Genomic DNA, 58,478 nt, shown 5'->3' with positions numbered 1-58,478 from the left:
TTACTGGGTTCTTTTTAAGCCTTTTCAGCAGGCCACTCTTCTAATCAGTGTCACCTTCTTAAGGGCAGGAGCTGGGCTTTATTCAGGTACACAGTAGGCACTCAGTGATGTTTGTAAAATGGAATGGAATTTTGGAGAATCAGAAACTAATAATTACAGTTACTATTTATGAAATCTACTGGGTGCAAGACAGCTAATAACAGTAGCCCCATGACTTAGATGTTATCATCTCCACTTTACAGATGAAGAAACTGAGGCTTGTAGGAATGCTAACAGCACACAGGAGGCAGAGATGGGACTTAAGCTTAGCACCTGCACCAACTCCAAAATCATGACATAGCCAAGTCTTAATCAGCTGCCCACACTGATACTGAGATTGGCTTGGTTTTTGTTGTTGCTGATGTTTTGACTGTTTTTTAGCATGAGAAAGTTAACAGAGGAAGATGGAGTTACTTGCAGAAAGCAAGCCTACTTGAATTCTGAAATCCCTGTGTGCCCACTTCCTACTGGCTGTCTAGATTCCTCAGTGACACCTCGTCTCACAGTGAGATGACAGGTACAGTTCTTTGGGGAGAAAAAAGAAGCTTGTAGATTTCAAAGTATACTATTAGAAAAAAAATTCCACCTCTGCTACTGGTTTGAAACAAAATAAATCCTTTCATGGTGTCAGAGGTGCCCAGGGTGACATGGGCTAAAACTTCCAGAGTGGTTTTCCCTTCCATCATTCAGACTAACCTCAGCATTATTGCACTGGTGCTTTTAGCAATCAGTCAACATTGAGTAACATGCCAATATAATTTTTCTTTGCCAAATTGATTTTTCCATTGCAATTAGCCTTTTAAAGGACTTTACCAAACAACAAGTGTGTATATAATTCCCACTCTCCCCCTCCAATTATAACTCAGTTAAGAAGTTTTATCAGTGCTTCCAGTCAAAATGGCAGAATAGATGGTCCCCAGCGTCACCCTCTCCCACAAGTCAACCAATTTACAACTATTAGAAAGCAACAACAGCCAAGCTGGGGCTGCTAGAGTTCAGGGGAAGAGGAGGAGAGACCTATAGAGTTCATGAGCTGGGAGAAGCCACGATGAGGGAAAGTATCGCTCCTACCATTTTGAATCCCGGCTGCTTCAAGGCTGGAGCTGCTGAGCACATGGAACAGGAGCTGGCAAGAGCCACAGCTGTGCCTTTTGTATGAAGCTGCTTGGAGGCGGCAGGGGAGAAGAGGGCCTTGGGGGCTCCCAGGCCAGCAAGACCACTAAAAGGGTTCCCATGGACCCACATAGGAATAAGGAGCCATAGACAACTGAAAAAAGGAGCCACTCAGAGGCCAGTGAGTCATCGCAAAGGACCAATGCACAGCCTGTCCCATGGAAAGTGTTTGCAGCATGGGCAGTAGGGGAGATTGTGAGGAGCTGCCCGAAATCGCCATTACAAGATGGCGCTGATTTCCGGTGGAGGGCAGGGCTGCTCGGTAACACGCCTGGGCCGATTAGGCAGCCACCAATAAGGTAGGAGCACGTCCTAGGCGAGGAGCAGTCTCTATATAAAGGGCGCGGGTTCCCTCGCTCGGGGTCTCCATTTTTGGCAAGCTTATGCTCTCCCTCTCAAGATGCATTAAAGCTGATCTGCAGAAGGATCCTTTGTGTGCTGCGTCGTTCTTGCTGGCGAGACGGTAGCGCGGGACATTGTTTTCTCCCCCTTTTTTATCATTTAAAGCGGCTGGTACAAGCTCGGCGGTCGCGGACAAATTAGCCAGCGTTCCTGTCCTAGGTCGTCCCTCCACAGACTTTGACCTTACCCGTCATAGGTTGACCCTATCGCCACCGGGCACCATGTCTTAGGTTGGTTCAAGTCTGGGGGAAGTTGCCCGTCTCTGGACACACTGGAGCCTGTTGTTACACATAGACCTGTTTGAGCAAGGGCGAACTCCTCTGAACAAGCTTCAGGGAGGCCAGCCAACAGGAAGGGGGAAGGGGAGTCAGAGCAGGCTAATCCTTAAGCATGGACAGCCAAACGTCAGGGTTGGCCCCCTGTTCCAGGGCTAGAAATGCCTGGGCGATGACTACCCTGTCTCTCTGGGTCTGGGCTTTTAATCTGCAGACCAACCATAGTAGGAGCACAGTTCCCCCACATAAGAACATGCCAACCCCAATCACTCCTGCCCACTCCTTGAAGTGGGACACGGCCGTTTTAATCCATGAGGACAGTCCGGCTGCGAAGGAGACATCCACTCTTGTTGAATTCACGGACACAATGGCCATGCGCAGCTGGTTTATCAGGTTGTCAAATTCTCTCGTCCAACCTGTTGAAAGATGCTGGGATAATTGTTTAGACAAATTTGCAGCTTTGGTATACTTTTTATATTGGATACTGGTGACACATAACCCTGAATATTTCCATTGACACCCCAATTGAGCAATTTGCCATAAAACGTCTATTTGTTCCTGCACAAGATCCACCCGCTGGTTAACCACCATTAATCCTCCCTTCAGCTGAGCGTTTAGCGCAGTCTGTGTTTCTAGGGCCTGTGTTACCGCGGAGGACAAATTATTCAACGTGGTGGCAGTCTGTACCGTGGTAGTCAAGGAGACGGCAGCAGCTGTGGCTGCACCCGCCGCCAGGGATACGGCGGTGACTATTGCCGCAGTGAGACCAAAATCCCTCCTCTGCCTGAACAAGACCATAGTATTGGGCCTGAGGTCCCTGAATGATCTTAGTAAGTTGCCCAGAAGCTTCCCCTTTTTTGGGGAGTGCCTTCCAAGCCTTAATGGCAGTGCTAGAAACTTGAACATAAGCACCCCATGGGAAAGCCGTCTGATCAGCGGCAAACGGGCCCTGACCTGTTAACATATCAAAGGTCCAATCTCGCTGCTCAGGAGTTAGTGCAGCAGCATTTGCCCTAGCCTGAGCCTGTGCAGCCTCATGCCATAGTGCCTTCCATTCCATGTATTGACCCATGGTAGGGAGCGCTGCCTTAGCCAACATTTGCCAGTCAGCAGGTGTCATAGCCACATTAGCAAACCTTTCTAACAGTACTATGGTAAAATTGGCGTTTGCGCCATATTTTCTAACCGCCTCTGCGAGGTCCTTGATCTGGTTATACTCGACGGGGGCATGGACGCGCCCTCCGCCCTCGATCTCAAAAACTGGGAAGGCAGCCTGAACTCTTCTTCTCACTTTATCAGAGAGGAACGAGAAGGGATTAGAGGACTGCACATAAGGGGGAGGCGCCGAGGGCGCAGGTCGTGCGGGGGCCACCAGGGGCGGTCGTTTTTTCCACTCACCGAGTGGTCTCCGCCGCCTGTCGGGATGATATCTCTCTTCCTCATACCTGGCCGCTTCTTCCTCTAAATCGGACTCCTCGCTAGGGCTGAGGGAGTCAGAGTCGGGTTCATCTAGATTTAAGTCCTCCAACTCTTGTTCTATGGCCCTCAGCTCTCCCATAGGGTAGAAGCCTCCTTTTTTCCCCTCCGCCTTCTGTTTGGGGTTTAAAACCCCTTCCTCCCCGGCAGATTTGCCGGGAGCGTCATTTTGATGTTTTAGAATCTCTCCCTCGTCTGTAGACTTACCGGGAGGGCACTTTCTTTTATAGGAGACGTCTCTCCTCTTGCGGGTACCCATCCTCTCACTCCGTTCAGTTTCTGACATGCTGTCTTGGACTTCCTCTAATGTATTTTGCCCTACTATCACTACCGGTTTACAGCCCTCATCTTCTAAGCAATTTTTAATAAACTTCCAAATGGTCTTGGTGCCCTGACGGAGGTCTCCCTCCGCGTACTTGCGGTCAAGGTCTCTGCCTAGTTTGTTCCAAGAGCTCAAAGTCAAGGAGCCGGAACAAGCAAACCACGGCGCTACACGATCTACCTCTTTTACAAAATTTTTGAGCACACGGCCCCCTACCTTTATATCACGTTGTCTCAGCACGGCCTCTAACGCGGTAACCATGGACTGAGTGGAACCCATAACGCGCCCCACTCCGTGGGAGGCGCTGTGAGACGCGCCGTTCCCTTACGTACTAGAGGCTCACACAGGTCTCTGGTGCAGCTGCTTATCTACGTCAGTCTGACCACACCAACGGGCGATTTCAAAACCTTTTAAACCAACCGGATTAACCCCAGACCAAGAACAGGCATACCTCTCCGAACTTACCCTCCTGCAGTTCTGAATCCTCCCTGTCTCCAGGGGGTCTCCGAAGGTGCTGACAATGACACAAGTTCCCGGGTTTCGGCACCAAATGTCCCGCGCTACCGTCTCGCCAGCAAGAACGACGCGGCACACAAAGGATCCTTCTGCAGATCAGCTTTAATGCATCTTGAGAGGGAGAGCATAAGCTTGCCAAAAATGGAGACCCCGAGCGAGGGAACCCGCGCCCTTTATATAGAGACTGCTCCTCGCCTAGGACGTGCTCCTACCTTATTGGTGGCTGCCTAATCGGCCCAGGCGTGTTACCGAGCAGCCCTGCCCTCCACCGGAAATCAGCGCCATCTTGTAATGGCGATTTCGGGCAGCTCCTCACAGGAGATGAGCCCACTGGGAGAACCCTGGGGCACAGCAAGGACAGCTGATCTGCCCCCAAATCAGTGCAGAACCACTCAGTGGAGACTGGTCAGGAATACAGAACTGCAGAGGGTACAGTTTGCTGAGAAGACTCAGGCCCAGACCAGAGTTTCTACACAACCCAGGTGAGCCAGAACTCATAAGACCCAGAAGTACACACAAGGTCGTCAATTAAAACCCGAGCTGGACAAAAAGTCTTCCCCAGGGAAACAGCAGTAAAGCAGCAATTTATCTCAACCATAGAGCTCAAGCGCTGGTCCCCACAGGAAGTTATCCCACTTTAAAAGTAAGCAAAGGACAACAGATTAGTTCCAGTGCAGAATTTAAGTGGTGGGAACAGTGAACAATCCAACACAGAACTGAAAGAAAAACAAAATACCTACAGATCAGAGACAACGTCTGATATTAACTAGTAAAAGTCTAACACCACCAAGAACACCTATAAAACCTAGAAGAACCGGAAGCCCCCTGGGCTCCCAACCCAGGGAAGGGGATGGCCAAGGGCTTCAGCCATGCCCCCCTGACATCTGCAACTAGCCCAGCCATAACCACCAAGCTGCTGCAGGAAGCACCGCAGGTCCCAAGCTGGGGTGGTGGGGGGCCGAGGGCCTCAGCCATGCCCCCCCAACATCCACAACCAGCCCAGTGACAACCACTGAGCTGCCACAGGAAGTGCCCTGGTGGGGGTCGAGGGCTTCAGCCACACCCCCCTGACATCTGCACCCAGCCCAGTGATGACCCTGCTGCCGCTGGAAGCCCCCTGGTCTCCCCTTCCAGATGAGGAGGGGGCCACAGGCCTCGATCATGCTCTCCCTCCTTCCCCTTTCCCTTCGCCTTCTCTCCCCAACTAACTGCTCCACAACAAAATCTTAGAATGAGGCACGGAGGTGAGAAAGCTGAACCCAACTGCAACCAGGCAAGCTGTTGTCACCACCCCGGGGCCCCACTGGGACCCTGAGGTGTGGAGCCAGGGGAAGCTGGACCCAGCTGCAACCAGGTAAAGAGCACACCAAAAACACCATTTCCACATGGGTAGCCCACCATAGCCACTGCAATTGCCATGGCTGCCACAAAAGTGGCTAGTCTCTATAGCAGCCATCACAGCCACTGCACAGATGGCACGCCAGACTCCCAACTTCATTGAAACAAGGAGAAGCACCAGCGGAGACCAAATTAAAAAAAAAAAAAAGAGGTCGTCTCTCTCCACAAAGCACACTCCAGAGTAATAGAAGAAGCATCTGATGTACAATCACAGGGGAGGACTTGATCACACTTGTCTCAGTGCTGGACAGATCATCTAGGCAACAAACCAACAGAGGAACAGTTAGTCTATCAGAGGGAGAGAACAAATCTATGGTTATTGCAGGGGGTAAGGGGAGGGGAGAGATTGGATAAGAGGCATAAAGAATACATATGATTTGCAACAATGAATATGCGAATAAAAAATAATTAAAAAAAAAGAAGTTTTATCAGTAATAAAATGTTGTAGATGAAAACACTGCCCTCACCCACACTCTATCACCAGTTTCTCCATGTATTCTTAGATATCCCTAAAACCAGGTGTAAAAGTAAGAAGCCTCAATTTTTAAAAATAGAATGTATTATACAATCTGAATATATATTATTTATTTATTTATTTATTTAAAAAGATGACTGGTAAGGGGATCTTAACCCTTGGCTTGGTGTTGTCAACACCACGCTCAGCCAGTGAGCCAACCGGCCATCCCTATATAGGATCCGAACCCGTGGCCTTGGTGTTATCAGCACTGCACTCTCCCGAGTGAGCCACGGGGGGCCCTGAATATATATTATTTAAACTAAATCAGTTCAGCTGTCTGGCTTGCCCTACTTGGGATTCTGTAAAAAAGCTTGAGCTTGACTTACACCTATTTGTTTCCTGAAAACATTTTGTAGATGAGTCCGCTACTCCTCTTGAGATCCGGTTTCCCTTTTCCCTGGGCACAAATACTACATTTAGCAGCCTCCCTTGCTGTTAGGAGGGGCCATGTGACTGATTTCTGGCAAAAGGAAGGTACGTGAAAGTACCAGTCCCATAAAAATCTCCCATGAGGGAGTCTCCGGGTTCTTTCCTTATCTGCATGCTGGCGATGCCATGCCCAGCAACCTTGGCAGCCTGGGGTCGAAAAGGGCAGAGCCTCCACCAGCCTGGTTCTAGAAGGATCAGAGACTACCCTCCTCTGTCCCCACCCACGCCACCTCCAACCTGGAACTACCTTAGATTGTTTACTAAGTAAAAAATGAGCTACGATTGTATTTGAGCCATTATACTTTGGGGGGTTATTGTTTTAGCAGTTAGCTTACCCTAACTAATTTGATCTTTTTGACCCAGCTACCTTTGCTGCTCCATCACGTTCCCTGTCCCAGCCAAGCACTTCCCTGACACCCGATCATGGTTCTTCTCACCTTTATGCTTAACATCTATCTGCCAGCCTTCTCAGGAGGACTGCAAGCTCCACATACATGGAGGGCGTGGACCACCTCTTCTTTGCTCACCCTCATACCCTCAGTACCTAATACAGTGCCTGGCAAACAGTAGATCCCTAATAAACAGTTGTTGAATGAACAAGATGTTGTATGCATGGACTTTGCCTTTCTCTGTGCTGGACATAGCACAAGTGGATGGTGGACAATGTTTAAGAATAATGAGAATGGGATGAGAAAATCTCGTATAGCTCTGAATTGTGTAACTAAGAATATTTCTGTAAATCAGCCCTCTGGTGGGTGACTACTGGTCTTCATTACAAATTTCCTTTGCTGCTGCTGATATATGTTTCTACATAAACAGTGGGCAAAAAAAAACATAGAAGTTTTTACTAACTTTGTTTATTTCATTTGTTTAATGCTATTCTGTTTCATAAAAACAAGTGTGGTAGATTGAAGGTCCCTGGAAATTCTCTGCTGTTTCTCCCACTGAGGGCAGAATATGAGTATAACTCCCCTCTCTTTGAATCTGGGCTTGCTTCAACAGTACGATGCTGTGGAAATTATGTCCTGGGTCTTTGGAGGCTAAGTCATTAGACTTGTAGCTTCCTCCTTGTTTCTTGGAACACTTGCTTCTGGAGCCTGAATCTTTATATAAGAAGTCTGACTTCTTTAAAACCATCATGATGAAGAGGCCACATGTGGAGGCTCTGGTTGATAATCCCAGTTGAGTCCCACCATTGAGTCATCCCTGCCAAGGCACCAGACATGGATGCTATGGTCTGAATGTTTGTGTTCCCCAAAATTCATATGTTGAAATTTAATCCCCAATGTGATGGTATTAGGAGGTGAGGCCTTTGGGAGGTGATTCAGTCATGAGGGTGGAGCACTCATGAATGGAATTAGTGCCCTTACAAAAGAGACCCAAGGGAGCTTGCTTGTTTGTCCCTTCCTTCCACCATGTGAAGACACAAAGAGAAGGCACCATCTATAAGCCAGTAAACAGTCTCTCATCAAACACTGAATCTGCTGATGCCTTGATCTTGGACTTCCCAGTCTCCAGAACTGTGAGAAATAAATTTCTGTTGTTTATAAGCCACCTACTCCATGGTATTTTGTTATAGGAGGCTGAAAGGACTAAGACATGGGCGAAGTCATCTTAGATCCTCCAGACCAGGCTATTCACCTTCATCAGCTAAATTCCACTGAGTGAGACCCCAGTCAATGCCACATGGAACTGATGAATCACTCTTCTGAGTCCTGAGGTCCTAACCTGCAAAATTGTGATTATATAATAAAATGGCTGTTGTTTCAAGCCACTAAGCATTGGAGTAGTTTTTTATGGAGCAATTGATAATTGGGACAGAAAATTGCTTCATATTTCCTTACCTGTCCAAAAATATTGGCATTAAAACTTTTAATTTTGGCAATTTTGGTTGATCATTTGCTGGCCACCAAGTAAATTTCGATTATTCTCCTGTATGTATCTGTACCTTGCAATTGAATAAGAGATGGTTGGGACACTGAAAGAAACAGTTTATTAATTCTGGACCACATTTAACCCTCCATAAAGCTTTTTATTTTAAAGTGGCAATTGGTAATATGCATTGGCAATACAGTCTCCAGTTAAAAAGCACTTTTGGGACTTAGGGAAGTAAATTAAATCAGATTAAATATATATATCAACTTATGCCAAATTTTATTTTAACATATATTAGTATCTATGTTCCTTTGGGAAGCAGTCAATATGGTAAAAGACAAAATTATGTATAGGTGAAAAATTTTAGGCTTAATTTAAAGGCAACTTTAACTGAAAAGTAATTAATAAAGGAAAGGCAACTAACTTTTATTGAGTCCTATTATGTGCTGAGTACTTTACATTATCTCATGTGCACTGTAACTAATTTTAAAGGAGAAGTTGTACCATTTGCATAAGGTCACTCAGCTGGTAGGTGGCAGGCTGAATTTGATCCAAAGCCCATGTTTTTTTGTCCTCATAGAGTCTATTCACCAGGAAGAGTCCAGGTCTCTTAAAGTGGCTCCCAGAGAACTAGGAAGTAGTTACGGCAGTCATACAGAGCTGGTTTATTAATGTGTTCATTTATGAAATATACCCCATTAATGAGTTCTATCGATTTTTGATGCCCTGTACATATCGGTTCCTCAGTAAGAATCTGGGGATAGAGCAGGGAATACACAACACCCCATAGATGTGTTTCAGAAGTTCTGTAACTTGAAAGATAGTTTATATAATGAATCTTTTAACAAGCAAGTACTTATCATCATTATGACCACGCCTATCTGTCTCCTGTGAAATTCTGTTTCCATGTAGCTCCATTTTCTTAAAGAGAATATACCTATCATGGAGTGAGAAGGTTGGAGTTTGATGTTTTCTTTTTATTTACTTTTTTTTTCTGGCTGGGCTAAAATTTCCCATCTTGTATTGGTCTGTCTGAAATTTTCAAATACTCTAATAATAAGCACAAGTGGGGCCGGCCCGTGGCTCACTCGGTAGAGTGCGGTGCTGATAGCGCCAAGGCCCCGGGTTCGGATCCCATATACGGATGGCCGGTTCGCTCACTGGCTGAGCGTGGTGCTGACAACACCAAGTCAAGGGTTAAGATCCCCTTACCGGTCATCTCTTTAAAAAAAAAAAAAAAAAAAAAAAAATAATAAGCACAAGTGTAAAAAAAGTTATGGCTGTGCCAGACTCCTGTACCAGACTCCTCCGTATTCCCCCGTCACTGGACAAGGAGGGTAGCTGGGCCAGTTCTGGGAGATCCTTAGACACGACCCGCCCCTTCCCCAACACGCAGGGCGTGTTCAAACACTGCTTGGCGAGGTGACCCCACCATGCTTCCTGTATGCTGTTCTACAGAGTCTGTACCCTATGGTGGGTTAAAAACTTAGATGGTGACAAACTACGTGGGTTAAAATCGTGGCTCAGTCTCTTCCCAGATGGGTGAGCTTCCCAGATTGTGCCTCGATTCTCTCATTTGTAACTTGAACTGTGGATTGGGTGTGAGGATTCAATGAAGCAATTGTGGCATGTCATGTACTCAGAACCGTACTTGGTGACAGTAGACAGAAAGTGTTACATAAATATCAGCTGCTGCTATTATCACTGCCTCCTCAGGCATTTCATTAAAAGGCACAGGACAGGACAAAAAGAGTGAAAGAATTTGAAGCCATCTAGTAACTGTTGCACCAGCAAACTCATGCAGTCTCAGTTACAAACGGTAACCTATCTAGGTAAAAGATGGGGTTTTGGGGGGCAGGAACTTCTTGAACATGTTTATAAGGATGTTCTTAAAGTTAATGCCCTAGGTCAGGAGGTAATAATCTCTGATAACAAGCCAGAGTCATCACTACATAATTTTATGAAGACAGAGAACTGATAGCATCGATGAAAAGTCTCTTGACAAGGCTGGGACAGTGATTCTTTCTTTCAATACCTAACCATGTTGGCAAGTCAGGAAACCCAAAGGAGCCCCCCCACTCTTTACCATTTCTATTCACTCATTCATCCAACAGCCCCTAACTGTGCAGTCCCTCGTGCCAGGCACGGCAAAGATGCATAAAACCCCACAATCTGGTTGGAGAATCAAACAAGGATCCATTTCTTAATTCAACAGTTATTTACTGACTAGCTACCATGCATCAAGTACTAAGCTAGGTTCTGGGTGTAGTGAACAGAACAGACGAAAGCCCCGGCCTTCATGGAGCTGAATTTTAGGGAAGAAAAGGATAATACATGAAATAGGTATGATTCACGTAGTCTATCAGATGACGGTAAGTGCAAAGGAGAAAAGTAAAGCAGGGGAGGAACTAGGGAGTGTCCTCCTGGCTGGGTGGGCACCTTTAATTTGGATAGTCCGGGGAGGCTTTGCAGTGAGGTGGGTAACTGCCCTAGAGGGACATGCTCGCAGCCTATGGCGGCCCCGGGGAACGCCCCATCAGGCCTCTCCACCGACCCTGTCCCCCTTGAAGGCAGTCTCAAAGCTCCATATTCTTCGGGTGTAAGTTCTCGGAAGACAGAAATCTTATTTCCCCTTGTTCGTTGCTCTCAGCCTAGCAAAGAGCTTTGCACAGAGAAGGTGATCCATAAATATTGACGGAAAGGATATTTGATTCAAGTCCGTCAACCAGCAAGCGATTTTTGAACACCAGCTATGCCCAGATTCCCTCGTTCAGTATTTACTGAGCGCCTAGTATGGGCAAAATGCTTGGTTCTGCCCTCAGGGAGCTTAGAGTGAGGTTGACATGAACTATTGAGTGGCTCCAGGACAAGTGTGGGCAGTCGCGCTGCAAATCCGGAGCTCCCAGGCATCAGGGGCTCCCATGAGGGGCGCCCTGGGACTTCCCTAGACAAGCCGTGAAGCCACAGCGCGGGGCCACGGGGACCCCACTGTTGGGGAAGGGTCGGGCCCCACGACGAGGCGCAGCCCTCCAAGCCCGCGGTCCTGCGCGGCGGCGGTGGAAGGCGGGCGGGGTCCCTTTTCCCGCGAGGACCCGACGTCTGCCCGGAGCGCCCCAGGACCGGGATCCTGAAAAGGGCGCCGCAACTTGGGCCATAGCCGAGGGCCGGGCCGTCAGCGCCCCGGCTCCCGGAGTCACACGAAGGCGGGGAAGCGGCTGTCGCCAGGCCTCTGGATCGGTCCGGGGCTGCAGCCTGCCGCCTGGGCCGCGCCCGCGCCCGCGCCCCTGCCCCTCTCCTCCCGCCGCCCCGCCCCGCCCCGCCCGGCGCGCCCCCTCCCGCGGCCGCGGGGGCGGGACGGAGCAAAGGTCCCCGGGCCCGTCCTCTCCCTCCGCGAGCGCCCGCCCCCCGCCCGGCCCGGCCGCCGGCTCCTGCGACTCGGCGGGCGCGGGGCGCGAGCGCGGCTGCCGGGACCGAGCGGCGGGCGCGCGGGTAAGTGCACGGCGGGCGCGGGCTCCCGCTCCGCTCCGGCCCCTCTCGCGTCGGCCCCCGCGGCCCGGGCCCCGGGGAGCCTGTCGGCGCGGCGCTGTCTCTCTGGGACACCCCTCCCCTCGCTCCCTCCCCCGCAGCTGGAACGGCTGGCCCCGTCGCGCCCCCTGCCTCCGCGATTCCCCAGACCCCCGTGTCCCCTGCCCCGCACCCGCGCTCACCGTCCCCTTCCCACCCCGCGCCCCTTGCCCGCCGCCACTTCCTTCCCTGGCTGTTGCAAGTGCCGCGGGTACCTCTTTCTGCAGCCTCGCGCCTCCCCCACCCCTTCCCCCCGTTCACGCTTTGTCCTCGGCTGCTCCCCGGGGCTCGGGGGCTTTCCCGGCTGGGGGGCGCGAAGGGCCAGCGGCAGACGCGCGGCATCTGTCTGCACCCGAGCGAGGCCTCTTCCGCACTGTCCGGGGTAGGGTGGGCCCCGAGCTTGGGCAGGGGGCGAGCCCCCCGACGTGCCCGGCCCGGGCTGCGGCGACTTGCGACAGCTGTCCCCGTGGCTTCCTTTGGCCTTGACGTGAGGCCCCCCTGACCCTTTCGGGAGCCGCATCCCATCTGCACCCGAGAGGGGAAGACTAGAGGGCAGCTCCCAGAAAGGCGCGTGCTGTGGACTGTAGGGAAAAACGGACGGACAGACCACTCGTGGAGTCTCCTCTGTCCAAAAGAGTGAATGGGATCAGGAGAGGGGTGGATGTCGTGGGATCGCTGCCCTCGAGAGGCAGGCAGACCGACAGACAGACGGCCAAGTCAGAGTGGAAGGAAAAAGTGCCGTGGGGTTGGAGAAGTGCAATACACGTAGAGTACGAGTAATCGCCCTCAAAACCCACCACCGCCAAGCTCCTCCTACGAAGGAAGACGGCCCCGAGATGCTGAGCCCAGACAGTGAGACAGATCCCAGAGAGAAATGGCCCGCACGCCCGGCCACTGCCCACCCCCGCCCGCTCGCCTGCTTTAAGAGAAACCTTTACATTTTCAGAAGTGCTTTTCTTTTGTTCTTTTTGAACTTTCAAGGCGCTCAGAGGGTTCTTTGTTCTTAATCAGGCTCTGTTTTCTGTTATCCCTCCACTTCCCAAAAGCCTCTGCCACCTCACCCTGACTCCTTTTTCAAGCTCGTGCCTGTCTTGTGACCATCATTTGTTTTTTATTTCACATACTGGTTTTTATTTTAGAAAGAAAGGATAGAGTATCTTTTCTTTGTCTTCTCATTAAAAATGAGCTCAGGTACTGGGCTGTAAGCACCTGCAGATACAAAAGCATGACACTTTTGTTCTAATTTAATAGACTCTGTTTCACTTTGTTATTTAGGGAACTAGAAATAATTTAAAACGTGCTGCAGTTGTTAACAATGAGACAAGCAGACAAATACAGCAATATCTCAATTTCCCTAGATAGCGTGCAAATAACATGTGTTCCATAGCAATGATGTTTGTTTCCACCATAACTGAAGTTTACAATGAAGTTTACAGATGATTACATACATTACTTTACAAAATGATTCATATGTAGCCCAAATTTAGAAAAAGAGAAAAGGCTAAACAGGGGGTCAGCCGAGTAGGGCAGTGAAAGACACAGGCTTTAGAGTTAGGTGGACCTTGGATGGCATCTTGGTTCAGCACTAGTTCTCCATGTGACATTCAGGGCCCTCCAGTCACAGACCACCAGGAACATGCTCTGAGTTGAACAAGTTGGGTTCACTGTTCTTTACAGTGAGGGACCGTGGGGGACCCTAGGATGTCTCAGCAAGAAAGGACTTGGAGGATTTGGGTTTGCAATAGGTGATATGGGGTGGGAGGAAGGTTTAGGGAAACAGGGCTTTGCTCTGGATTGAATGCTGTCAGGAAGTGGGAGAAATTCATAAATCTTGTCTAAAAGAAGAGAAGGCCAGAGCAAGGCTAAAGCTGTGATTGGTTAAGGAGCAGCAGTCACTCATTGGCCGGGATTGGGAGGGAGGTGGCACATGGTCATTCATGTGGTTGAAGCATGCTCATGTTTTGTGTGTGGTTGGACATGGCTACAGAGTGGACTTGTTTTTGTCTTGATTTCTCATGATCCCAGAGTGGCCTTGCCTGATGTGGTTGTTCTCTGACATTATTCATGCTCGGCAACACCAGGGACTAGCTGATAGTACCAGGTCAGCTCCTGGATGTCAGGGCTGCTTCTTTCTTCTACCTTGGGCGAGTTATTTAACATCTTTTGAATTTCGGTTTCATCTGTAAAATATGGACAATGAGTACTTCATAGGGTTATCGTGGAGATTCAAGAAGGAAATGTGTATAAAGCATTAGGCCCAATGCCTGGCACACAGCAGGCACTCAACAGTTGCCCCTCTCTTTAGCTAGTGTATGTTGATGTTGAAGTTTTTTTCCTGGAGCTGTTCAAGCAGAGGCCAGTGTTCAAGCAGAGCTGCTCTGAAAGGAATGCAGAATGCAGTGTGAGAAAGACTCGGGTCCCTTCCAGTTAAAAGGCTGGGTAATTTCATGACTTCGAATCAGTCTTAACAGGTGCTAGTGAACGTAGTATCTTCTCATGCAATCACTACCTGAACAGCTATTCTTGAGATTCTTTGTTCCACAAGCCAGTGGCCCCAGTTGGCTGTGTGTTTTGCTGACTTTGTGTTGTCATCTTGCTTTCTTGGTCTCTTTGCTCCTGGTCTCTTTCTAGGAGTCTGACTCAAGCTAGGACATCCTTACTGTATTTGTTTTGGCTCTCTAAGTTCTAATCTGCTTTGGGATGGGAAGCCAGAGAGGCAGGGAATAAGGACTATGTGCTCACATAATTCTTAAGGTTCTGTGTGAGAGCCCAGCATCTGTGTAACAACTATGAAGTGCACTGGGTTTTAGGGCCATGAGCTGTTTGCTATCTCTCCTGAGGCCACTTTTATCTACTTCCAAGTTGGAGCGTTGTGGAAATTTGAATCCAAAGTCTGACTTCTGTCAACTGAGACATTACTATGGTCGTTTGTGTTAGGCAACTTGAGTGCTAGATCCTTCATTCATTTGGATCTGGGCATAGTATTTAATCTTCCTTGGCTAGACCAGTTACTTTAGATGTTTGAGAATGATGGTGGCATTGTATTGTCTCCCAATGCCACATGATAAACTCTCTTGTATTAAATTTCTAGCCTATATTCTGGCTGATCTCTCTATTATATCAAAAGTTCTGAGAAATAAAGAAAAAGAAAAAAAAATAGAAAAATGAGCCAAGGATACAAACAGTTTAAAAAAAGAAATACATTGGGCTGGCCAGTTAGTTCAGGTGGTTAGAGCATGGTGTTATAACAGCAAGGTCAAGGGTTCGGATACCTGTACCAGCCAGCTGCCAAATAATTAATAAATAAATAAATAATGAATACAAAAAGACTTTAAACAAAATAAAAGCTGCTTGATTTCATTTGTATTAAAATAACACCTAAAACTATACTGAGATATTGTTTCTCATCTATCAGACTGGCAGAAATCCAAAAGTTTGACAGCACACTGTTGGTAAGCCTCATATTTTTGTACATTATTGATAAGATGACCCAAGTGGCCAGCAATATGGGACAAGTTAAATAAATAATGACACCTTTGCATGAAGGAGCACCATGCAACTGTAAAGAAAAATGTACTAACATGGAGAGATCACCAGGAAACATTGTTACATGACAAAAATCAGCATATGGACTCCTTTTCCCTTATATTTATATAAACAAACGTGAAGGTAACATACCTGCAGGAGAGAGGAGTAAAAGGGTAGATGGCACATGGGCAAGAATGGAATTTCTCAGCGTATATCCTTTTACATAGTGTAGATTTTTGAGCCATGTAAATGTGTTATGTATTCAAACATAATAATAAGAAAGAAAGCTCTAACTTTAACTTCATAAGGAGAATATTCTCAAAGAATCCCATGATTCTAATAAAAACCTACAAAGCAATAGCCACCTCCAGTACCTTTCCCTAAAGCAACCTACCCTGTTAGAAGGCAAATTGGCCTTGTTTGATGTTAGATTTAAAAAAAAAAAATCATTAAACATTAATTTAGGAGTTCCCATTTTTCACCCTCTAATCCCTCTGGGGAGGATTGGTATCATTACTAAGGCTTTGCCACCCACAGCAGATGAGTTTATTTTGTTTTGTTTTTTTAATGGTAATCCTGATTTGGCTTCTACAGAAATGTGTTTGATCAGAAGGCAAGTTAGTGAGTTTCCTTTCAGCCTGTCCCACAAAAGAATAGAAAACATAAAAATAGAGATCCTGATACCAGTGGTAAACTGAGGCACATCCTGCTGTGGCTCTTCTCTTGGACCAGCAGGATGAATTCCCACGGGTCACTGGGGAGACCCTATTTTGTTAAAAGTTCTCTCCCTGCATTTGGCAAAGTAAATCCTGTGCCTTATCCTGGATACAATCACAGAATCAGTCTGCTTCCTCCGAAGTCTCTCTCTTGGTAACTGGCTCGTCGCCCAGCCCACACCTGAGATACCTGGAGGACATCCTATGGAGTCTCCTCTCTTTCGTCACCACCCCCTCATCCAACCAGAGTCCTGGTGAAACCACCAAACCGGCACCTTTTCTATCCCGATGCCGCTGACAGTTCAGAGCATCACCATTTCTTGACCATCTCTAACCTATTCCTCTCTGAACCATTTCCTGTTTTGCTTCCAGAAGATCTTTCTAAGTGATCACATTGCTCTTTTCTGATCACATTGCTCCCTGGACACATCCTCCAGTGGTTCCTGTCACCCTGGGTTCCCTGCAGAGGAGGAACGGGCCTCCAGGACCTGGGCCAGGGGCCTCCTCAGCCTTGCTCCGGGCCTCTCCCCGCTCTGCTCCCATGCAGGCATCGATCCCAGAGCTTGACAAGCAACCGCACGTCTGTCAAGGAAGTGGTGGCTGGACATTTCAACCCAACACAATATCTCCTGGGACACACGAGCTTGCTGGTGACACATCCTGCCTTGTACTTTCTTCCCCATCCCTCCACCGCTTCCTGCAAATTCTGGGCTTTCACAGTTGCTGTTCTTCCACTACAGCATCCTCTTAGAGCTCCTTTGCCTAGGTTACTTATACTTAGTCTACAAAATGCAGCTTGGATGCCATCTACTTCAGGAGGACTTCTGTGACTCTATGCCTCTCTCTAGTTGGATTTAGATGCCTTTTTCTTGGTTCATTGTCCATAGCAATCTGTGCCACTAGAGCTGCTTACCTGGCCACCAAACTAGTAGCTCATCGAGGAAGGAGATTATTTTTAATCTCTGTATCCTAAGTGCTTAAACACAGTATCTGGTACTCAGGAATAGTACATGAATGACTCAAGTGATGATTCGGTAAATGGATAAATGAGTGTTCATTGAATGTTAAGATCTCTATACTTAGTATAGTGAGAGATTAATTAGAGATGAGAGCCTGAGCATACATAGTTACCCTTTGCAGTTCACTGTATCAGAAAAGAACTTCTCTGCATGGTTTAGGATCCCTTCCTTAAGTGTTTATTCTTACTATTAATATACAAGAATAAGGCGAGGTAGCTACTACTTCATAATAATCTCGGAAAGGGTACTTTAGAGAAGACCTAGTAAAAGGTGAGGCAAATGTTTTCTGATGCCCTAGAGAGATTCATGTTAAAGAAAGTGGATTGCACTAGTTAAGGTCTGAGGTGACTCCTAGCTCTTAAATTCTTTTTTAAAAAAATTTATTTTATTTATTGAATCAAAATTGATTATATGTATTTTTGGGGTTCAACATTGAGATATGTTGATCAAATCAATATTACTAGCATATATAGTTACAAATCGTAATTATTCTTTATGCCCCTTGTCCAATCTCTCCCCTTCCCCCACTCCCTCTCCCTCCCTCCTCTAATTACTGTAGATTTCTTCTCTCCTTCTGAAAGAATAATGGTTACTCTGTTAATTTGTTGCCTAGATGATCTGTCCAATGCTGAGAAGTGTGATCAGGTCCCCCAATATTATCTGGGAGCGGATGCTTCTTTTGTCACTCTGAAATGGGCTTTGTGGAGACAGACATCCTCCTCCTTTCTTTATCTCTGCTGGTGACTCTCCTTGTGTCAATGTACTCCAGTGGTTGGCAGACCATCTGCGTGGTGGTTGTGGTGTCTAGCCACTTTCGCAGCAGCCATGGTTATTGTGGTGGCTGTGGTGGGCCACCCCTATAGGGGTGATGTTTTTGGCATGCTCCTTGAGGCTGGCAGTGTGCCTGGTTGTGGGGTGTGTCTGGTTCCCTTCTCCATGCCTCTGGTCCCTGGGTGGGTCCCCAGGCACTGGTGCGGTGTGCCTGGTTGTGTGTGGGGGGGGGGACTGGTATCCTTTTCCATGCCCTGGGTCCCCAGGCGGGCCTCGAGCCAGCTCTTAAATTCTAGGAGAGCTGTGTGACCTGTGACTCTGCCAAACACTAGGATGAGGATACAAATAAAAAGCAGTTCTGACCATTAGATCTTTTAACCCTTGTGGATAGTTTTTAAAAATGTTATTTCAATTTGTGCTTTTTTGTGTTTTTTTTATTATATACTTGTATGTATATGTGTGTGCATGTATATATGTACATGTACATGTATATGTGTGTATTTGGCTTTGTGCAATTTATGTATTGTGAATTATTTATAACCATTGCTCATGTTTCTACTCAAATATTTTTAAAGTATTTTTGTATATTAAACACTCTTGTTCTTTGTCATAAATATTATGAGTATTTTCTCAGTTTGCCATTTCTTTTTCTAAAGGCACTTCTCTTCTTATGATTGTACAAATATTTACCTGTATTTTTTCTAGTATTTTTATGGTTTCATTTTTCCTCAAAGAAAACTCTAATCCATTGAGAATTTGTTCCTGGCTATGGTGTGTGAGAGGAATCAAACTTTATTTTTTCCAAATGATTAGCCTGTTGTTCTAACAGCATTTATGAAATAATCTATACCTCTTCCATTTAATGCAGTACTTTTCTTTTATATCTTCCAACATGTCTCTTTCTTCTTTTTCTCTCCAGCAGAACTGTGGTGGTGTCTTCATTTCTGAGTTTAACAAGCTAGTTACTTTCCATTTTTGAATAGGAGAGACCACACAGTGTAGAGAAAAAGCAGATTTGACCCTTCAAAGAAGCAGTCATAAGTAAGCTACCTGTTGGGGTAGTCAGGATGTCGTTCAACAAATCTTCTCAACTCTCCGCCTTCCATATTCTTGATAGGATTGTAGTTCCTGACCTTATGGTTGGTGAGGCCATGTGACTAGTTCTGACATGTTTTAAGTGAACATACCATGTGGCACTTTTGGGCCAGAGCATTTAATTGCTACTGTGAGAGCTTCCATAACTCTTCTGTTGGAGGATGACTGACAGTGTTCGAGTTGGCGGCTTCCCCTTCAGTCTGGATCCCTAAATGACTATAATAAACAAAGCTCTCCTGTCCCCTTGTGTGGGACATGTAGTGTGAGCAACAAATAAACCTTTATTGTTACAAGCCACTAAGATTTGGGGGTTGATTGTTTCTGAAGCATAACCTAGCCTATCCTGACTGGTACACAATTATCTTCCAAGATCTCAATTTTATTACTTCATCTTCAACTGAACTCAAACTAGACGGTTTCCTAGGGAGAAGATATTCTTTGATGTGAATTGTTGAGACTAGGGAGAAATACAATAATTTTAGGAAAAAAGTCACAAAGTAATAACTTATTTGATTTTAGGTTAACCTTATTTTTTTCAGGTAATCTGGAGCTTTCAAAATGTTTGCCAAAGCAACAAGGAATTTTCTTAGAGAAGTTGATGCTAACAGTAATCTGATTTCGGTATCAAATTTGAATGACTCTGATAAGTTACACCTTCTAAGTCTGGTGACCAAAAGGAATAGATTCTGGTGCTGGCAGAGACCCAAGTACCAGTTTTTATCCATCAACCTTGGAGATGTACTCACAGAAGACCAATTTCTGAGTCCAGGTATGTTTTTTGGGGTGTATTCTGCAAATAGTCCCAGAGCAGAAGATGATTCTTCTTTTAGACACATGTTGTCTTGAATCTAGATACCTCATGATGAATTTTCCTGTTTCATTGTCTGCTGTCTTAGATACATATCCCTTCTTAAAATGAACATAATTCTGCATGCCTTACATGAAAAGTTATAGCTTAATCTTTTAAAAATAATATTGCAATTTTGGTATAAAAGTAAGACAGGCCCCTGTAGATATTGTGGCCATTCAACATAAGTGGGATCAATCCTTTATTCAGAATTTTGTTCGGTGTTGAGACGTGCTACATAACCATCAAAAGGGTGTGAAAAGCTTTATCACTCATATAATGATGCTTCTGGGGAGAGCAGGGCAGGCCTCCAAGCTGGTCCAAAAATGGCTACAGAGTGGGAGGTAAGGAGATGGGCTCAGCTTTTATTGTAATTAGTGAGTGGAGCTGGGGTGATGGTCCTTGCATGTGGGCTGGGGCTCATGTGGTTTGAGCTCTCACTGGTACCAATGGATGGAGTGGCTGGGCCCTCTTGTCAGCTTGCCCAGATGTGCAACAGAAAGAGAAGGGGGACCAGAGGGCTTGAAAGCTGTTAGTGATCAGACATCAAAAATGGAGCCAGATGTGTTATTACAGTATTTGTAAAATACAGAAAGAGATGAAGGAGAAAATTAAAAAATCAACAGAAATTCCACAATTTCTTCATCTGGATAATGATTCAACAGATGTGCACTTTACAGTTATTTATTAAACTGTACAGATACTTTCTATGCACTTTGCTATAATATTGGCATTGTAAATGACAAGACAGAAAAGCACCGGTGGAGCTGGGCCGTAGCTGGCAGCATGCTCCCGGTCAGTGCCCAGGGGTGCTGCTCGGGTTTCTTTCACACCCACACAGAGTGTGGCTGCGGCTTCCCTCCAAGGGCCAGCTTTGTGTTTCCTGAGGGTCTGCACAGCACTGGGAAGCTGTGACCTGAGACAACAGAGGTGGCCTTGTTGTCATTAGAATCCCCTGCTTGTCTCATTCATTTCAGTGGTCGTGGAGTCGGACTTTGTGAAATATGAAGGCAAGTTTGCAAACCATGTGAGCGGGACCCTGGAGACAGTGCTGGCAAAGGTCAAGCTCAGTGCTGGCGGCAAAAGCCTGGTGGAGAGTCAGTCTTCATTCGGAACCCTGAGGAAGCAGGAGGTGGACTTGCAGCAGCTCATTGCAGACTCCGCCGAGAGGTAAGCAGAATTCTGCTGGGCGTTTTGGATTTTGACACAGCTCACATTTCAAGGTTGTTCAGTTGGACCTTTGTTAAAAGGGTTACAGATGTGGACTTTGCCAGTCAAGCACCGTTGTTTATGGAATGCCAGTTGTGTGGAAACTCCCCGAGGAGCACATTCTTTAGTTTGGTATTTCTTGATTGTTCTTAGCCTGAGGGGAGTGATTTGGGAAGCACCTTGAAATGATGTTACTTCATGCAAATATGCACTTTGCTCAATCATTTGATTTATAAAATGCCAACAGTAAAACTGCTTTGTCCTGCATTTTTTAATATTAATATCAGAAATGGGAAAAGCAACCCCCCCCCCACCCCCGGCTCTTTATCGTTTTCCAATGAGGAAAAGAAGAAAGCAGGTGGGGGGCATTGGGGGAAGAGCTGTTTTTCAACTTTGGCATCTTGAAGAAAACCCCATGTTTATTCATTGTTTGGCCTTCAGTAAATACATTTTACCCATATAGATCATCATTATTTTTGCCTTGCACTTATTCAACGTTCAGTAAATAATTTTATTGAGGGCATATGATGTGCTGTGTACCGTTTTACCTGCTGGGTATGCTGCAGTAGGCAAAATGCCAACATTTCTGCTACTTTCTAGTGGGGAGACACAAAAGATACAACTAAAGTAAAAAGTACAGCAGCTCGTGGGGATCAGTGGTGTGGAGACAGATGGAGCAGGGAGTGGGGATAGCATGTGCTGTGAATGGCGGCTATGATATTAAAAAGCGTAGCCAGAGAAGGCAATGCGGAGAAGTAGGTGTAAGAGCAAAGACCTGGAGGAGGGGAGGGAAGGGGGACAGGGACATCCCAGGCAAGGATGTTGTGGGCAGTGGCCGGTGTGGCCAGAGCCGAGTGAGCCAGGAAAAAGCAAGACCTTGAAGGCCATTGGAAAGACTTTAACTCTCACTCGGGGTGAGATGGGAAGCTGGTGGAGGATTCTGAGCAGGAGAATGACATGACCTGACTTACTTTCCAGAAGGATCATTCTGGCTGCTGGGTTGAGAAGAGATTGGATGGGCAGGAGCAGAGCATGTCACTGAAAAGTTATTGTGGTAATTCAATGGAGATGATATTTCCGTTTGTACAGTAACATATGTGCATTTTCCTGTGGAAGTGTATCACACTTTTTTCTTTGAAAACAGGAAGTTCAAATTCCAACATTCTTAGCATTGTATGAAATATACAATACATGCTCATTGCATGAAATAATGTTTTAAAAATTTAGTGAATAAAAATTACCATAAAATTTAGGGCCGAGCCCGTGACGCACTCGGGAGAGTGCGGCGCTGGGAGTGCAGTAACGCTCCCACTGCGGGTTCATTGGCCGGTGCACTCACTGGCTGAGTACCGGTCAAGAAAAAGACAAAAAAAAAAAAAAAAAATTACCATAGAATTTGCATGTTAAGCATTTGGCGGGTGGATTTCATGTGGTCATTGAGGACGCCCAGGCAGCTGTGGTCTTCAGAACGCACGCACCTCTCCAGTAACCTCCCAGGCTTTAAGGAGTTGAAAGACCATGGCCGTGTATTTGACTGCTGCCTCCTGTCACTTTGTAGGACTCCATGACTACACAGAGTCATGACTCCACCAGGAGTTCCCTTTTGGTCAGAGAACTTTAAGCTCTCTCTGGTGGTGCCAGGTAGAAGGGACAGCCACCTCTTTCTCTGACAGTCATGATCCTTTTTTTCCTTTCACTACTGCTTTTCTTTGTTTGAGAGGTATTTTCTTTACTGCAAAACCGGGACATCCTAGAAGAGTATTTGGTGTCTATCTGAAATTAAAATTTACCTGGGTGTTCTGTATTTTCATTTGCTAAATCTGGGTGACACTTCCTACTGGGGAAAGGAAACAGAAAGGCTGGGGGAGTCCTGGGCCTCTTCGCTGAGCCCTCATCCTTCACACAGCTCTCTGTAGCTCAGCCCTGTTTTACAGTCTTGTTATTTCTATTTCAAGAACCAAAGTCTGGCAATGCTCTATAAGCATGTTTCCCGATATAGGTTTTTTAAACACTCTTCATGATTCAGGTGCAGAAGATTGCCAACAGGAAGCATGTGGGGCGGGGCCGGTGAGTGGAGGTGGAGAAAACGTTCTGGAGAGACAGAAGCTAGAGCCAGCACTTATAAGTGGAGGGGCAGGGAGACAGGGAGGGGAGGGAAACCAGCATCCGCAGGGCACCTACTATGTGCCGGGCACGTTACATACATCGTCTCACCTTCTCTGCACAGCTGTCCCCTTCTTCACTTGAAGGCACTAAGGCTCAGGAAGGAGAAATAACTTGTTGCCAGGCACAGAGCTCAATTTCAGTGCTGGACCTGGGATTCGACCCGGGATTTTCTGGCTCCAAAGCTTCTGTTCTTTCCTCTGAATCATGCTTGGGGTGTTTTCAAAGAAAAGAACCTGGTGGAGGTAAACATAGTTCAAATGATAGCATGGAATGTGAGGCAGAGGCATGAATCTGAGTCCCCAGTGAGGATACCTGGTGGGTCACTGTAGAATACGAGGGTACTTGAAAAAGCTCATAGAAAGATTTGCATTATAGTTTAATTCTATGTTTCCATGATCTTTTTGAAGTACTCTCCTATGCACTGTCCTGAGCCAGCAAGTGTGAATAGCTAGGCCTGCTCACCTAGAGTGCCTGGACACAGGGATAACGTCACCTTGGAAGACCCTTGAGGAATCCTACTAGTCATAGAGATGATGGGAGAAGGGATGGCCTGGGGAGGGGTGACACCAAGAATATGATAAAGAAGAAATGTAAGGCCTAGAAATGGAAGAGGTGTCTTCTCCCAGAAGTACCCCTCCCTTGTTATGTTGGTAAGAGGTAAGGGTGGGTGACAGGGGGGAAGGGAGGTAAGACTATTCCCATCCTGGGATGGAGATCAGTAAAGCTAACATTCCTTTTACTTCATGCTGGAGTAATAAATTCTTATCCACATCGTCTGCCTGTCTTTGTATTCCTATAGTATCATCGGGATGGATAAGGCGCTGCTGATACATGTGTGGACTTGGGAGTGGTGATTAGAGATGCTTGAATTCCTGAGGACTTATTTGCAATTTGTCACTTTTATTTAGGTCATTTAGATAAGTTGTCATCTCTACTCAAGTTATTTTAACCCTCAGAAATCAGAGTACTAGCTTTATTTTCTGTGAAATGTGTGCACATCTTAAAAACAAACTTCATCTGTCCCTGAAAACAAGCATGTGTATTATGTAACATTTATCTAGCATCGTTGGCACGAAAGCATTCCACAGGAATTAGCCTTCCAGATCCCTGGAGCTGACCCTTTTAATGAGATCACTATGTTTATCTTAAACATTCTTGATGGAAACCACTCTAAGATATATCACATACTTCCCTGTTTTTTTTAAATGGAGGATAACAAATTTATTGAGACTCGTTCGTAATGACTCAGATTCATGTTTTAGGCTTAACATCCAGTATTTTTCTGTAATAAACTCTATTTTTTCTGCCTTCTCTCCCATTGCCAGCTGACATTTGCCACTGTCTTGAGTATAAAAGCCACACCCCACCCACTTCTGCTACTGATTTATTGCTTCTAATCTCCTAGGGTCTGGGGAACTTTATTTCTGGTAAATAACTTACGTAGACTCGGGAAGTGTCTTCTGCGGTTGGCCTCAGTTTTCCCAGCTGTGGGTGAGATAGCTGGGCTAGATGATCTTGGAAGGTGTTCTCCTGGCCAAATGTCTAGAAGTGACTCGGCTTCGGAGCGAACATACCAGCTGTTTCCCCTTGAGTTCTGGGCCTTGGTTCCACCTGTTTTCCAGAAATGGTGCCATTTTGTGCTCTGCTGGCTAACTGGGGATTGAAATGGGTGTTACTATAAAGGAATTTCCCACTTTTATTCTTCATGGTATTGTACAGTGAATTTTGGTAAATTACATTTTTGTGTGTATACATGGTAATTAGAAGTTGGGTTCCTCATTAAGAATTCCAAATTGAATAAATTATACAATACTAATACATCATGAAAGCAATGATGTGGCAGTGAAAAACCTTCACCATTATTTAAAATATTTTAAAATTATACTCAAGGATCTGTTATATCTAAATACTCTCAAATTCTACAAGCTTTACACATTTTTAAGTGCCATTCTTCATGATGGCACTTACATGACCTCTTTAAAAGTGTTGCTGTCACTCTCATGAGTACTATTTCAATATGTCATTTACTCTTATTTTACTTAGGAGGTTTTCAAGGGGAAGGATTCAAGAGCCCATGTCTTTCCTGGGAAAAAAAACCCCAAAAAACAGTTTGAACTGGGCTTTTCTCCTTGATCAGTTTCCCTGAGGCCAACAGAGGGTGTGAAAATAGCCCATTTGTCTTCATGTTTTTAATAGCGCTGGTGTCGTTATTTTTTAATAAGCAGAGTCTCCAAGTTGTGCCTAACAATTTGGAGACTTCTGTCCTCATGTACTTGGAGAACAGGAGTTTCTTGAATCTGGTCCTCTGCTTTGTTTCTCCTTTAGGGACTGCCTTCAGGGAGTGAGAATAAACCAGGGGAGGCCGACAGTGCCTTGTCAAGCTTTTCTCTTGGCTCTGGTGGGTAGAGATACTGCAGGTGCTAAACTTAAGGTTGATTTTCTTAAGTTAAAATAATCGGTCATGGAAACATATAGAAGGTCTAAGGAATAATATAATAAATACTAATATACTACCTCCCACCCAGCTTAACAGAAGATCTTTTTCTTTAAACCAAGACAGAGGAGCCATCTTTTTCTGCCTTCATTGCCCAGGATTTCATTAGCAAAATGAGATTAGTGTTTCTGTGAGATTAAATGAGTGAATATAAACAGATCACATAGAGTAGCCTGGCATGTGGCACGTTCTGACAAACTGTAGCGATTAGTGTCAACACTTCCTGTGGTATAGGGCCTGGTTTCCAACCCTGGGACAGGTCAGTGCTCTTGTAGGAAAGGTGTGTCTTAGCATGCCGTGAGCGGGCCAGGGGGACGCAGGGTTACGGAAGTGAGACGATGTGACAGGGACATTCCCGACGCTCACCTCTTCCAGCTCTCGCTTGCTTCCTCCATGGAGGAGACAGACACCCCAGCAGTCTCCACTCTGAGCTCTGTGGGGAGTGCCTGACCACCTTCCATGAAAGTCGCAGGGGCTCTGCTGCTTGCACGTGACAGCGGCCTGTGTTCTCCCAAAATGAGTGCTGACCCAGACATCTGCCTGTTCCCCAGAAAAGTCTAGAAAGCACACAGACTTTTTTTTTTCTTTGTATATGTTTTGTTTGGAGCAGGAGATGCTTATTTGATTCTTAAATAAAGATGTATGGAGCCTGTGTCCAATACTGGTAAAGACCTTAATGGGCCTTGTCTCAGTCACCATATTCTTTATGGGAAGCACAGCTATGAAGCTGTCAAGCCCCCACCAAATTCACTTTTTTTAAAACATGTCTTTCGTGAGACTGCCAGGCCACACCTATCTCTGTGTTATTTGAAATCAGATCAATCTATTATCACCTTTTTCCAGATTATTCTGTTGCCTGGTTTTGATTTTAGTTGTCAGCCCCTGAAACCCTGTGAGCCCCTGGAAAGTTGTCTGACCCTCTGTTGTTTCTTCTCACAATGTAAACTCGGCCTGTGCTGGAGGGGAGTGTTCTGGGGACTCTTTCCAATACTTGTTCCAGGAGTGGTTTTTGTCTTTTTACAGAAATCATCCTGTCCTATGAGCTTTGCTTTTGGAGACTACTTTAGCTGTTTTGGAAGTAGGTAGAATTTAAGTTCTAAAAAGAGACATCCAAGTACCCTTTTCTTCTAAGATTGATAGACATTATCGTATTTCATCAAATCCAAGGTGTCATCCACTGTAAGATGCACCGTTATTTTATGTATCACTAAGAAAGAACACCACCAATTAAACCATGCCACACATCCATTTTAAAAATCCAGACTTCAGAGATGTTAAAATGTGGGGAAAAATTTGTGTCTTAGAACTGATGAGCTATGGGTTGGCTTGAATGAATGAGGAGTTAGAATTCAGGTGAGCAGACCTTTATGCCACCTGGGCTTTCCATACAGTGTCTGACACAGGGCTCAACCTATCACTGAGTTCTCATCTCCTCTCTGCATCCTCCCAGGAGCTGGTTGGCAAGGCCAGAAATCTCAGCCAAGAGTCTGGGTTTCAGACATGGCTCCTTCCTGGCCCTGTCTGCTACACCTGGTCTCTCACCAGGTGACTCTACCTCTTAAATATGGGTCTTACCTGTTCCCCTTACCCCAGCCTCATGACCACTTCCCTGGTGCAGGCCTCCACCAGCCACCCCTCATCTGCACCCATCTCACCCCTTCCAGTGGATTCTCTGCTCGGCAGCCAATCGGACCAGACCAGTTGCTGCCTGGCCTATGCCCTTCTGGCTCTCCCCTGTCCCAGGAGGACGCCCACTCGATCCTCTGTTCGAGGAAGCCCTGCTTTCACTCCCCAGCAGCCTCACCTCCCACGGTGCCCCCCAGTCTGCAGGCCAGTCCCCTGAGCTTAATGCATGCAGTACTGGGGTGAACGCTCCCGGCTCTTCTGCACCTCCACGCCCCATCTGAAGCTCCTTCCCTCCTCCTGCCCGCAGACTCACTCCCTCTGCTTCAGCCAGACAGTTCCTAATTACACTTTGTGCCTGATGAGAGCCCACTTCCTTCAGGAGTCACATCACCCCATGGTTCTGCTGCTGGGGTACTAACCGCACTGTGGGGAAGGAGGTTGTGACCGCCTGCTCTGTGCCTGGTCCCTCCTCCAGCGCCTCCCATGTCTGCCGTGGGGCCTGGCATGGTGCCTGCAGTGTACTAAGCACTGCTTGGTTGCAAGGATAATGGGTTTATCTTCATATTACATCTGAGGAGCCTGAAATGCAGAAACTAATTAGTTTGCCTGGACTCAGGATTTAAGGCCGGGTCCACAAAACACAATTTTTCCAATCCAGCTGCTATGCACAGAGCTTGGGAAGAGAATAGAAGTGTCCTGAGGGCTTCTGCGTGAATTCGCCTCTCTGCATCAGCCTTGTTTGGTTTATCATCTTTTAGGCTTGCTGCATCTCAGCGACTGGTGGCCGTTAATTAATTACTCTGTCTAAAAGGTTGAATGTCTATAATTGCCCAGTGTTTTTCTGTTCTCTCTTCCTGGGTTGTATGTGAGTAAGATAAGGTGTTAGAGGCTATCATGTGGTTTGAAGTGCAGCAGTTGTGTGTGGGGGTGGCTTGGTCCCTTTGGTAATAATGTGCACTTAGTATAATGCCGCAATCTTGATTTTTCCAGCAGTTTACAATCCTGAAGTCATCTTCATCACAGCCAAGTGAGAGAGAGAGAGAGCAGGGCCTTCCTCATTCTATGGGGAAGTGGAGTCTCCAGGACACAGTAGTTGAGGTTTCTAGAGATTTCCTGCCCGGCTCCAGGTGGAGCTTCTCTGATGTGTGGGAGGTTTCTTTCCTGTTCAAATGGAGATTGTACGTTGGTGCCTGAGAACCCAGTGGGTGTCTGCTTTGGTTTCCAAAAGCCAGTCTCTGGGCAGCTCTCACAGGGGACTGAGCAGGAAAGCTGCCTGTTCATTGACAACCAAGCCCCCATGAAGTGTCTTCTGTATGCTGGGCCCTGGCAGGCCGGGGAGGGGGAGGGAAGATGGCCAGGCCTTCAGGTTGGGGGTTGGGCACTGCCACGCTGCTTCTCATTCGCCTGTGTCAGCCCAGCGCCTTTGGGTCATCGCTTGAGTGGTCCTGTCCCGCTGTGGATAGAAGATGACAGTAACATCACGGACCAGTTAAAGCATCTTTAGTTGCAAAGAACATTTAGTACGTCGCATGGAAAAGCATCCCGGGTAGGGCGAGTCCCAGTGAAGCCAGCGGTTCATGGCGATGGTTGGTTCAGCGGCTCCACTTGCTGCTCTTCCCTGCAGCCACAGTTCTCTTGGTCCCCAAGTGGTTGCATTGCAGACAAGGTCCACAGGCAGAAAAGTGGTCTCTTCCTTGTACTTCTTTTTAAGAGGGAGAAAAACCTGGGCAGCCCCAACAGACTCAGGTCTCAATGGCCAGAATTGCCCCCTAATCCCTGATAAGAACAATGGAGTGTCCAGGACTGGCTGACAGACCAGTTACAGCTCATCTCCCCTCCCCCCTGCCAGTACAATGTCCCCAAACACCTGAACAAAACTAGGATGGCGGCCATGGTGCCCCCACGTGGTGTAGAAGGGCGTGCCACTCCCCCGCCCACCGGCTGTCAGGATCCTGCAGACCGCAAAAGGGCGACAGGAGCGGATGAACTGGACCAGGGCATCTGCGTTCCCGGATTTTAGGAGGCAGTTACTGAAATTAAACTCTAGTCACCAGCTAGGGCAGGGTAATTTGCCACTTCTATAGACTGGAGGAAGTTGGTTATCAAAAGAGAAGCAGACTTTTGTGCTTAATGAATTGTTAGAAGGGGAAAGCCATGTCCATAAGCCTAATTTTTCTACTCTAGGGCTGGTCTGTGAATGCACATTTGCTTTCCTTTTAACTACAGCTTTAGCCAATAAATCAAAATGCTTTGGGAGACATACCTGAATTACTAAAGCCTTCGTCATCAATATATATCTCCATTTCTGTGGGTTAGTAATTCTTGCTTAATGTCCTTGCAGTAGCAGCCTGGCCACCATCTTTTGGCTCTTTTAAATGCCTCCATCTGTGCTCCTAGCAAGATGTTGAAGCCAACTCTGGCAACATTGCTTGGCTTCTTCAGGGTGCATTTGCCCCTTTGCCTCTTGCTGTTGGTTTTTAGAATAGTGTAATGAGCACAGCACTAGTCTAAGAGTCAGAAGACGTCTGTCCTGATTTTGGCTCTGCCACTCATGTGCCATGTGGTCAGAAAAGTCTGTAACCTCCATGGGGTACATTCTCCCATTAATGAGCAGAGACATTGGATTGGATCTGGGTGATCAGGACCATTCCCCTCCCACGCCCATGCAGACATCTCCAATTAATCACAGCATTCTTGCTCCTTGCTGCCCCCAGTCTAGACTCAGAATTCCCTACAGAAAGGCAGCAATCACTGATGGAGTGATCAGAGGTGATACTCAAGAGGCAACTGGTTTTCCACTCCAGAGCTAGATAATCTCCTGGGTCCCTTCTAGTTTTATAATTTCTCCATAGCAGACTCAAGAAAAGCTCCTACTGTGTCATGACATACCCTAGTTTTTGGAGAACCTAGTTTTGGAGAACTCCCTCAGAAACTGTTCCTCTAGGACATGTCAATTATCAAGGGTTAGTACATGAGAAGATCCTGCCAACAGTAACCACCTTGGTCTTGTTCACTGGGAATCTAGCATCTGGCCCAGTGCCTGGAGCACAGCAGGACTCAGCTATTTGTGGAGATGAATGAATGAGAGTTAAGGTGTGTGGTCTGCATGAGAAAGTGTGTCCTCCCCGTCTCTACAGCAGGGATCCGGGACTGCCATTATGCTTTGGAAAAGAAAGCTGCTTCCCTCCTGGATATTGTCAGAGTTTTAAAAGTCTTCTCTGGGTGTCTACTTTGTGAGTTTGCGTTTTGGCTTTTGAAAACCTTAGATGTAGAAGAAATGGAAATTAAGGATTCTGCCTGGGGGAGGAGGCCTCTTCATTAGGGCTGGGCTTGGGGGGCTGATGGAGACCTCAGGAGCTGGACCCTCTGTTCCTGCTCTGGCCTGGTCCCCAGCAGGACCATGGTCTGAGCCACGCTTCCCTCAGCCCTCACTGCCTGCTGCTTCTCAGCGGCTCCCACCTGGTCTCCTCTCCTGCCAACTCCTGTCCTGTATGCATGAAGCTGTTTTCCTAATTGCTTTGAGGGTTTACTCCTTGACTGAGGGCTCACCTCATGAGGCATCCTGAAAATTGTGGTCATGTTTTTAACCAGGCTGGAGGGGGATCTTGCCTGGGCTTCTCTGCCAACAGGGGAAGGAAAGAAACACAGACACCTGCCATGTGCTGGGTACAGTATGGGTCACGCAAGACTTCGCTGAACAGAGTCCTCACAGCACATTCTCATTTTGCAGATGTGGTAAATGAGGCAAGGGATTGGAGGTAGTGACTCAGCTAGTGGGAGATAAAGCTGGGAACGACTCCAGGTGTTTGCATTACACAGACCTGCCAGGTCTGCAGGATGAAGGATGATCTCACAGCAGAGTGGGGCGAGGAAGGGGAGCTCCTCTGCCCCATGTCGTGTGTGCTCCGCTTCACTTGCCCCCAGACGTGTTTTTCTGGGTCTGGCCCTTTACAGATGCTTACACCTCGCAGTTCTGGGTGCTCCTGTTCTTGCTGTCATGTTGCCGTCCCCCAGGAGGAGACAGGCACCTTGGCCTGTTGGAGGCTGCCCTTAGACGTACGTATGAGGCAGATGCAGAACATCAGGCTGCTTATTTTCTGCCCTTAAGGCTCTATGTGATAAATTATTCATTTATCCACCAATTGGGTGGATAGCACAGGGCTAGGCACCAATAAGAGGAGCGAGGTACTCTGTCCTTCAGGAGCTCACAGTCTGTCCAGGTTTTTTTTAAAAGAAAAAATTTGAATCGGTAATATATTTACATGTTTAAAGATCAAAAGGTCAAGAGAGAAAAGGTGAAAAGTCTCTCCTGGCCATCTAGTTCTCCACCCAAGAGGCAACCACTGTTAATAGTTTCTTGTGTCTCCTTCCATGTCATTCAGGGGTCCTTACCAGGGCCCAGGAGAGATCAGGCAAATCAGGGCAACTAGGGAAGAATTGTCTAAGGGCACATGGCTGCAGCCATCGGGAGGTAGACATGGGCTCAGGGAGGACAGGCAGGCACAGATATTCTGAAAAAGATTTCCAGAGGATTTGGGAACCCCCCTTCCCAGCCTCCAGCCTCTAGCCACTGGTCTAGCTAGACAGGCAAGACATTTACATGTAGAAAATGGTTACAGCAACGCAAGAGTTAATAGAGATGAAGGTGGAATTCCGACTGCCGCCAGAGGGCGCCCTCAGCAGAGGAGGGAGACAGCCTGTGGGGCTGCTGGGGCCGGCACGCTGTGCAGTCCCCCCCAGGCTTCTGAGCTGTGTTGCTTTGGTTACTGACTTCGGCCTCTCTGAGCCTCTTGTTTCTGCATCTCTGAAGCCCATGATCCAGAACTTTAAATGTGTTTCATGAACCCTGTTAGCAGCCTGAAGAAACCCATGGACCACTTGAAATGCATACAATAAAATATATAAGTTTATAAAGTATTCTCAAGTGTGGTATATGCTGAAAAAAAATTATGAAGTAAACAAATTACATTGAAATATGGCTGGTTTCCCCACTTGGTGGGCCCAGGGGAGCCCTGTCGCTTGGTGATTCCTGCTCCGAGGAGGGCCAGAGCCAGGGTCCGTCTTCCTGGAGCTGTTCTGGGTCTGCACCTGAGGACACTGTCCCCAGGGAGCCCCAGCCCTCTTCGGAGGCTGTTTGAAGCCTGGCTAGGGGAGGAAATGGGGAAGAATTCCCTCCGGAGATTGCTTTGCAAAGAGTCAAATGAACAATCTATTTTCCCCAGTAATTGGCTTTTCCTCTGTGTCCATGAGGTCTCCTCTGACTGATGATCCAATTTGTCCAACATTTGGTTTCCAAAAGGTGGCAGTACTGTCCTGGGAAACAGAATCCCAGTGGAAGTGCCCGGTCCTCGTGACAGCCTGTGAGATTGCTGGGGTGGATGCCACCTGCCTGTCCTGCAGCCCTGGCTTCATAGGCCGGTGGAGGCTTTCCCATTCTGCCTCTGTGAGTGATGTCCGTATGACTCTCTTCTCCCCAGTCACCTGAATCTTAGCCTCGGAGATGGGCCCTGTTCCTGGCAAGCTTCGGTTCCCTGCCCTACAGTGGGGCTGCCCTGCAGTGACCTTCTGAGGGCGGTGACACATTGAAGGTGCTTGGCTGGGCCCAGCAAGCATCTCAGGACTGTCCTGTCATCAGATGCAGAAGGAAGTTACATGCATGTGATAGACTGTTCCCCCACTTTTGGTGTTTGGGGTGCGGGTTCTGGAGGGAGGTAGACATTTTAGGCAATGGAGTTTTGGGTGGTCTAGGCTGAGTTTTTTCCTTTTCAAATGATTTAACATTGGCTAAGAGCAGCCTCAAGTATTTTAGTGGATTCTGTTTAAGGCACATAGCAGTGAAATGATTTCCAATCCAGCTGAGTCACATCAGGCTCTTAAAAGCAGCCTTCAGTGGTTCCTCTGCCATTAGTTACAGGGTTGTAGCCGGGAGGGCCACTTCTGTTGTGTGTCTGCAAATGGGGACGAGCCAATACCTTACCAATAATTGAGGAAATCGATTTTCAAGAATCTGCTAGAAGATGGAATTTTGCACAATAGAAGGAAGAGAACGTTAGAAAGGGCTGGCTTGGATGTACGTTCTGGCCAGTGGATACAGTGGCTTTTGTCTTTTGACCAGAACACGATCTCTTAGGAAGGTGTGCCTCTACATACCATGCTTCAGACCAGACTGCTGCCCCTCCATTCCCTCCGTCTTCCATGTTTTCTCTCTTTCACACATGGATGCACACATGCACATTTACACATGCATTAAAGCCAATACAAAGAGGAAAAAACAACCCACAAGTTTTACTTATTCATTTATTCCAAAAATATTTATTGCGTCCTTCCTATGCACTAGGCACTAATCCTGGCCCTGAGACACTCACAAGCAAGATGACACAGTCCCTACTTCTGTGACGTTTATATTCTAGGTGGAGGAGGCAGACAATGAACAAATAAAGGAATGAGCTAGAGAAATATCATGTGGAAGGGCCGGCATGGCTCACTCGGGAGAGTGTGGTGCTGATAACACCAAGGCCACGGGTTCGGATCCCTATATAGGGATGGCCAGTTAGCTCACTTGGGAGAGCGTCGTGCTGACAACACCAAGTCAAGGGTTAAGATCCCCTTACTGGTCATCTTTAAAAAAAAAAAAAGGTAGAAAAATATTGTGTGGAAATATGCTGTCTGGAGGAGTGGCCTGAGGACATGATAGTGTGAAGGGGCTGCTGCTCTGCACAGAGCGGGCAGGGAATGCAGCAGGCCGTGCCTGACTCACCTCAGTTTCCCCATATAAAATGACATAAAGTCCCTTCTAAGAGATTGAACATCTTTCCCAGTCAGGTTAAGAAGTTCTTTTCTAGTTCAGATCTAATTTCTTCCTCCCCACTGTACTTTAAGCCTGCTCCTCTCCTCTGTGAGAAGCAAGCCAGCCACCATTTCCCCATAGTGATCCTGCATTCCCTGGGCCATGGCTGTGACGTCTGTGGTCCCACAGCACTGATTAAATAACAAAGCGGAGTTCCCCGGTCCAAGGCAGGTGGACTGCAGTCCCCTCCTGGCTGGTTTCCTTTTCTTCCTCCTTGACAACCAGCACTGCTGTTACACTGAGAACCCCGTCCCCCCTGGCATCCAGCCTATCCCCCAGAGGCCTGGCAGCTCTGAGGTGGCCTCGGGACAGTTTGGTGTATGCCTTTCCGGGTGACCTGTTCCCTCCCCTCACCAGGAAATCAAGGAAGCTGGTTGTCACCTGCTCACTCCTCAGCTGCCAGCTGTGGAAGGGGAGAAGCTTGGCCGGCGTCAGTGTCCCCTGAGTCTCTAGGCCACTCACTACCATTTTTCTTTTACAGAACAATAAACCTGAAAAACCTGGTGCTTCAGCAGGTGCTGGAGAGGAGGAGTGAGGTCCTGTGCATCCTGACACAGAAGATCGTGACAACGCAGAAGTGTGTGATATCCGAGCACGTGCAGGTGGAGGAGAGGTGCGGGGGCATGCTGGGCATCCAGACCAAGACGGTGCAGGTGTGTGCGTCCAGGGGTGGGCGGGGCCAAGGCCACGCAGCTGCTCTAGTCCCAGTCGTGGAGACCTCGGTCAGGGGCCTCTTTGGGTGGTGTCTTTATTAGTCAGGACTCTTTCTATAGTGAGTGAACAGAAATCCAACTCAATCAAACTGGCTTAAGTGAGCAAGAATTTATTGGCTCATGTAACTGAGACGTTTGGGGCAGTTTGGCCTCAGTCATGGCTGGATCCAGGACCCCAGGATGTTGTGAGCTGCCGTCCCTCACAGGGTGGTTCCCTCTCAAATAGGCTCTCTCCTGTGGTGCTGGCAGCTCCAGGCTTTCATCCGGTTTGCTGCAGCCCCAGAGGGGAGAGTGCTCCAGGACCGGCCAGGAGCTCTCACCAGACCCACCAGGTCGTGTCCATTCCTGAAGCAGACCCAAGGCCAGGGCCCGACACTTTCCCCTGGGGGAGGGGGATGCTTCCCCAGAGGGAAATGGGTTAAATGGGCACTGGTCAGGCCAAATACAAGAGAGTCCTTGGCACCTTGCAGAGCCAGGGGTCTCAGAATGATTACTTTAGGATTTAGGATTTAGTTGCCTCAGATCCTTCGTGGATTGAGTTAGGGCAGGTAAAGGTCTATCTTTAGATACATAAACAGATGCTTCCAGATTTAATTATAGACAGCCTTGTCAAGCTGACCCCTGAGCCAGTACTACACGCCAGTGGGATAGGCAGCCGTCTGCCCTGAGCTCTTTCCCCTCCAGCTTGCCCTGGTGGTGATATTTTCTTAGAGATTTACTTCTTGGGGTAACTTCTGGCTTTTTCTAGAGGACCCAGGAAGTTTGCGTTTGGAAGGAGGTGTAGGTGTAGTCTATAGCTGGCACTCTTGCTAGGATGGGCAGGGTGGACGCTGGACAGCAGCTTAGGCTGGCCCTGCAGATGTGTCTGTGATGGTCACCACCCCCTGCAGTTCTAGAGCCCTCTGGAGTCAGGAGCCCAGCCACCATTTCTTGACCAAAAGCAACACACTCTGACTAGGATCAAGTGGCTCAAAAAAAGTTTTCTGATCTCCAGTGTTCGGCCGACAAGTATATTCTCATCTTGCTCTCCATAGGGCACTGTGGCAGGGGCCCTGTCTGTGAGAGTGTCTGAGGGAGGGAGGGAGCTGTCACCTCCTGGCATGTCCTGCCTGTCCTGCGCTAGTCCCTGCTGCTCCCTCCAGCCTCTCCCCACATCCCTCTTCCTGGTGTCATTCATCCACACAGTGTACTTTCCACAGGATTCTGGAATGACGTGCATGGGGGCTCCTCTCAGCCAGGTTCTCCCAGTCAAGTTTTGATACTGTTTTGGATTTTCATTAGGATTTCAAAGTTGTTTCCATAATCCTTGATGAAGGGAACTGGGACGTGATCTTATTTATTGTATTCGTTATCCTTATTCAGCACGGTAGACCTGACTTCACAGTATCCCGTACTCTGGAATCTTGCCTTTGTGCCATCAGGCTGGCTGTGTATGTGGGAATACCTGTGACACGTCATGACACCAACAAGCCCTGAACCCTGACCTCTGCTGGCTGCTCCTACTTCCCACTTGGTTCCAGGGACAGTTCCTCAGCATCTCCTATGTTTGAGGCTGGACACAGTGGGGAGGCCAAGGGAAGCCAGGGAGCTCCTGAGCACACAGGTGGGAGTGTTACTCTCGCCCACAGGTGTCAGCGACAGAGGATGGGAATGTCACCAAGGACTCCAATGTGGTGCTGGAGATCCCAGCTGCCACCACCATTGCCTACGGCGTAATCGAGTTATATGTGAAACTGGATGGCCAGTTTGGTGAGTGCCAACTCCTGAGGAAACTGAGGAACCCCCACAGTCCTAAGTCACACACTTGCAGGGGATCCCCTACTGCTTTGGTGGTCGTTGGGAGAGAGGCAAGAGATATCAGGAGAGTTTGGGGGTGTTCTGTGACCTGGTCCCTGGATAAATGGGCTGCATTGGGGGGTTTTGGTGACGGATGCCCAGGAGCAGTGCCACCCTGTCCCTGAGATGTTGCTGTGGGATGAGGGCCCACCAGCATGGCAGAGGGACAGGAACGTGGGCTCTGCGGTAAGACTGGGTGTCAACCTCAGTGCCACAGTTCCCGTGAGGTCTCAGGTAAGTGGTGGAATCCTGCTGAGCCTGAGCTTCCCCATCTGTGGAAGAGGAAAGGTGTTCCCTCATGGGGCTGTGCTGAGGGTCAAGTTAGATGAGGCCTATGGAGCACCTGGCACAGCAGTCATGTCACCGACTCCACCTTAGCTATTGATCATCTCATGCCTTAGCTACTGATACTATTGGTATCCCTCCTTCTTTCCCCAATAAAAGCCAAAAAGACTGAACTTGACCTTGCTCTGCTGATCACACATGCATTCAAAGCTTGGAGATCCGGGTCATCATCACTGTTTGAAGAAAATGAAGGCTTTTGTTTAGCTGGTGTCTGCTTGTCCTAGATGCACACAGCACCTCCCGATGTTGCCAGTGAGAAGGGTTTGGGCTGAGCATTTTGGGGACATCAGTGAGTAAATGTAACATTATAAATTGTTGGTAACCTTTTTAGGTATGACAGTGATACTATGGTTGTTTATAAGTCATTTTCTCTTTTAGAGGGGTGTGTGTGTGGAGGGGGTGAGGACACTTAAGATCCACTCTCAGCAGATTTCAAGTAATCAGTACAGTGTCATTTACTGTGATCACCATGCTGTAGGTTAGATTCACAGAACTTATTTGTATTACAGCTGAAACTTTGTACCCTTTGACCAATACGTCCCTATCTCCTCCACCCCAGCCCTGGCCACCACCATTTTACTCTCTGTTTCTGTGCGTTCTACTTGTTCAGGGTGGGAAGTGTGGTATTCGTCTCTCTGTGCCTGGCTCTCATTTCCTTTAGCATGTCACAAATGGCAGGATTTCCTTCCTTTTTTTATGGCTGAATAGTATTCCATTGTGTATTGATACCACATTTTCTTAATCCATTCATTCATCAGTGGACAGTTAAGTTGTTTCCGTATTTCAGCTATTGTGAAAAATGTGTCACTTTGAAAGGCCTTTTGAAATCTTGGCGCACACCCCAGGAAGTCTGTGAGTGCTCCGAGGACACTGAGCTGCCACTCTGGGCAGTGGGCCCCATCTGAGCTCCTTCCTGCCCTGCACGCAGCTCTGTCGCTCTGTCGAGGTGGCCTGTCACTCCCACGGGGGCAGGGAGGGTTCCTCCTCTCGGACAGGGGATTGAAAGACACAGCCTTGTGTGACTTGGCTCTCCTGTTTGCATTTCAATTTCAAGCCTTTTATCTTTGCTTGCTTCCACTGTCTTTGAAAATAAACTCCTCTTTGTGCTGTTGAGAAGAATACCCTGGGGACATCTCGGCCACTCCTTTGGCTCATTGCCCAAGCTCTGGCCTAGGAGTCAGCCCACGGCCCTTTCCCTTGGCCCTATCTGCCCTGCCCGATGCCTTTGCTGCTTGGTGGTCAGTCCACCATTGCAGGTGACTCGCTGCCTGATTTTAAACCAGCTCTACTTTTTTTTTTCTTTTTTTTGCCCATCTGTGTTTTTTGTCACTCTTGCCACAGAATGTTCTGATCCAACTTTATGAACATAAACCTGCAGGGGCCAGAAGGGCCCTTAAGTGGCTGCCTGTTCTCTCTTCCCACCTTCTGGGAGGATGACCTTTGACAGGGATCCTGGTTGTCCTTTGAAACACTCAGAGGAGGTCGACTCCTTCCCTGTCCCTGCTGGGGCACTCCAGCCACACCAGCTGCAGTGTGACCTTCCTCTGGTGACACCTATGGTCAACCAGAAACATCCTTTTATCGTCTTGAACTTTAGCCTTGCACTTGTGTGCGACTCAGCATTTGCCGGTGTCCTGTCAGCCTGAACTTTCCAGTTGGATGCGCTGTGGTCGGTGGACTCATGTTTCTTTCCAGGCCCACCGGTCCCAACCCCATCTCCCCACCGTCTCCTCTGCATCTCTGACTCTTCCCCATCTGTTCCACCCTCGCTAATGCGAGCATGTTAAACTGAAAGTCTGATCATTTTACTCACTTGCTCAAACACCTTCTGTGGCTCCCTTTGTCCCAGGGATGAAGTCTGCACCTCAGGGTGCACTGTGGGCCAGCTCCGGCGTGGGTCTCCAGCCTCCCCTCTCATTACCAGCTATATCAGTCCATTTTGTGTCACTTATAACAAAATACATGGAACTGGCTAATTATATAGAAAAGCGACATTTACTGCTTACAGTTTCTGAGGCTGGGAAGTCCAAAGTCCATCTGGTGGTGCGACAGTGGCCCAGGTCTCACATTGCAAGATGGTGGAAGCAGAGAGAGCAGAGAAAGAGAAGACAGACTCTCTCCTCTTTTTTAAAAGCCCTCAGAACCACGCCCCTGACCACCATTTTTAATCCATTCACTACAGCATGGTCCTGCAACCCAATCACCTCTTCAAGCCTCCACCTTTCAATTGCCATAAAAGGATTTCCCACCCTCTTAACAGTCACAGTGGGGGCTAAGTTTCTAATACATAAAACTTGGGGGACACAATTCAAGTTTTAGTGAGTTGGGGGGGGGACATAATTCAATCAACTACACCAGCACCACCTGACCCAGTGATCCCGTCCAAGGTCACACACCACCTGGACCCCCCCAACCCTTGTTCCTGCTTCTGCTTCTCGCTAGAGCATCCTCTCTGCCTCTTTGTCTGGCTCACTCTTGCCCAGCCATTTAGGAGGCTGCTTAGACATTGCTTCACCCAAGAAGCCTATTCTGGTTCTCTTTGCTAATGATGGGGTTGAGGACCCGTGACCCTGAAATATTTTATTTTATTATTTATTTATTTATTCATTTTTTTTGCGGCTGGCTGGTACAAGGATCTGAACCCCTGACCTTGGGGTTATAAGACTGCATGCTAACCAGCCAATGACCCTGAAATATTTTAAAGTGAAGGAATCTGAGAAAACTCTGACGAGGTCATAAAAGCTAGGAAGGGCTTTCTGACCTTCCATTGAAGCAGATCTTAAGAGCATCACATGAGAGGTGCCCTCCCGACACCCAGGGGAGAGGAGCGTCCTTATCTCCGAAGACACGGGGACACACAGAGGAATCTGAACAGCCAGTCAGTTTACTCCCATCTGATCATGTTCTTTGTCCTATCATATTTCTCCACTGTTCTTCATTTTTCATCAAACCTAGCCTAAAAATACTCAGATATAACTGTTTCTTCAGGTCTTCATTTCCTTATAAAGGCTCCTGTGTCACATAAAACTAATAATAAATAAATTTGTGGGCTTTTCTCCAGTAATCTGTCTTTTCTCATAGGAGCTTCAGCCATGAGCCTAGGGTGGGTAGAAGGAAAGTTATTTTTCCTCCCCTGTACTTGCCTGCCACTAGCTTCAGTGACCCTTCCGGCTCCTCCCCAGGGGGACCCCTGTCCCCACTCTTACCATACTTACGGTCCATTTGTATCTATGGCTGCTGCCACAGTGCCTGGCATAGAGTAGGGTCCGTGCATATTTGTTGGACACATGGGGATGGATGAATGAAAAGAATGAAGGACTTGGCCGTGCCTTTGGGCTGTGCATGTGTAACGGTGAGAGAGGAGCTGGTGCCAAGGGCTCCTAAAATACCAGCTGGTTCCACATTATGTTGGGGGCCCCACAGACCTCCTGGCAGGATTTGAGGCCGTGTGAAAGGTCATGGCCACTGTCCTCAGGGAGCAAAGTCATTGGGTGGGTGCTGGTTCACACGTATCCACTGCAGTGGGTACGTGCGAAAGGGGGAGTAGCCTGGGGCAGCCCAGGTGCCCAGTGAGCATGGGCCAGCGAGCAAGCCAAGGACCATTTCATGTGTCTTCAGACCACTGTTCCAGCTTTATGAGCATCCTTAGTGCCCACAAACAAAGGAAAACGTGTGCGTCTCCATACCTCCCACATTTCATGCGGATACCAGGCTCGGCCACATTGTTATTCGACAGCCTTTGCTGCAGCACACAAATTGAACTAGAAGCATAAAGAATCCTAATCCATGAGCTCCCTTACTGTTTTCCTTAGCGAGGACGTCAAAACTGTTATGTTTTTACCCACAACTTAGTTACCTTAGCTGGGTTCTCAAATATGGAAGTGTTTAAGGAAAAATTTCTTTTTATTATTTAAAAAAAATTTTTTTATTACAGAAAACTTAACACATGTTCAAAAGTAGACATAATATAATGAATCCCCACGCACCCACCATCCAGTTTAATAGCTAGGACAGTTCATGTTTCGTCCATGACCTCACTGCCTCCCCATCTCCCACTGGATTATTTTGAAGCAAATCCTAGACATATTGTTCCATCTATAAATATTCCAGTAACTTTAAATGATAAAATTCTTTTAAAAAGACTAGTTTTGCCTTCATATAAATAGAGTCATATGGAATGTATTCTTTAGTGTCTGACTTTTTCACTCACATAATGTTTGTGAGATTCATTCATATAATTGCAGAAATCAGTGGTGCATTTTTGTGGCTGTGTATTATCCTATGCATTAATAAGGAAAAGTTAAGACTCCTTACAAACATAACCATATACCATAACCACTTGTGCACCTAAATACATTGACAACAATTCTTTAATAATATCAGTGTTTAGATTTTCCCAGTTGTTTTAGACATGGTGGGTTTTGTTTGCTTAGAGTTGGTTTGTTCAATTAAGATGAGAAAATATTTCCAGTGTTTGAAAGATTGCTTCCTGCCCATTCAGAGAGTATACACTAGAGAGGTTTATGTTAAGGACAGCCATTTCTTCTGTATTTGTAGGAAGTGGCTGGGTTTTTGGTCAAACAGCATAAAGTGTGTAGAAATCGGGTTTTACAGGGAAGAGGGGGGATGTGTCTTCTGCCCCACACTGAGTTAGGCGAAGTCGTGTCTCGGATGAGCTGAGAAGGCCAGGCTGACCCCATGCCTGGCTTGTCCTTTTCTCCTGCACCACAGAATTCTGTCTCCTGCAAGGGAAGCATGGTGGCTTTGAGCACAAGAAGAGAATTGACTCTGTCTACCTGGACCTTCTGGCCTTTCGAGAGTTTATGTTCATGGACATGCCAGATGCTGGGCATGGGACATCTTGCCAAGATGGGCCGTTAAGTGTTTTAAAACAAGGTATTGCCAGCAGGTGGGGCATGGTGAGTCCATGTTTTATTGAGCCCTGGACCCCAAGAGGTGATGTGGCCTTCAGAACCAATGGCCCCTCAGTGACTTCATGCAAAACATTTGAAAAGGGAGAGGTGGTGCCGCCAAGTCCTAGTCCACTCCGCAGGATTCTCCTTAGTGGGATCTTAGGGTGCCCCAAGTCTTGGGTGCCATGTTTTGAGGAAAGGGTGGGGAGAAAGATCCCAAATGGGGTGGGGGTGGGAGACGGAGGAGTGACGCGGCCAGGGGCCAGGCAATTTTCTTTCATGGTAACCACAGAAGCCCTGCTGACTATTAAGAATAGCTGGTCTGTGAGGAAAGAGAACCCAAGCTGTGCATCTGTTCCATTCTATTCCAGCCTTCATTGCCAAGACCAGCCATGCTTTGTCAGCCACACTCTGTTGAGGCTCCTTATCCACGTGGCATGAGCCCGCAGCAGTTCCGTTTGCTCCTCACAGCATATTGTGTTTTTAAAAGTTGGTTCCATTTTGGTGGGGTGCGGGACAGCAGTGCGTAGTAGAAGGAGGAGATGGACAGGGAAAAACAAGAACAAATAATTAGATAAGGGCTTAGGAAAAGGAGCTAGGAACAGCTCAGAATGTGCTCTGGCTTGGAGGGTACGAAGAGAGACCTCCCCAGTGGGGCTTCCTTGAGTTCCAAACCAGAGGCTGCTTTAGTTTCTGCAGCAAAAAATACCAATGTTGGGGGCTGGCTGGTTAGCACAGTTGGTTAGAGCACAGCGTTATACCGCCAAGGTCACGGGATCAGATCCTGTACCAGCCAGCCAACAAAATAGAAAAATGTCAGTGTTGGAAGAAATGGCAACGAAGGCCCAACCTTAAGATAAGGCTTTCGCTAAGTCAGTGCTTTTATGATGCTTCTGAGCCATACAAATTCCAAAATACATTACTTTTCATGTAGAGGACACAGGTAACACAGCCGGATGCACCTCAGTGCTCACCTTTTAGACAGGAGAAGGAGGAAAGGATAGAAAAAGTGGAATAGCTGTGTTTGCCATGAAAATAGGGTGCCAGCCCCTTTGAAAACGTGTTAAATATTAAAGGATACAAAATCTGCAATGTCTTACAGGAAAGGACATGAAAAGTAATGTATTTTGGAATTTGTACGGCTCAGAAGCATCTTAAAAGTACTGACTTAGGTTTAATAATTCAGCCTTGATAATTTACTTCTACAGAAATCCTGCTAAAGTGGAATCTAAAAGACTTTTCCAGAAAATAATTGATTAGACTTAATGTCCAGTGAGTCATCAGAGAACAGTGAAGCCTGAAGTTCAGAGCCAGGCTTCCCACTTCTCCCTCCGTCTCCCCCTCCCTCCCTCCCTGCAGCAGATCGACTGGTTATAGAAAAACATGCTGGGTGGCGTTTAATTCATACTTTATTTCTGAGTCCTATGACTGACTCTGCAGCTGGGAACATCTGTGAAAGCACTGATGACAATGAGTTATAAAAAGCAGCGGTTGCTGTCCCGTGTTGCGAGATACGCACAGCAGTCATGGGACTGGCTATGCTCTGTTTTCACAGTGACTCTGCCCTTGGAGAGGAATTTCCATCCTTTCGCGGAGCTGCCAGAGCAGCAGCAGACGGCTCTGAGCACCATCCTGCAGGCAGTCCTGTTTGATGATGAGTTACTCGTGGTCCTGGAGCAAGTGGTGAGACCAGGAACATCTCAATCCATCTTCCACCTGGGTTTTCTGGAAACTTGGATAGGCTAAACCTCTTGGGACAAGGCTTTGAGCTAGAATAAAATTGTGGTAAAAGTTTTATCACCTCCTTTTAACCCCAAAGCTTGTCTTTTTCTTTCTTGCTCTCAGGTCCTTAGTTTTCTAACTGCAGAAAGGTAGCCGATGGCAGGAATAAGGGATGTATTAGTTTCTTACGGCTTCCTTAACAGAGCACCACAAACTTGGGGGCTTAAAGCAATAGAAATTTATTCTCTCATAGTTCTGGAGCCCAGAAGTCTGAAATCGAGCTGTTGGCAGAGCCATGTTACTGTGGAGGCTCTAAGAGAGAATCCTTCCTGGCCTCCTCCACCTTCTGGTGGCTCCTGGCATTCTTTGGCTTGTGGCTGTGTCCCTCCAATCGCTTTTATGTCTTCCCATGGTCTTCCCCTCTCTGTCTATCGGTGTCTTCTCCTTTACTGTCTCTTCTAAGGACACCATCAATGGATTTAGGGCCCACCCCAATCTAGGATGATCTCATCTTGAGATCCTTCTTTAATTACATCTGCAAAGACTTTTATTCTACAGAAGGCCACCTTCTGAGGTTTCAGGTAGTCATATATTTTGGGGGAGCCACTTTTCAACCCACTTCAAGGGGGTTATGTGTCAGGGCCCAACAGATCAACCTGTTCTATTTAGAACAGAGAGATGAACAGGCCTTGTATTTTTCTGTTTTGCAGCAGAAGGATTTCTTGGGGAGGCCAGGTTCCTTAACTAATAGTTGTGCAAATTGGGGGGGCGGGGGGAGTAGCACACCAACTGCCAACCCTCCATCTGCTCAGATTTTGAGTTCTCCATCTCTTAAGAAGGCTGAGGCTTTGTAAACCTGATTTTTCGTATAATTTTGTTTTTCACCTTTTTGTTGTTTCTGTTATATAGGGAGTTTGAATACTGATTTAATGCTTTATGGTTTCTGGGAAAGCATTCATATTATTTTTCCCTCTTTAAATTGTGCCAAAAGAGCTTAGTTACTTGGGACAGAACCTGCAGTTCTTGTAACAGCCCAACAGCGCAGGACAACTTTGCATTCTGGAGGATGCGGATCCTAGCCCAAGAGAGAACACAAATGTTTCAAAAAACCCATTGACTTTTACTTCCTAAAATAACTCCTTCCAAGAGGAAAATGTCAGGCCAGCACCCTGTGGAGAGAGCATCAGCTGCCTTGTCAGATGCTGGAGAAGAAGCTGCCAGTGGGGAGGAGGGGGGAGGGAGGCTTTCTTGAGAGGATCTGGACATGGAGGCTCTAGAGGGAGCAGAGCAGGCTCAGTGGTCAGAACTGGCTCGCTGCCCCCCGCCCCCGGTCCCATGGGGATGGACGAGGCTGCCCAGGGCCCCGCAGGGAACAGGGCTGGGCTGGAGAGCCAAGCTTGAGCTTAAAGCTTCTAGTCCCCTCCTCAGTCCCGCATGTAGCCGCTTATTTCTCATCTCTGGTCTGGAAGGTTCTGCCCAACAGTTCCTGCGTGCCTCCTTGCTCTCTGTGAAAGAACAGTACTTGGGCAAGGCTCAGTTACTGTCTCCCTATGAGGAAATTTAACCCCCTGGATTAGTCATTTCAAAGCCTAGAAAAGTGCTCAGCTCTTGCTTTACTTGGGAGAAGGTGAAGGGCAAGGGGCATGTGTGTGTCATGGGCAGAGGGTGGTACCCGCTTGGCCTTTAGCATCACCAAGACTGTCTCTTCTCTTGTCCCCTGCCCTGCAGTGTGACGACGTGGTCAATGGCCTCTCGCCCCCACTGGTGGTGTTGGGGGAACTGAAGCCCCCACAGCAGCAGGACCTCACGGCCTTCCTGCAGCTGGTGGGGTGCAGTGTGTGGGGTAGGGGTCCCAGTCCCCAGGATGCGGTCAGCGACCAGAAGCTCTTTGCAGCCGCCTATTTCTTGGTCAGTGCACTAGCAGGTATGGAACAAAGGAAAAAAGAAAACAAAAGAAATGGCTGCTGTCACTTTGAGACTGCTTCTCTTACTGTATCACAGTTGTCCCTTGTTATCTGTGGATACTAAAATCTGATATAAAAGTCTCTGATATAAAATGGTGCAGTATTTGCGTATAGCCTGCACACATCCTCCGTATACTTTAAATCATCTCTAGATTACTTATAATACCTAATACAATGTAAATGCTGTGTAAATAGTTGTTATACAGTATTGTTTTTAATTTGTATTATTTTTATTGTTGTGTAGTTATTTGTATTGTTTTTCCTCCTGAATATCTCTGATCTGTTGTGGAACAGATGTGGAGCCCGCGGATATGGAGGGCTGACTGTACGTTCTTCTGGGGGACGCACAATGATCATAGTTGTGGAGGACTGGGTACATGCGGGCCTTGGAGGCGGGAGGCGTGGAGAAGGAGGGACTGTCCTTCCACCGCGAGCCACCCCCCGGAGCACATCTCCTTCCTCCTCGGGGGCCAACACAGGAGCATCTTCCAAAAGCCAGGCGTGGTGCGAGCGGCCAGTGTCCCTTGCTCCATGCACTTGTCGCAGGGGGCCCTGCCCGCTGCCGCTCCACCACTCCCGTCCCAAACCCTCCATGCTGGGGGCCTGCGGTGTCAGGGGTGGTTGTCCTCCGTGAGGAAGCTGAGCTTCCTGTCCCTCTCAGGCCGGCCTCCAGGTCTCACTGCTTCCCTTCAAGGCGATCCTAGTCAGGACGCTGAGGTCCCCACATGTTCAGGGCTCTTCCCAGCACCACACAGAACCAGAGGCCCAGGAGGCTTCAGGTTTTAAAGAATTTCTCAGAGAGAATGTCTCTTGCAGCTCTAGGGGCTGATGAACGTGTGCTCTATGCCTTGTCCCAAGTCATGGGTGAAGGTTCTGACTGCTGGACTGGGCAGGAGATGAGACAGAGCCCCGTGGAGCTCCACTAGAGACTCTGGCAGAGTTAAGGCAGGTTCTAGTCAGAGCCTGAGCACAGGCAGCATGTCGGGGGCCATCTGCAGGTCAGAGTTCTCCGCCTGGTGAGAGGCCTTCTCTTCACATACTCTATCACTTATGGCAACATTTCTGTCAATAGGCTGGATCAGAGGCCAAATACGAAGCCCAGGGCCGGCACTAGGAAGGTACCACAGTCCCCTTCTCCTTGAGCCTAGACACAGCTTCAAATTCTCACAATCTTATACACAAGCAGCCACTTGGGGTTGACCCATAACCTGCTCTTTCTGAGCTGGAAGCTCAATGTAGTGAGGTCTTTGGGTGCAGCCCACAGTCTCTGCAGCCAGTTTCTTTCTTTTTGTTTGTTTTATAATTTCTATAGAATCATAATGGATTATACATATTTTGGGGGTTCAAATTGAGATGTTGATCAAATCAGTATTACTAGCATATATATTGTTACAAATCATACTTATTTTTTATGCCCCTGTCCAAGCTCTCCCCACCCCCTCCCTCCCCCTCCCCCTCCCCCCTCTAATTAGCCTAGATTTCTTCTCTCCCTCTTTCAGAATAATGGTTACTCTGTTGCTTTGTTAACTCCAAAGCTGAGAGGTGTGCTCAGGTACCCCCAATATTATCATAGAGCAGATGCTTCTTCTGTCACTCTGGAATGGGCTTTGTGGAGAGAGACATTCTCTTCTTTGGTCTCTGCTGGTGACTCTCCTTGTGTCAATGCACTCTGGTGGCTGGCAGACCATCTGCACGGTGATTGTGGCAGTGGCTGGTGGACCATCTGTATGGTGGTTGTGGCATCCAGCTGCTTTCATGGCAGCTGTGGTTATTGTGATGGCTGTGGTGTGCCACCCACATGGAGGTGATGTTTTTGGCATGCTCCTTACCTAGTTGGTGGTGGCAATGGCAGTGTGCCTGGTTGTGGGAGGAGGGTCCGGTCATCGGCTCCATGCCTCTGGACCCCAGGCAGGTCCCATGTTGCTGGCCATATGCATAGTTGTCCCCCCTTTCTGGCTTGGTAGTCCAGCGGACTTCCAGTCTTCCTAGGTGTTATAGGTGTTCTTTGGTGAAATGAGACCTTTACTAGTTAATATCAAACTTTGTCTCTGGTTGTGGGTACTCTGTTTTTTCTTTCAGTTCTGTGTTGGATTATTTGCTGTTCCCACCACTTAAACTCTGCACTGGAACTAATTTGTTGTCCTTTGCTTACTTCTAAAGTGGGGGAACTTCCTGTGGGGACCAGTACTTGAGCTCTGTGGTTGAGCTAAATTGCTGCTTTGCTGTTGATTCCCTGGGGAAGGCATTTTGTGCAACTCGGGTTCTAATGGTTGACTTTATAGGATTTCTGGGTTTAGTGAAATCCGATGCACCTGGGTTGAGACACTGGTCTGGGCCTGAGTCTTTTCATCAAACTGTACCCCATGCAATTCTATATTCCTGACCAGTCTCCTCTGAGTGGTCTCTGCAGCCAGTTTCTAAAGCAGGGCTGCCTTTCCTATCTCTCTGGACTGTGGTCTTACTGACTCGTCAGTCACAACAGAGGTCAGGTTGGTGGAAAGTTCTTCCATTTAATCCTTGGCCCCTCTCAGTTGACCTCTGCCTCCTACATTGTAGAGTCTTCCCTCCTTAGAATCTGGGGAAAGTGCTGGAACAGAAAATGGGTGCTTCTTGGGCCCTAACCTGGTGTTTGGCTTTCTAGTGCTTTTAGCTGTTTTCAACACTTCAGCCCACACCTGGCCTGTCTCCTGGAAAGCTTCCTCCACCACTCTGTGACCTTAAGTGCGTCATGAGCTCTGAACTTCTTGGACCTCATTTGTAAAGTGGAATTAGTTCATGAAAGAGCAAGCAAAATAATTCATTTCAGTTCAAGAAACATTTAGCATGCCTATATTTTAGGCACTGCTAGGTGATGAGGTAGAAAAATGACCTAGTCCTCGCCTGCTGGGAAATCAGAGCCAAGTAGCAGAATTAGTGGGTCTGCTCTGTGACCAGATGCTGTTGTTCCATCCCTGTGCCCCAGCACCTAAAACCAGGCTCAAAATCATGAGCGGCTGAGTGACGTGGAACTAACATAGTTCCAAGAATCAGGGGTGAGGAGGATGATTCAATGGGGCTCAGGAGCCACCCTGAACAGTGAGGGGAGGGAGCAGGGACGGGTGAGAGGGCTGTGGCAGTGGCTCCACGATGTCGCTGTCCTCCCAGCCCTGTGATCTTCCCCCAGGCCACATACACTTTCCTCTTCATCCTCCTGGTTTGGGGTAAGGGCCCCCTTGAGACTTTGTTGAGAGCTGTGGACCTTCTCTGTAGCAAATGCACACAGAACTGGAATGCAACGGTAGGGGGTTCTCTGGCAGGACCATCACCAGGAGCTGCCTGTCCTCCTAGCAGCTGTCACCCTCTCCTGGGGACAAGCTATGCTCTGCTGTACTCTCTGGGTCACAGCCTCAGCAACGTGCTACTTTTTATAAATAAGGCTGCCCATGGATGCAGGTGATGAGTGAGCTCATAAGCAGTCCCTTGGTGAGATGATCCAGCAGGCGACTCTTTGCCTTTTCAGCTCAAAGGCTATACTGGGGTCCTTTTAGAAGCTGCATCTGTTTTACCCTGGGTGGGATTTACTATCTGTTTTGAATGACACTGACTTGAATTTCCTTTCCCTGGGGCTTGCGGGGCCCTTCTGGTGCAGTCCCAGCCTCGCACAGGTCTGTTACAGCTCCCTCTGCTATTGGTGCTCTGGGCCTCAGAAGTTCTGTTGGTCAGACCACACTGTATCTTCCTCCCCAAACAATCAGTGACACGGATAGAGCCCTGTATAGTTTATGCAGTGCTCTGACATATGCAATAAAGAAAAAAATCTATGGTCAGTCAAATGGGGAAACTGAGGCTCATAGAGGGTACCCAAGGCCACAGCTGAAAATGTGGAGGGGCTCAAACACAGCTCTGTCATCAGATCACAGGTCCTTCTACTTTTCCATGCTGATTCCCTTTCCCCAGAGTCTGTGCAGTTCTTCCTGACTGGCAAATTGAATGTTAAAGAATATCTTCTGTTGAGACAGAGCAGGTGACTGGGCTCCTACATCTGTTTTCAAAAAGGAAGGGCTGGCTGGTTAGCTCAGTTGGTTAGAGTGTGGTGTTATAACATCAAGGTCAAGGGTTCGGATCCCCATACCAGCCAGCCACCAAAAAAAAAAAAAAAAAAAAATCTCAAAAAAAAGAAATGTCTTCACTGCACATTCAGCACCATTCATTCATTTATTCAACAGTTGCTGAGCACCTCCCTTGCCTGGCTGGTGGGAAAGTACTAAAATATAAATTTGGTACCATCCAGGGGCTGGTTGGACAGTAACTGTGATTTTTGTCTCCTTCAGAAATGCCAGATAATGCAGCTGCTCTGCTAGGCACTTGCTGTAAACTCCAGATTATTCCTACGCTGTGCCGCTTGGTAAGGAACCTCCCACATGGGGCCCCTGGATGGATGGGGTGGGGAAACCATGAGGGGTGGACACCTGACAGCTGATACAGCACCTGTAGGCTCTCTCATCCACAGCAGCTCTTCAAGCACGTTAAACAGGTATTGTTGTAACCCCCCCCACCACTGCCCCTGCCACCACCACCCCCCCACACTCAACGGTAAGACTGAGGCCCAAGGGGAAAGGATTTGTTCAAAGAACTTGCTAGCAGCGTTAGGACTCCAAATCTCATGCTTTTCCCATTGTATGGAGAGAATCTTTGCCAAGGCTTGGTTGCAGGAGAAGGGCCTGACACCGTGTTCTTTGCAGTGGCGGTTCTGGGCATAGATGGGTTTGATGCAGCTCTGTATCCGATTCACCAGGGAGATGTGCAGGACTGCTTTGTCTCAGGGAGACATAGTTAGCTTCCTTCATCCTCTTTTAGGAATATCATTAGCTTGGTGCCCTCCAGAAATGTCATTATAAGAGCAAGAGTTAGGTAATGATGAGCTTAGCCCCAGAGAGTCAAGGTTAAGGTTAATTTCCTTTTTAAACTACAAATTGGGCCATTAATAGGAAGAACCATCAATAGGCTGCCTGAAACTACCCTGATGGGGCAGCTACTCTAATGTAGATTCTGCAGGGCTCGCTCAGCCTGGGCAGAAGAGCAGAGCATACCTGGCCAATTATTTTAAGGTCTGGTTTCTGAGGGCCAGGGCCAGCCTGGTACATTGGCCCAAAGGGCCTAGCTCAGAGCTCTGCTCTCAGATCTGGGAAGCAGCTATTGGGGTAGACTGCCGAGATAGGCCCCTGACATTTGTTATCCATCTACTCTGGGAACACTGAGCAATGTGGTTGGTGCCTTTGGTACAACTTTGCATGGCAAAGACATCAGAAGAATATGCAGCATGGCACCATTCCAAGGACAGCTTAGATGCCATTCACAGCTGATGCAGATTCTACTGGCCCAGAGGAATCCTGCGTTCTTGTACATAGACTGCAGAAATGGAACTACTTGAAAACGTGCCAGCATGTGTGTCCTGGGCCAGCTGAGGGTGAAAGCTGGTGGCATTGTTGGTTATGGAAACAATATGTGTCGTTATCCTAATTAAACACAATGATGGGCAAAACAGCAGCTCTGCTATCAGAGAGCCCAGCTCCCTTTTGCAGCAACTGAGTGCTCAGCATTTACCAAGTTAGCTCTTTCCAAGTATTTACAAACGCATCAACTGCATGCAGGAAGTACATAAAAAAGAAAATCCTGCCAAGGCCAAGTTATTAGCTGACTCCTCCCCCAGCAAGCTCACAGGAGCTGTCGTCTTCCTAAAAGATCACCTTCAGGAATTTACCTTTGTGTTGCCTCCAAGTTCTGTGCTGTTGGTATTCTGAGAATAACCATGAGAACATACTCAGAGTTCCAGAACGGCACCAAACTATTCTGCGGTTGCACCAAATTGCCTCACCACAGAGGCATTTGTATGCTTTTGGTGGGCTGCTCAACGTAGACAAAGATCTGAATTTTCTGTAAAGACCTTCCTGGGTGCCTTCACAGAATCTCCTCTCAGATTTGCAACAGCTTTTTTTTAGATGGTGAGGCTCCTGCCTCTTGAAGGAATTTGAGCATCCTGTGTTTCCTAAAGGGATTTACTTAGAACAGGGCACAAAATCTATCTGCATCCCTGTTTTTTCTTGTCTGGTGGCCAGAGTTAACTTTGAGAGAGGCTTTCTGAAGGGTTTTGGGAGAGCAGTGTCTCATTTGCCAGGAACTGTAAGAAAGTATTAGAATCATCAGTAGAGAATTAACTTCACCCCACACCCTTGGATCGCTGTTACCCCTTTGACACCTAGAAGTGCCTATGGGCAGGGGGCTTGGCGGATGTTTAGAGAAGTTGGATGCTGCTTGTCCACAGAGTCTGCTGTGCTGTTGGCAGTCTGCAGCCTGTGCTGGTGGAGCTCCTTCTTAAATTGCTGGGATGTGGTGCTTGTGGCCTAAAGAGCAGGCCTAGTCCACTCTCTAAAGCACCATCAGTAGTTACAGGCTGGACCAAATGGTAGAAATGGTAGCATTAAGCTTCTGGTTACACTGTGTGGGTTGTATTTGGCTAATCTACAAGTGGTTAGATTCATAAGGCTGATTTTGATGATCAACCCACAAGCACTTTCACATTCCAATGAGTGCTACCCAGTCGCCTGGACAGGGTACACATTACTTTCAGTAAGGTCACCACCATTCAGAACATTTCTGCAGTTCTTTTGGATTCCTTTCATAGTCAGTTAAAATTCATGCACACTTTACAGACTTGCTTCATTTTTTAATTTAAATTTTACTGTCTACATTATTAATCTGATCTTAGATGCCTGTTTCAAAATCAAATCTACTGGCAAATCTGTAGTTGCTGAAGATTTAAAAAAGGTGTTACAGGCACAGACCAAGACCCTAAAAGCAAATCAAATATTTCTAATATGTTTTTGAGCAGTTGGAATTAATGCAGTGTCCACAGTGACCCCTGTGAAGAACTAACGTTCCTTAAGTGTCGAGTTCTGGGCAGCGTGAATGGTGAACACAGCAGATGAGGTCCTGCTCTCATGAACAGCTTGGGGATCAGGAAGGGAAAGCAGGTTAGATAGTGAATATCAAGATCATTTCACATATAGTAAGTGTATGGAGACAATATAATGGAGAAATGTAATAGTGGCTGGGATATGGGGCTGGGGGCAGGTGGATACAGAGGGGATTACGAAAGGCGCTGTGATGTGGCATTTCAGCTGACAACTGGGTGCGAGAAGGGAGGTCTGTGTAACAAGGGCAAAAACTCTTAAGGCAGGGAGCATAACTAAACGATGGTACCTACCTTTGAGCTGTTCATGCAATATATAAGAAATGCTCATATCTATATTAAAATAAAAAAACAGACGATCCCTATCTGTGTGCACGAGAAAGGTATCTTCCGACTGTTCTAATCTATTGGAGTTAGCAGTTCGGTAGGAAGCAGAGCTCAGAGAGTGGGGATTCAGACAGGCAAATTGAATAGGCCTGAGGTTCTGGCCTGGATCAAATATATCTTGTTATACCTTATCAAGGGTTTTCCTGCTCCATTTAAACTCCAATGGGGAATTTAAAAAACAATTTAGCTTTTCTCCGTAATTACCTAGAAGTGCATTACTATCCAACTATGTGGATTTTCTATGACATGTTTTAAGTAAATTTGTGTAAATGTGTCATTTCAGCTCCACGTTCTGTCTGATGAAGGAGTAGCTGATCTTGAAGACCCAACCCTGGCTCCTCTGAAAGACACAGAAAAGTTTGGAATTGTGCAGTGCTTGTTCGCCTCTGCTGACATTAGCCTGGAGAGAGTGCAGTCATCCGTGAGAGCTGTCATCCTCAAGGACCCTAATGTCTTCCCACTCATTCTTTATATAACCCTGAATGGACTCTATGCTTTAGGCAGAGAACATTAGTAATGTCCCATGTGAATCAGAAGTACGTATCATTAGCCAAGGCTGGTATTTTTCAGAATTGTTGATACCACTTTGGGGTTTAGGTCAAATGCACATTAAAAGTTGATCAATGAAATGAATTTACAAAACAGTTTAAGAAGTGGCAACTTTTTTGCACTAGGAATGACCTCACTTTTTGTCACCAGGCACTCTTTAAACAGTTTCTGTTTCATCAAAGGCCCTCCTGTGCTGGCGACCCAGCATCCAAGCTAGATTCCTGCATCTAAACAGCTGGGAGAGGGTTGAGAATTCTAAGCTAGTGTACAATCAGACCTTTTTTTCTGCAGAACAATGGGTCCATCTATCACTTTCTTACATTTTCCACTTTCTTTCTGTTACACAAAAACAGAGGAGTCTGACACCATAATCCTAAAATTCATTTTAAATTGTTAGCACTGTGGGAAGACAATTTCTCTTCACAGAAGAGGCTGGAAGTGCTGTTATTTGGCGATTGAAAATGAACTATAAATGCTACTAGAGTATATATATTCCAAGAAAAATCTGATAGCAACACACCCCTGCTTGGGGGTCTAGCTATACACATTTTGATCTTGCTATGCTTTGATGAACATATTAATTCTATGTCTAGAACAATGTCTTGATTTCCTATGCATCTGACTAATGAATTTGTAAAATACTATGTATCTACCAAAGGAAACTTTGAACTGTGTATGTTTTGCCTTTTAGTCTGTTTTGACGTCCTTCTACTGTAAATAGCTTGGACTGTCTCCCTAGAGCCCCTGATTCCACTGACAGGATCTGCTACTATCCACTGGGGACCTGAAGTCACCAGCGCTGAGGAGCAGCAATTGTTGGACAGAAACATGTTACTCAGCATACGTTCTTTCTTGAGCTCAGCATCATCCAGTTACTTCCTTTCTTCCCTTCAGATTTGAACAAGGAAGATACAAAGCAAATAACCTTTTCACCACCTCCATTAAGAATGAGACTCAACCTTATGTAGATGCTTATGATATGTGGGGAAAAAAGGATATAAAGTTGTATACTGTGGTGGCTATTATACAAAAATGAGCACCTCACACAAATTGGAAAGGACTATGCAAAAGTTGCACTAAAATAGTGGCACTATATATGCCTTTTTGTCTGTTTTTTGGGGAAATAAAGTATAAATAACAAACTGCAAACAGAATGTGTAATATGAATCCACTTGCGTAAAAAATCACATACAGTTGACCCTTGAACAATGTGGGGGGTTAGGGGTGCCAACACCCTTCTGCACTGTCAAAAATTCACCTGTAACAGTTGACTCCCCTAAACTTAACCTACTGTTAGTGTACTGTAGACTGGAAGCCTCACCAATAATATAGATAGCTGATTAACATATTTTGTATGTATTATATGCTACAGTCTTATGATAAAGTAAGCTGGAAAAAAGAAAATGTTAAGAAAATCATGAGACACATTTAGAGTACTGTATTTATTGAAAAAACCCCATGTGTAAGTGGGCCTGTGCAGATGAAGCCTGTGTTGCCCAGGATCAACTGTACGCATGTATTGACATGCATGGAAATTCTCTGAGAGTTCACAAGAAACCTAACTGTGGTTCCTTTGGGCAGGACTTAAGCTGGAACAAGAGGCAGAGGGAAATTTTTCACCCTTCTATTCCTGTTAGAATTTTTTATGTATTATCCTCTAAATTAAAATACAAAAACTAAAACCAAAGATAGACTTCAGACAGATAGGAAAGAGGCCATCCCAGCAAGTGCTGAATATTTAGGTTACATCAAACAGGCAACTAAGGAATTTGGCCATTTCCACAATTGCCCCAAGACTGGCCAGTTACCATGTTGGATGGTATTTTAAAAACTAGCTATTGAAAAGGAGGTAGTTTTATGTTGCTAGGGGTGTTCCCAGCCTCCACTTACTGCTTGGCTTCTCAGCAGACACCCGCAGAGATGTGGTGGGTGAGGTACTGCTGGCGTGTGTGCAGTGAGGTGGCACTGGGCCTTCAAAAGTTTTCTTCCAAGAAGACGGTATGTCCAGGTTGCTCATCATTAAATGTTTAAAAAAAAATTAAATATACCCTTATTTACTCATTGAGATCAAGAACCATACATTTTCCCATAATTAGATTTGGAAACAAGTTATAGCAGGTCAGATCAGCTGAAAAACAGTAAGCAAAATATAATATTTCCTGGAACTTCACAGGACAGCCACTTTGATGTTTCCATTCAGGAACGAGGACCAATTCTTCAAAACTGGATGTGGGAAGTACCACTGACATTTGTTTGTATGGTTGGTCCATTAATAATCCCTCGAAGATATTTATGACTTAGTCCTTGGAAGCTGTGAATACTTGTATGTTTCCTTGCATTGCAAAAAGGGACATTGCAGATGTTTTTAAGATTATGGACCTTGAGATGGGCTGACTATGCTGGATTATTTGGGTGGGCCCTTAAAAAAGGCAGAAGAGTCAATGAGAGAGAGAGAGTTGGCCAAAGAAAATGCAGGAAAGATGGGGCCAAGAGAAAGATCTGACGTGCCACTGCTGGCTCTGAAGACAGACAGGGCCAGTAAGAGGACAAGAAAGCAGATCCTCCAACAGCCAGCAAGGAACCAGGACCTCAGTCCTATAACTGTATGGAACTGAAGTCGGCCAGCAACCTGCATGAGCCTGGAAGTGGATTCTCCCCTAGACCTCCAGGCCCTGGCTGATACCTTACCTTTAGTCTGGTGACATCTGTGTTGGACTTCAGACCTACGGAACTGAGATAATAAATTTGTATTCTTTTAAGCTGCTAAGTTTGTGGTAATTTGTTACTACAGTGATAGAAAACTAGGCAGGTAGTATAAAATGAAAAGAATAGCATTATAAAACCAAATTCTTCTGGAGACATCAGAAATACACAGGACTAGCAATTTCTTAAGTGTGTAGTATGGAATCCTGGAAAATAGCTTGGAAAAGAGCTGGAAAGACCCCTTTCTGGAGGCCTGCATGCACCCACAGCCATGCCTCTCTTGCCATCCCTCACTGCAGGCTGCAAGGCTGAACTGTGTGCCACAGAGGGTTGGTTCACTGTCTTTCCCACCAGGGTTTCTCTTTCCTTGCTAGCTGAGAAAAGGTCATAGTATCCCATGCCATCTAAGCAGAGAAGACTCATTTTCTTGATCCTATATTTTCATTTTCCCCCGCTCTAAAATTCTTACCTCTAATGTGTTCTTTGAAAGCCACCGAATCACTTGGGCTGGGATAGAGTAGACCATGGTTTGGGTGTTTCCTTGCTGAAGAACAGAGGCAGATGAAAATTTATTTAGGTGGAGAAAACTAAATGACATTAGGGGCTTTTTACAAAGATTGTTAGCACTTAAAAGAAATTACCAAAGCTAATCTGATGTCCTCCATTATTTTATTATCTCTAAACCATAGTGCTTTCTATAAATGAAACACTACATTTTTCCAATAGTAAATATTTATTTTTTATATATATACAAAAATATTTTACCAGGAGTATGTAGTTTCACAGATTGAACATTTTTAATAATATTTTTTGGAAAGCATATGGAAATATGTCAAAATAAAAGATTTATAGGGACAGTTTCTGAAAAATGAATACTTAGTTGTACTGCAGGAAAATTTATATAAGGACAGCAGTAATGTTTCTTTTATACAGGAACTAGTAATACAATTACTTGAAAAGCAATAGCAATTAATTTTTAATTTTAAACTTTATTTTTTATCAGAAACTTACTCAAGCAGCTTGTTCAGCTTTGATTTTCAGATTGGTAACAAGCACTTCACCCTCCATTAAAAAAAAAAAGATTCTCTCTCACAACCACATCAAAGACTTAACAAAAGCATGCATTTGTGTTAGGGAAAAGAAGATATACTAAAATGAACTGGGTGGAAAAATAATAAATTCCCACAGCAAGGTTTTCACAGCAAATCCCTACCATGGGCTCCAAAAGACTCAACATGCAGGATGCTGCTCTTGCTGCCAAACCCTAGTGCTCACACTTCTGCGGCAGAATCCAAGACGCCTCCTCTTTAAAGAGAATCAATGTGACTGAATAAACAGGAGCCAGCCAACAGCTCTTTTTAGAAGAGGATACACAACCAAAAGAAATACTTATCTTGTATTCTAAGTAAAGATGTAGATGCGCTATGCCTCAAATCCTGAAAAGATGAAGGGATTTCTCACTTGGACCATGTTTACCAGAACAAGCTTTTTGTCTTCAAAGCTAAGTTACTTATACTACTGCCCAGCTCTCCTATTTAAGAATAAGATGAAAACCACACATTTTAACCAGTAATGACTTCTGGTTTAATGTTGGTAATTTACTGCTGATGAGTTTTTAATTCTATGGTTGTTTCCTCCTTAAGTTAGTTCATTAGGCTTCTTCCATGCTCCCAGGCCATTTTGGCTGACATGAAGAAAGCCAAATCTCAGGTATGGTGTCATATTTATACGGGTTGTTACTACTGGCTTGCTGTTAGCTGAAGTGCAATAAAGACATCTCTTTACAACTTTTAAAATAAGACCTTTTGGCTTCTGTTCTGCAGTAGCAACAATACCTATTTTATGAAACTCAAAGACAGTTGTTTTATAAGAAGTAGATCATTTCATTTTCCAAGATATAAGTGGCATTTACTTTAACTATAGATGTGTTTATTTGGTTCGTGCTGGACATTAGAAAAAAGTAAAAGCTAGCAGGAAAAAGACAATTGTCACTTCTGATTGACTTGTGTGTGTGGAGTTGTCAGATTTAGCACACCACTGCATTATCAGCCAATATCTGAGAAGCAATCAGGAAGTAATAACTAAAATGGATT

The 58,478-nt window shown here is 46.6% G+C and overlaps 1 protein-coding gene across 1 annotated transcript; it reads left to right on the top strand.

Moving 5' to 3' along the window:
* Nucleotides 1–19,673: 19,673 nt before the first annotated feature.
* Nucleotides 19,674–53,652, top strand: GSDME (gasdermin E). Its single transcript, XM_063100860.1, has 9 exons — nucleotides 19,674–19,884; nucleotides 20,940–21,132; nucleotides 34,786–34,957; nucleotides 36,646–36,766; nucleotides 41,930–42,094; nucleotides 43,667–43,794; nucleotides 45,562–45,757; nucleotides 50,108–50,181; nucleotides 53,417–53,652. Exons 1-9 carry the CDS (start codon nucleotides 19,674–19,676, stop codon nucleotides 53,645–53,647), a joined length of 1,491 nt encoding a protein of 496 aa, XP_062956930.1. The 3' UTR covers nucleotides 53,648–53,652.
* The last annotated feature ends 4,826 nt before the right edge of the window (nucleotides 53,653–58,478 follow it).

The sequence above is a fragment of the Cynocephalus volans genome, chromosome 6 (genome assembly GCF_027409185.1).
Source record: "Cynocephalus volans isolate mCynVol1 chromosome 6, mCynVol1.pri, whole genome shotgun sequence".
NCBI classification, from domain to species: Eukaryota; Metazoa; Chordata; class Mammalia; order Dermoptera; family Cynocephalidae; genus Cynocephalus; species Cynocephalus volans.
Note: the sequence above shows the minus strand (reverse complement) of the source record. Positions and strands in the feature narration are given on the sequence as shown.

Excerpts from the sequence above, each read along its gene's own strand:
- GSDME (XM_063100860.1), top strand. The coding sequence starts at position 19,674 with ATGTTTGCCAAAGCAACAAGGAATTTTCTTAGAGAAGTTGATGCTAAC. Across the intron at positions 19,885-20,939 it reads AGACCAATTTCTGAGTCCAG|TGGTCGTGGAGTCGGACTTT; the intron begins GTATGTTTTTTG and ends CATTCATTTCAG. Across the intron at positions 50,182-53,416 it reads TTCCTACGCTGTGCCGCTTG|CTCCACGTTCTGTCTGATGA; the intron begins GTAAGGAACCTC and ends GTGTCATTTCAG.